This window comes from Netta rufina (genome assembly GCF_964035555.1).
Source record: "Netta rufina genome assembly, chromosome: 14".
In the NCBI taxonomy this organism is placed as follows: domain Eukaryota; kingdom Metazoa; phylum Chordata; class Aves; order Anseriformes; family Anatidae; genus Netta; species Netta rufina.
In genome coordinates this window covers 3,238,490-3,310,578 of record NC_140137.1, presented here as the reverse complement: position 1 = coordinate 3,310,578, position 72,089 = coordinate 3,238,490, and positions in this window count along the sequence as shown.

Sequence of the window (72,089 nt, the reverse complement as noted above, 5' to 3'; positions counted from 1 at the left end):
CACCCTTCCTTCAGCCATTACTTCTATCAGAGACAGTATTCAGTTTCCTAGATAAACAAGCTCACTTAGTGTTGCTTGGATTTTAAGCAAAAATCTTCCACTTAGTCCCTTCAGCAGAATCCCATTAAAACTTAATGAGAAAGGCATAAGATGAGCATTTTAGATCATTCAGTGTGTGTTAGATTTTTTAAGAGATTTGTGACTCTTTTCCTCGATGTGTTTCCTTTTCCTGCTCAGAATGCTAACATGGGCAGCACAACTCAAGAATGCTTAGCATTTGTCTGGGATTTGAGGACATCTGGTGAGCCAACTTGAGCTGCCATATGCCTGGATGTTTCTACTGAACGAAAGAGATCAGGTGCCAAGCACTTGAAGAGTAAATCTGTGTGTTCAAAAAGCCCTAAGTATGAAGCCTCTTAAAAGCAGTGGGCTTGCTGTGTGGGGCATCCTGGTATACATCACTCTGACTCATCTGGCCATCCATACATGAAACTCGATTTAGTTCTAAAACAAAAAAGAATTTTAAAAAATATGTTGCTAATGTTCAACTGTAGAAACGGAAGGAATGCACACTGAGTAAACATTCTATTCGAGCAAGCATCAAACACTTTAGACTTACCTGTGAGATAATTATCATGTTAGAAAATGCTTTTCTTTCTGTTTTTAACATGCTAGTATTTGAAAGAAATGATTAGGGAATCAATTCCAATATTTTAGGGATTCCTTACAGTACTTAAGAATTAATACTAAGACAGCTACAATAACTAGAAGGGAGCACTAAGCACCGTGGAGCTCTTCATCTGATCATGTGCGCCCCAACAGTATGTTGCTGTGACTATGATCAGATGATTGTTTTCTTTAAATGCTCATAGTGAAGCAGTTCTTTTGAAATTAAAGAGTCCCCTTACAAGAGCACTAGTGTCTTAGTGGAGAACAGGTTCTACCTCCACTGGTAGCTTCTCAATCATTCAGCTCTGATTATTTATTTCAATATATCCTTCATTAAAAGGTACCAGAGACTTGTATGTTTTGGTTGAATAAATCATTCAGTTAGTTCAAAATATAAAAAAATACAGAATATAGAAGATTAAAGTCTTCAACTGACTAGAAAGAGCTGATTAAGGACATGGTTTAGTGGGTGATACTGGTGGTAGGGGGATGGTTGGACCTGATGATCTTAGAGGTCTTTTCCAACGTTAATGATTCTATGATTCTAAATGTTTCTTTAACTTCCAATGATGGACAATTTGTGGACTTCAGCTATCCTGATTCTTACATTTTGTCTCATCTTTGGTTTTAATTACTTTGCTTGGATTTCTTCAATATAAGCAAAATACAAGTGACAAAATAAAGAATTTTTGTACAGCAGAATCCATTCTAAGATTATGACAATAATAAACCAAACCCAGGTATATATAAGGTATGGGGCTCAAGGAGCTGTGAGTACTACCACCCACAAAATGCAGTAATACAACTCCTCTTCCATTCAAAGGAAATGCTGGCCCTAAACATCTTGAGAAAACAACAATACAAATTTAGTCTTAATAATACAAAGCAAAAGGATAGAACTTTCTTCTCCTCAATATTCAGCCAGCTATGAAATTGTCCAAAAGGGGTGAAGAATTTTTAAAAAATATGACCACAATGAAAATCAGAAACTCTGCTGCACCTAAATTACGAACTGAAATTGTTCCATTATTAACACCTCGCAATTCAGGTTTACAGTGGTAACATTGGCAGACCATGAATTAGGGTGGCAATTCCTGATTCTTAATTCTTAAATTTTTCCCCATGGTGATTATGGTGAATAATAATAATAATGTATAATAACAGTAATTAATCTAATTAGTTCATAAAAATGATTATAGCTATTATTACTATAGGTCATAAATTAAGACACCAAAATAATATTGTACAAGACATTTTCTGAACATAAACAGAGATGAAATATATTTTCCTCTGCACAATGGACAAGGCAGCAGCTGTTTCCTCGGTGAAAAAAAATAAGAGTGATGATTATCTAAAGACGCAAATCAAGTTTCTTTCACTAACCACTGTGAAGATTGAATATTGATGATGACATGAAATTAAGTTTTCTTCAGATGGAAAGAAAATAGTCACAGGCCACTGCACTTAGACCACTGCACATCAAGGAAAGCCTTCCATTTCCCAGTTCAAGATCTGTGACCTAGCAACACTTCCCTGCCCTATTCTCCTCCCCCACATTCACCCAAAGAAACTTTCATATGTTATGCTGTATTTATCACCAGCATTTTAATAATATGCTTGCTTGCTTTCTGTAATAAATGTATGGTATTTTCTATATGAGCTTTTGGGTACATTTTGTATGCATCAGTTGTACCTTTGTGAAATATCATATATGATAGTAAACCCCTATCCTGATATGTGGAGGTGAAAACCTTGGGAAAAGTTGCAGAAACATATGATAAATCAATTATCTATGACCTTTTTATTGCCTCACTGGCCAGACAATTCTGTGCTCCCTAGGGCTTTATTCTAACATTCCAATCCAGTGAGCAGATTACAGCATCCATCATTTATTTGAAATTAACATGCCAAATAAATATTTCTTCTGTCTGCCTCTAATGTGAAATGTCACCTCTTTTCTACCAGCACGGATAAGATTCAGTCTGAAAAGACTCCAGGTTTCACTGCTCTAAAGGCTTTAGAGCCTAACAGCACCTGGGCTCTGAGCAGGGGAAGGCCAAGGAAAAAGATGCTATCGAGACAGGTTGTTGACATACCCTGCTCACATCCACACAAAGCCTTGGAAGACCCTCCCAAGTATGGGTACAACACATGGAAAATGTTTTATCAGAAATATATAACACTACAGTCCATCTTTCCTCATGTTTTCTAGGAAAAGACCCTAAATGCTGTGCAACTACGCAAAGCCCCCACAGATCTCAACCTCGTACACCTGAAATACTGCCTCACCATCTACACCCCAGATACTGATGCAAAACAATGTGCTGTGGGGAATAGAGAGACAGAGAGAAGAGTGCAGGCTTGAAGAAGATTTTTCCAAGTGACAGAATTTGCAGATATTACAAACAAAGTCACATAAAATTAAAAAAAAAAAAAAAATGTACTGCAAGAATTTCAGGGTTAACAGCATTTCTGGGTTAAGTCTCACCTGTTTGTAATAGTTGTCTGTTTTAACACTGGCCCGGACAGTCTGATTCCTTCATACACAAATACTCTATATAATATTCTATATACAAAGAGGTTTAATGTATCCTGAGCTGCATCCTTCACATATTACTTCTGGTATACTAAGCTGTCAAAAATATAGGCTATATTCATGGACAGACGTCACATTTGCACCACTCCCTCCTAGAAGTAGCCTTTCTTTATGACTGCTCCTCCTTTGTCCAGCCTCCCAGAAAGCACAAGCCACTGGGAGTTTAATATTTCAAATTCACTTATTTTGCATTTTGCTACTCTAACAATTAAAGTCAATACCAGTTGATATAAACATGAGTGGACCCAAAATATGACCAAACTGTAGCATCCCCATATCCAAAAAATAGTATGCCAAAAAGACATCACACAAAAACACGTAAGGAATTAAAATGATAAGGTTGCAATTCAGCTGGGAAATGGCATCAGAATTTACTTTCAAATATAAGACCAGAGAAGTCACAGGTAACTCTTAAAGTATGCTAATTAATCTGAATCTGTGGATGCTTCCCAGGCATGGATTTATTTTTGTTTTATGTGCAACTTCAGTGGGGGTTTTAAGTTAAAAAAAATAAATAAATAAAAAATGCTCTCTTCTGTGCATTTCTAAAGGAAATAATGAATAATTCAATTTTAAGGAAGGAAGCACAGGAACAATTGATTCAATCTTTCCTTTTCACTGTATTATTTATGCTGGAGTTTCTTTTCATTAGAGGTAAGCTCCTCTTTGTTTGAGGAACTAATACTTCTAGAACAATTGTTTTCAGTTCCATAATCTCAAAACATATTCCAAGCATCAAGTCTCATTTTGTGAAATGAGCCTGGTGAAAAAAAAAAAAAATGGAGGAAAAACAAAACAAAACAAAACAAACAAACAAAAAAAAACAAACAAAACAGAGGAAAAGACCTAAAAAACACAAAATTTGTGTAACATTGTATAGGAATTTTTGCAAGTCTTATGGACTTGTACCTGTTTTTCCTATGAGCTGTTCTATTTACACAAAGAAAAAGGCTAGTCTGATCTAAAGAAAAAAAAATCCAGCTGGTTAAAAACAACATATTTTTTTAGTAGAAAAGTGTTCCTTCCATAATGCAAGAAAAGTAAATTGAGACAGAGGCAAAGTTTTTTTTTCGATTATTCACATTTTCTTCTTACTCATTTTTATATTTTTCTTAATTCAACTAAAGGTCTTGCTCCATTCTTTAGTATGCTATAACATTACAACTTCTTTAGGAACTGATTCTGCTTTTGCTTTCCTTAAAACATAATTTGCCATTGCCAATTTATTTTCTTTATATTCATAGCATTGTAAAAGAATTATGGGTCTGACTGGACCAATAAACGTTTGTAGCAACACTCCAAGGAAAGTCATGGCTCTTCCTTTCAAAGAAACACACTAAACCCAAGCCATAAAAATATTCAACCCTTCCCTCCAAATTAGGAGTAATCATTTAAAAGTCTTAAGATCTTGTTTCCAAATAATGGCTTTGGTATTCATTCTTTTCTTTTGCCTCCTTTGTTTTTTGGCATTAAGGTTCATGTTTTCAACTTCTCTCTGGAATAATAAGAAGGAAAAAAAAGGCATTTAACAAATGAAAGCTGACTCCTGAAAAACTGTGTCAGTCTGGCAGCCGGAATTTTATGAATAATACCCAATACTGAAAGGAAAGAGAAACTTGGGAAATAATTGTGAGACAACGCTAGAGACTGCCTTAGAGGAGACTGATTTTACCAGAAAATTCCAGAAGTTAAAGATGACTAGCTCCTTTTCTTTTCTCACATCCCGCACTTGTGCCTGCATTATGAATCCTGGGATTTGCACACTAGTAAGCACACAAAAATATCACCAAACATTGTTCTAGACCCCATTTTCGACTGACACTTTCTGTCTGCTACTTCTAAAACCAGTAATACTGATACCTGGGTAGGCACTGATGAAGTATACAAATCTTACAAGAAATACCTGCGCTAACTTACCAAGCGTTTACCTCTGTGGCACCAGGTATGGCAGCATCTCATACTTTAAAAATCTAAGTGACAGCTTACGCATAAATATACTTAGTTTATGGCTTCTATGATAAAGTGTTCTCTCCTACCTTATTGAAGGTGTAGGAGTATTAGAGAAACAAATGTGAAAGAACTTCTTATAATACTTGCTACATACTAGTCTGTCCCCTCCCAGCTCTTACTGCACCCCCAGCCTGCCTGTTGGCAGGACAGAGCGAAAGGCTGAGATGTCCTTGGCTTGGTATAAGCACTGCTCTGCAACAATTAAACCATCGGGGTGTTATCAGCACTCTTCTCATCCTAAGCCAAAACACAGCATTCCACCAGCTACTAGGAAGAAAATTAATTCTGTTCTAACTGAAACCAGGACACTACATTCCATAAAACTTATTCTGTAAGGCAAACATAATCCTTCACTAGCTCGTATCTGTAGCTGTCTGTCATGACTTCAAACATAAAAGTCTAAATTAGGTATTGTTTCCCTACTAGCATACATGTTGTATGTTTGTTGTCATGAAGTCTACTTCTTGCCATTTTAGAAATACTACCAGCAGCTTTCCCTTTGTCCACTTTGTTGCTGCAGCAGTCCAGATGTTTGTCTTTGTTTCAGTCCTTTGTTTCAGTCCAGCAAGACAAATCATGAAACATTTTCTCATTTCCTTGTGGACAGAATTGTATAAGCACAGCTGGTACAAAACACCGACTAAGATTCTGTCTGGCATCAGATGGAAAGGAAAGTGTAACTGCAACACTATGTTTTGATGACCTCTGGTCACACTTTGGTTGCATCTTTGAATGGGGACCTAAAGAAACACTTCTAACACTACCTGGATGACCTACATCCCTTGAGATCACCTACTGTGAGCCTATGTCATCATAGCCATTTAACACTCCTGCTGGTCACCTGTATCATCCTCTTTTCAGTCCACTATAGGTGACAAAACAGCATTACCTTCATTGAGTATTTGGATATGAATAATGAACTTGAACTCCTATACTAAAAAACTCCACTGAAGCCTGACTGCTAAAATGTAGGTGCTCAGCAATTTCTAAAAACCTATGCCTCTTGAAGGGTACTCAAGGCACTGCCAAGTATGAGGTGGTTCAGTTCAATGGTCAGATTTTAAGATCTTTTATTTGTAAAACCACCATGGTGAAGAATCTTCACTGTTTGCTGCTGGAGCTGCAGGGATGCTTGAGATGCGATTATCTAAGGCTAAATCACAGAAAGCTTAGGTATCCACTGTGGTTCCTGTGCTGCACATGCTTCCTCTGCGTGGAACAGGTAAGTAAATTCCACTGGAATCACGGACCTATTAGACCCAGACAGTACATTGAAGGAAAGTCTTCGTTCGCATGTTTTCCACAGAAAAAAGATCTTCTTTTGAAGTCTATGTGCTCCTAAAGTTTAGTTTCTGTGCTACAAGTATAATTCCCCTATCTCGATTTCCTTGGGGCTGAGCACATGCTCAGACTGAGAAAAGCATGCCTCTGCTAAGGTCTAATTTTTTTACATAGTGACACTCAAGTATGTGCTTAGATTAAATTCAGATCTTTGACTGTCAGAAATCACTCTCTTACAAAGAATACTGAGTAGAAGCTGCATAGCTATGTCATTAACAGATCATAATTTAATAAAATGAAATGATTTTGCATAGGAAAACAGTATAAAATTGGCATTTTTTCTGGAGTAAAACAGAAACATGAATCATCTCTCCTGCACTAGAAGCATATAAAACAATTAAAAGGGAAAACAACTTTGCTTCTGGGAGAAATTATGATTTTCTCTTAATCACATTCATGAATTTTCATCAGTAACTGCTTTAACGTGTGAAGGGACAATGGCAATTTTCAGAGCTCTTCTCCCTGGAAAGAAATTACATTATATCCTTTCCATTTTGAATGTCCCAGACATATTTTACAAGTGTCTACAGATACTGTAAAGGTGGGATTAAATTCTGTATTTAAATTGCAACCCATCTCCAGTTTCAGGTCATTGTGATACAAAAGGTCATGATATTTGCCTTTCATTTTTCTTCCCTTAGAATACTAAAACTTCTGACTATAAAGAATGCAGTATGAAATATAATTTCTTGCCAATTGCACGAAGAATATACAGTGATTAAGTAAGTAGTTTGACCTGAGTTGTTTAATCCTATTCACCTAGGATCACCTTGAAAAATCTGGCTTCTCAATGCAAGAATGAATATTTTAAAGAATACAGGAAAAGATTCAAGGTGAAAAAAGGCCACAAATGATTAAAATTTGGTTCATCTTTAGGTCAAAAACATTGGCTCTGGATAAAAACAATGAAAGAATGCATGACTGACTTTTCTTTTACATGCAGCACAGAATACATTATTTTCAATGTGGGACTTTAGAACGTAAAATCTGATAAACAAGGAGCTGGACTGTCTCCTTCCACCCCCAAAAACTTGCAGACAAGTTTTGGAATGGAGCTCTGAAACCTATTTACCCACAACCCCTTTTTACTGTCCTAGTAGTCCACAAAGTAGACAAAGTCAGTAAATCTTGCATCCACCAGTTTGACCTCCAGCACACTGACAACCATACATTTTTCCAATGTATTCCTGAAATGAGTCCATAATGTCTCTTCCAGCTATCTTGTATCTTTTGAAATATGCTCTATATTTACTTCAAGACATGAAGTAATGGTCATTGTACCTCATTTCTCTGCAAATCTTCCATTAGTTATATCAGTTCCATTATTAAAACATAATGCCTCAGTTCCAGAACAGTATCAAGTCCCATATTTTCCATAGACTCCAAATACACTGTCACAGCCTTGCACATCACTTCTGCCAAACCTGCATTTATGTACCAAAGTGAAGCATGGCTTTTGGTATCCCACAGACTTGCAGGAGCCACATAAATGGCCACAGCAGGGTACAGTTAGGGCACAAGTAACCACGTGGCAGTGGGGCTTGAGGATACAACGCTTGAGGGCTGAGCTGCTGTGGGGACAGCATGTCTCGTGTGATGTTAATTCCTTTTACTTTGGTAGTTCCAGGAGCTCAAGACTTATCTTAAGGCTTTTTAAAAAGGTCAATATACAGATACAACCACGAAAGTTTTCTCTCGTCTCAGTGCAAAGGCACAAAGTGATTAGCTCTAGCTGGCCTCCCACCAGACCCCCAGTGACCCACTCCAGCTCTTTGCTGGAAATGCTCCAGTGTGGGCACACATTCCTTCCTCAGCAAACTGAATAGAGGAAAGTGCACCCCTCTGTTTCTTCAGGGAACATTTCACGTACAACTTTGCATCACTCTCCTCACCGAACACTTCCACAGAGTTCACAGCAGTTACACGCAGTAATGCAGCTCAGACTGCTGTTCATTCTCCCTCACACCTCAGCCCCTCAGGTGTGCTCGCCTGTCACAAGGCAGTGCAAGGACACAAACAGGCTGAGCTCCCCCTGACTGACTCATTCGTTTTGTTTTAACTAGAAGAACAACCCCAGAAGTACAGGGGAGAGGGTGAGGCCGCTGGGAGGAGGGAAAGGGATCCCTGCGCAGCCAGACCTGCACCTTCCCCTGGCAGCCCTGCCAGGGCTGTGGGCCTGCAGGGCAGGCACAACTCACCACAGCTCGCTCACAGGTACACACACAGACAAACTAACTCACACAGGAGCATGATGCACTCTTGTAGCCTGCCTTGTTTGTGGAGTCAAATCGATACCGAGCCCAGAGCGAGCAGTCGCGAAAAAATGTCATAACCGACCGATTCCATTATCAACCTCCTGATTACTCTCTGAGGAGCACATTCGAGGCAGCGCTCACCAGAGGGTAAGGGTTTTCTATTTACACAGCTGTGGGTCTCCAAAGATAACCTTTTTTTTTTTTTTTAATTTGTACCTTTTGAAGAGACAAAGTATTCAGTCAGTTAATAGAGCTTTCAGCTGCAACTCTTGTTTCCTCACCCTTAAGCCTAACAGCTCATCCAGACGCAGCTTGCTAAACCTGCTTCTCTTCCTCCTGCCCCATCATTTCCTTTGTCCTTTTCAGCACCCAGTCTTTTAAAGAGATCCTACTTGCAGGTTTTATGGGCAGGATACCCATACATACATCTGCTGGTGCTGCATCAAATTACTGATTTTGATTTTGAATCAGTATCTTCCTGCTTCTGAATACACAGTGGTTTCCAATCTTTACAAGCTATTTGTTTTGGGAAACTTATATTTGACATTGTGCTGTGACCGCTAACTTAATCAATGACTTCAACTTACTCTAAACCAATTCATTCTCTTCTGGTAAACACCACCTACAAATATCTTTTTAACTTCCCTGAATAAATTATCTCTGTGTTGTGCATTCATGATCTTACTCGTATGCAGAAGTCACAATTTGTTACCATTAAAATCTTGTTACAGAGGATTATTTTCAATCAGTTGTTGAAATTAGCGTCTATGCTAGACAACAGGGTAGAACAGAGAGAAAGCAAGAGTGTGATGGACCTATTTTCCAGGATGCTTGTCTGCATTCACACTAAGGGTATTAGATGGATTTACTTCCTCAAAGAGGAGTTAGAATGGAGTTAAAGATAAAAGGAAGAGGATTAGTTTGACACTGAAGGACTCAGAATCATTTTTTAAAGAGTAATCAGGAAAAAAGAAGAAAAGATAAAAACTAGCTTATTACAAACCTTCCTCCTGCTCCTGGCTCCACTCTAGGTTACATATGTATGTTAGATACCCAAGTAATTTATTATCATAAAAAAAAGACTATTAATTTGCTTTCTGTTGAAGACACAGAAAACATAAATAACTCAGTTCTTTCACTTTGAAGTGTCAGGTGTCACTTTTCAGTGCAAAGTTTATTAGCCTTAAAAGTCTTTTTCTTCTTTTACTTTTTGCAACTGCTCTTTTTATCATGTGTCACTTTATGGAAATCTTAAATAACATTTCAGAGTGCCCTGTTTATACCACAGATGGTGCATTTTTAATTTATATATTTATTTTTATTTACGTCTTTCTCTTCTCTGACTTAGAAGTTTAATGAGCTCTCTCATGCTGTATACTCAGGAGAGGTAAGAAGACTCAGTAAGAAAGAGTTGCCAACTTTACAGCTACTAGACATGAAATATGCTATTTATAAGAGGCCTGTGACCTGTATAAAAAATATTCAAAGTCTGGCACAGAGATGCTTTTATTTGGGCCATAACTTTTGCCACAAGTCATCCTGAATTGAACAGGAACTCTTATGGAACAACTGAGAGCAAAAGAATAATATATGGCAAAGACAAGCATCAGAAGGAAGTGAACATTATCTCATTTTTTCCAGAGTAGAAACTGAAAAAGGAAGCAGACAGTTGAGCAAAGTTTGATTCAGCAAAGTTCATACATGTTTCAAATTTAGCTATGATCTCAACACTCACCAGGAAAATATTTAAACATTTGAACATTTTTAAATATAAATTAATCACTGAAGTTAAACACCCACTTATACAAATCAGGGTCTAGATGCCTGATGTTTGACAAAATAGGAAGTCTGTAACGGAATTGGGATTTTACTATAGCTGTCCTGAATGTCAGTCTAATACATTCAGAATATGAGCCATTCTATCCACCTACAGCTCAGGAAGGGATGAAAGTTTCTTTATCCTCCTTGTAGGCATAAGGCACAGAAACATTTCTGGCCTCTCTGTAGGCAGGCACATCTATGGGTAACTGGTATAAAATACTAGTTCTAAACTAGCACCAGTGGCACTTTGGCATCTTCTGTTCTTATATTCTTACCCTTGCTCTGACAGCTGTGAACATCTCACACAGTGGGTATTTTAGGAAATGCGAAGGAACCAAGGAGAAACCAGAGGAAAATTATGTAAAGTATAAAAATAATTGTAAGAACGGAACTAAAACAGGAGCCAATGAGAGAGATTATCTTCAGCCCAGTGAAAGGGAAATAAAGGTTAAGATAGAAATCTTGTTATTGGTACCCAGTACCCTGAGTGGGAAAGAAGGGAAATTATCAAGGAAAATAGGGATGCAGAAGACAAAGGTTTTCATGAACAAAACTCATTTTGTATATCCATTTTCAAACACACCAATTGCAGACCCCAAGTCTGTGTTTGGGGCAGATAGCCCAAGGCAGACAGCCACTTCTGAACATGCTGACTCTTTTAACATGAACAAAGGAACTCATCCCATGCAGACAAATAAAGGCATAATTATAGATTCTTTCGTACACAGTTAAAGTCCTAATGTTCATGATGGTAACTGCATGTTACATTATGTATATTACCTTTGCAATTTTGACACTGTAATAACATTGTTTCTACTTCTGATTGCAGAAATGTTGATAGCAAACATATTACCTGCAGTAACTGTGAAGCTCTGAAGAATCTACTGTGTCTATATTTACACATCCACTCAGGAAAGATACCTTTTGTATTACACAGTTAACTTTGCAGTTATTTCCATTTTCCCCCCTATGACTTCAAAGAAGTCAATAAGCAATTGATAAATTTTCTGTCACCCTGGGCAATTAATGGGAGTTACACAGCATTGGCCACATCAATTTTTGTGTATGTGAAAAACAAAAAATTGATTTCACACACTTACTGCTGCTTATTGATTTAGTGCCTGTCCTCAGGCCATTCCCATTTAACGTTTTTGTGTGGTCATTGAAAAAAAAAATCTAGACTGTCAAATAAAATCTGGTTCTTCAAAGCTTTGTCTGTTACATTTTACTGCAAGTATTTTTAGCTTCAGCAATATGCTTTCAGGCTGAGTTTCAGACTTGTAAGATTTTCATCATCTCAAAAGTAAGCATAAATGAACTGACCCAACCAAGCATTACAAGGAGTTGTTTCAGAGGTTCAGTGTCCTTCTAAGAAAGCACAATTTCCACCTACAAAAATCCAGGCTCAAGATGAGTTTACAGACAAATCAAAGTACTTGTGTATCTAACCATCCAATTTGCATCTGCATGCATCTGATTGGCAGCTGAATACCAGGAACATCCATAAGAAATTGTTAGTCCAAGTATCCAGATATGTTCCCAGAACTGAGATACTAGCAGAGGCTCACAGAGATACTGTCAGAGGCTCACAAATGCAACAGTAGTAAACTGAATCTACAAAAGAATAGCAGCCCTTTGGGAAATTTGTCTTCATGCACCTGAAGCTCACAGCTCATCACCTACATTTGTGAAGATACAATAGGTAGAACAGCAAGGGAAAATTACATTTCTATTTTTTATTTTTAGTTATTAACCCATTTAAAAAAAAAAAAAGAATAGAAAAAGTCATTTGATTTTGACTCCTCTTTAGTCTCATCCTATTTCAGACCTTACAGAAGCCACTTCTGGTTTGATCCAGTTTTCAGCACAGTGATGTTCGTTGTATCCTTTCCTTCCCTCCTCCCTTTCAAATATTGCCTATTTCTTAGAATCTGATACTAACTGTCTGGCCCAACAGCAAACATTCCTGATGCTCATGAGCTCCGTGCAAGTAGCAGCTAAAGTGAGATTTATAAGTTCTTAATGAGAAATCAATTGCCCTCTTTTGCGAAGAGATGACTTACCCCCCACTCTTCAAAAACGGAGGAAAATTGACTGTTTTCCATAGATAGTTTTAATGTAAGGAAATACATTTCATTTCCCCAGGAGGTATGGACATCCTGTGTCCATAGGTGTGTGCTGAGCTGTAAAAGGGAGGATGGTTTCTAACTGCTTTGAAAATGCAGTATGTATTTTGGTTGCATTTTGCAGTGGCTTTTCAAAACCTCAAGTCAAAAATCTAAGTGGCAATTTGCTTCTATGGGAGTGCAGCATATGTGCATTTTCCATTATACACAAAAGACTAAGGTAAGAATATGTCTGTAATCATAATTCATACATAAAGCATGAACCTAAGAGCAGCTAATTGATCTATTTATACACAAACTCCAGACATGGGTAAATGTAAAGGTGCTTCAGGGTCTCTAGATATGCAAGTATAACTCATACAACCTTTCTCCATCCCTAGTCCATCATACCTTTGTTCTCTGCTCAAGCTATCAGACTCTGATAAGAAGCCTTCTTTAGGTTCAAATGCACGTAAGGCCAGGCACTCTGTAAAAACCCACTGGGCATAGCTTCTGTCCAGGTTTTGGAATATCTGCACTCAATGTCGTCTTCTGGAAAACAAAAAGTAACAGATTTGCAAGAGGATCTTTTTTAATTGCCTTTACAATGCAATGAGATCTGCTGACAGATGAAGTACAAACTAGCAATACTATTATTTATAAAGACATAGTAAAAACTGACTTAAACCCTAACATTTGAACTGTAGTAGAAGAAATAAAGAAAAACTCAAAAATGATTTCAAGTTGTGTAACTGATACCAGAAACACCAAGCATATATACCAGAATGCAGTGAGAGAATGATGAAAGTAATTTCTAATATGAACTAACAAAGTGAAATTGAACAGGATGACTTGTCAGTTTGATATCCACCAAGTCAATGAACCCTTATCTGAATAAGGGAGACTAATTATTTAAGCAATGTTGTTGTAGTGACAGTGTCAATTCCGTAAAATGTTTCCATTTCTCACTGACAGAGTAAAGGACTCCTACGTATTCTAGCAGTGACTGGAAAAAATCTGCCCTTGAATACTGGAAGAACGTTCTCTGAAGTACTTTTAAATAAACAATAAATAAATAAACCTAAAAACTTTTGTATTTTCCTTATTTTAACAGTTGAACTTTGATAAACACCAAGTATTTTGTAAAATAGTATTTATCTACTTTTAAAAAAAACTTACTAGATAACACTGATTTGTACTAGACTTATCATTTATTTTTTAGTACAATGAGAACATAAATGACCACGATAATGTAACAGAAACAAAGATTATATAATTGTAGATGCAAACAAAAGAATACATGCAGAAAATGTTGAAAATCATGCCATTTGTATTTCAAAGCTTATGTAGATGAAAAGCTTGCCTCCTTTCTAAGTTGTCATGATATTTTTACAAATACAATTACTATTTCGGTAGTGTTCTTTTGTCTACAACTGTCCTTGCTTTGTGATTTACCATCTTTACACTTTGTTTCTCTATGACTTCAGTTATATTATTCATATGCCATTTTAGTAACCAAAAAAATGAAAGCCCTACTGAATTCTGTTTCACTTACACAAAGTTATGAAATTGCAAGGGACTATTTCACTCCAATAGAACAATATAATCTGCCTATTTCATGGTCATTTAAGTTTGCAGACGACACCAAGTTAGGTGCGTGTGTCGATCTGCTCAAGGGCAGGAAGGCTCTGCAGGAGGATCTGGATAGGCTGCACCGATGGGCTGAGGCCAACTGCATGAAGTTCAACAAGGCCAAGTGCCGGGTCCTGCACCTGGGGCACAATAACCCCAAGCAGAGCTACAGACTGGGAGAGGAATGGTTGGAGAGCTGCCAGGCAGAGAAGGACCTGGGAGTGATGGTGGATAGTCGGCTGAATATGAGCCAGCAGTGTGCTCAGGTGGCCAAGAAGGCCAACAGCATCCTGGCTTGTATCAGGAACAGTGTGACCAGCAGGGCTAGGGAGGTGATCGTCCCCCTGTACTCAGCTCTGGTGAGGCCGCACCTCGAGTACTGTGTTCAGTTTTGGGCCCCTCGCTACAAGAAGGACATCGAGGTGCTCGAGTGAGTCCAGAGAAGGGCAACGAAGCTGGTGAGGGGCCTGGAGAACAAGTCCTACGAGGAGCGGCTGAGGGAGCTGGGCTTGTTCAGCCTGGAGAAGAGGAGGCTCAGGGGCGACCTTATTGCTCTCTAGAGGTACCTTAAAGGAGGCTGTAGTGAGGTGGGGGTTGGTCTGTTCTCCCACGTGCCTGGTGACAGGACGAGGGGGAATGGGCTTAAGTTGTGCCAGCGGAGTTTTAGGTTGGATCTTAGGAAGAACTTCTCTACTGAAAGGGTTGTTAGACATTGTAACGGGCTGCCCAGGGAAGTGGTGGAGTCACCATCCCTGGAAGTCTTTAAAAGACGTTTAGATGTAGAGCTTAGGGATATGGTTTAGTGGAGGACTGGGTAGTGTTAGGTCAGAGGTTGGACTAGGTGATCTTGGAGGTCTCTTCCAACCTGGATGATTCTGTGATTCCGTGATAATCATACTTAAAAACACAATAATACACAGCAGTTACTTTTTTGTGTGTTCTCAAATATCTACACTATACTTGTAGTTCACACTATAAGCACCAAGATATAAAAAGGCCATCAGCTTTTCAAACATAATATTAATTTACAGTGGAGAGTTATATAAAGGATAGCTGGTATCTGGAGGCAGTTCCTTCTCCTCACATCCCATTGGAGGATTAAAGTAAATAAATTATTCTATTTCTATGTTCACAAGCTAAAAAGTTCATAACGTATTAATTAATCATCTTTACTCCATCAACAGCCATACTCCTACTAAATTCTGAGCTGCGAAGAAATAGCATGGGCTCATTTCAAATCATCAGACTTCACACAACAGGAAGTATTTTTACTCCCATACTGGGTAATTTATAACCCACTGTAGGCCTAACAGCAAGCCTCGTATCAAGTACTACCTCACTGGCAGAAACTACAACTTCCTTGGCTCTGGGCAAGTGAATGCAGAGTTGAGAAAGGACATTGAAAGCCCCTGGTAATGCAAACATAAAACCATGCCCTGATTGCCACCGTGGGACTATAGCCAAAAAAATGCATCAGTTTGCTACATGACAAGCAACTCACCCTGAAACAAGAAAGATGCTAACTCACGTAACACAGCTTTCAGCTGCAGCTATTGGTCTGCAGAGAAAGCAGTTAGATCACAGTAACACTTCCATAGTCTGAAGTTCCTGTCTTCCAATGCACATTGTCTTTTATGCCTGCATGTCTTTTTGAAATATGCAAAATATTGACCATTCCTGAAACTGTGAGACAACTTGGCACAGGGCTATCATGGCCTCAGGAGACATGAGCTGGCATAGATGCTTTGAAGCTAAGAAAATTAGTACTGGGCTGTACTCTATCAGCTTGAGTTTACAACTGGAAATGGCCATTTAGTGTGTTTAGGGCCCACAGATTTCAGAGCTGTTTAACAGTGAAGAACAGAGCCTTATAGGAATTATGGGACTAAGCCCAGGCCCTTGATGGCATTTAAAGCCATTGCTCCTATTGAAATGAAACACCTTGATGCCATTTCCAAAAATGATTAAAATGTTCATGAAACACTCAGATAATTGGAAAATAATTACATGCTAAAACTCTACTAAGAACAAAGAAAAAGTGTGCTATACCTATCATGTAATTCATTCATGGTACAAAAGAAATTACATTTTAATGGTACTACAAATATTACATTTATTCAGTGTGTATGATTTATTATTAAAATGGTAAAATGAAATATTCTGTTTAATCAAATGCATTCAAAGTAATTTCCTTGGCTGAAAATGCAAAACTCAATTTTCTTTTTCGCTCTCCATGGAGATCCTCTCACGGACTGCTACCGTTTTCTGTGGTGAATGCACTTGGTGTATGTCATCATTTCCTCCTCGCCCCATTCACTTTTCGGTCCACTGCTTCTGACTCAACTGATTGAGCTTTGCAAAGGAATAATTCAAAGTCCATTAAATGGAACAGAAAGATCTGGAATGCCTTCTGTGAGCTTTGGACCTTCTCCCTCCAAACAGCAAGTAAAAGCAGAAGTACCATTTAAAATGTCTCATTCAGACACCACTGATACTGAAGCTACAGTATGCTCCATGTTTCAGTGGTCTTAGGGCTGGACTCAAACTTTTCACTGAAGAAATCTGTATTTTTTCATGCAGAGCTATGCAAACGCAATACAAACATTTGATAAATCCAACTATCTGTTCACAAATCTCCAATATCAACTTGAAGAATCTCTGAGAATATATGCAAGTCTCATATCATCCAGTTTTTCTTATTTGGAGTCATTTTCCAATGGCACTAATCTTACAGAATAAAAAGAAGAAGTTTTGTAGATTGTTGACAAATTGCATGGGTATTTCAACATTTATCTTGGAAGATGTCGATTTGTTTGATTTTTTTCACTTACACCAACCTTCATAATGTACTTGCTGTACAAATATGCCTAAGCAAGATCTGAAGAGCTACTAGTGAGCATCAGGAGCTATGCAGCCATACTACTGCTGCATCATACTGGATGAGGTACCTCCAGGGAGCAGCTCAGCTCAGGCAGAGCATCATGCTCTTAGACTCTATTACTTCAAAGACAATGCAGGTAATTGCTGATGTACAAAGATTATGCTTAGATGGGTGGTTCTTGCCAATGTTAGCATGGTTTAATACTCGTTTTGCTAGCACTGTCACTCACATTTCTTCTCCTGTCTTTCAATGCACTTTATCTGAGTCTAGAGCACTAAGCTTTTGATATTATGCTAGTTTTTCTATCTGTATATTCCTCAGCAAAGAAACACTGTATATTTGGAAAGTAGACATGCTTGATGTGTATACATCAAATGAGAAATTTTTAAGTTACCTTCAGTTCTAATTAAAACCTTCATCAACATTAACGTTAAGATCTGAAACTCTCTCATGCAAATGTTACTGAAGTTCTAATAAACATCTGTAAAAGGTGTTTCTAAATTACATTGATACTGTTTAATAATGCATTCTGTAACAGTAAGTGCATTTGTTAAAATTAAATGCATTTCTAAATAGTAAACATTTTAGGGTTTTTCCTTTTCAGTAAAGACTTTTAAGGAGGTTGGGAATCAAACACATTCATTACCTGCTATTACAATGGACATACCATGTCAGCAATTTAAGAGCCCATTGTCTCAGAAAGGTCGTAAGAGAAACGCTTTGTGAGAAAGCTGATTTCAAAAAAGGAAATGAAGTACTGGTGTATATGGAATGAAAACTCTTGCAAAACTAGAAAATAAGAAAGTAAGCAGATACATTAATGCATAGATTATTATACTAAATATTTTCCAAAGGCAAGATTCAGAGTATTGATTTTTATGATTGTGGGAATAACTAGGTGTAAATCAAAAGAAAGAGCCTCTACATACCTCATCAAATCGGTTAATTTTCCAGTAAAATAAAGTTAGTCTATTCAATAGCATTGTGATGTTTGACCCTGGTAATGATACTTCACTTAACAGGGTGCTGGGCTTACAGGTTGGCTGTTGTTCAGCCACTGCAACAGCTCCTGGCACTCCACAATAAAGCCACAAGGGGCAGATGTGCTCATTCCACCTGTAACAGCTCCACACAAGCTGCAGAAACATGAGTAGGGAGGCAGATACCCCTTGTTACTGCCTGCTTTTAGTTTCTTTTGTTCTCATGTTTCATTAAATAAATGTACAAAATAAAACACCTTGAATTCTTTTCTGAGTTCCAGTTCTAACTTCATTCTGCCACACAAATCATCTACCCCTGCTTCATTTTCTAGCATACCCTTCTGCAGCTGCTAAGGTCCTCCAGGCTGCCCTCTCCTGCTGCAGGAACTACAGAAACCTGCCAGATGCCCATGAGGTCTGTCCAGGATTTGAAGCCTTTTGCTCCATGCACAGCTCTCCCACAACTTTCCATCTTCTTTTTGCCTGGACCTTCAAGTCAGAAAGATCAGTTAACGGCTGGTTTGTAAGTAATTAACAGTTTCAAGCTCTTTTAGGTGAGTCAGCTTAATCCTCACCTGAAATTCAGCTTAAATCTAAATGCTAAAGGCAGAGTAACACTCATATCTTCTATTCCTTAAAAATCTGCCTATTTTCATAGCTGCTACAAAGATGTAAATGCAATGTTGCAATGCAGTATTTATATTCCTTTACTGCACATGTATGAACATATTCCACTGTCATATTTCCTTGGATGTGATTTCTGTCTCTGTGGCAGGACTACAACATCACAATGTTCTTGACAAAAAAAGAGCAACGTTTCTATTCTTTTCCAAACACTCCAAAGCACTTGTCAGCAAACAACATGAGGCTTGCACTACCCCAGTCTTTACATTCAAATCTGACTGGTCACTACTTGTTAGCACTCAGGCTACCTATAGCTTCTCTCCAGCATACACAGACATCTGTTCTTTCCCTTTATGTACTCCATAAAACATTATTTCATGGACCACTTTAAAGGAGATCTTCCCTGGCAAGTACAGACACATTACTGTCCCGTATCTGAAGTTGTGCTGGTAAGAATTACAGAATCATAGAATCATTCAGGTTGGAAAAGATCTCTAAGATCACCTAGCCCAAACTTTATCTTAGTACTGAAGTCCACCTATGCTACTATGCTACTAAGTTCTACATCTATATGTTTCTTGAGGACGTCCAGGGATGGTGACTCAACCACTTTGCTGGGCAACCTCTTCCAATGCCTCACAACCCTCTCAGTAAAGAAATTTCTCCTATTATCCAACTTAAACCTTCCCTGGTGCATCTTGAGGCTATTTCCCCTCATCTTATCACTTGGTGCTTGGGAGAAGAGCCTGATCTCCACCTTGCTACAGCCTCCTTTAATGTAATTGTAAAGTACTGTAAAGTACTGAGCCTTCTTTTCTCTGAACTAAACAACCCCAGCTCCCTCAGGCGCTCCTCGTAAGACTTTTTTCTAGACCCTTCACCAGCTTCATTCTTCATTGCCTTTCTTTGGACACATGAAAATTGAGCCCTCATCAGATGCATTAAGTCCTACATTATACCAGACCAAAACCTTTTACTACAGCTCCAGGAAGAGCTACCAAGACTGCATGGAACTGACAGTCCCTGTATCATCCTTTCTGAACATTTCTAGGCTTTTCTGGTTGGATTATCAAGCTCGCATTCTGTAAGCATGCAACCAAAGCCTATCCAGTTGAATTTCTGAATCTCTCTTTACTAGGCCAGAGAGAAATGCTAGAGTAAAGGATAGAGGAGAAAGGCAACCCTGCTAAGCATATTGGAAATAAGTTTAAGTGTTACATTCCCTCTATTGAACCACCTGATTACAGCCCCATCAAACTCAGAGAAGTACTCAGAAGCATTGTAACATTACTATAAAAAGTTATCTTAGTAAGGTAGGTCAGCTAGGAATGATCTGATGAAAAATTGTTGACATTTGGTTTATAAGCAAGCAAATACGTTAGTTCAAAAGGTGAGGTACACCACAGCTTGTCTGAATGCTGTGTAGTTACCATCTGCTATGAGGAGCCAAAAGTTCCATTATCCATTATTAAATTTCTATTATCATCCATTTGCCTGTATGAAACCTGGGATTTCATACATTCAAGTCTGCTGTGCCTCTGTATTTCCTTCAGAAGGATGACAAACCCGATGCTATAGTTTATTTCACATATGGCACTTGAACAGCCTGATGTAAGTCCTTTCCATGATCAATGATAGAGAGATTTATCTCTCTATATATCTCATGGAAGTAATCTACCATGATTACTTCCAGCTCTGTTACGTGATATAATATTTTCTCAGTATTGGGAAAGGCATGTTGCACTTTTGTCCTCCTAATGGTCATGGTAATCCCTAATCCTGTATACAAAAGAACAGAACCCATACGACATATGCAAGTAAATATATTGATCCTCACCCTAGATATTTATCTCCTTTCTCTAGTCAATCTTCACTTTCCCCATCTTTAGAGATAACTATTTTTTTTCTTTCCTATTCGTTCTTTCAGATCCTTATATTTCATTGATCTCAGTCCATTTTTCCCTTCCTTGTGTAAAAATAACTTTTTTTTTTTTCCTCTTACATATAGTCTGCCTCTTCATCAGTTTAGCTTCAGTGATACACGTCTGAAAAACTGATAACCACAGATGGATATGCTTTGGGTTCTGTGATAAGACACTCTCCCAGTCCTCATTTTAAAAGGGTCTTTCTTAACGAACTCTGTAGCTTACGGTTTTTATGCAGTGCTTTTCTTTCATTGTTGAAACAAATGCTTGTCAGTAAGGGGAATTTGCCACTGAAACCTTGATAATGTCCTTTATTCTGCAGTTCTCAACAGATTTGGAGTAATCCAGTTCTGCGTTTGTTCAATTAATGCTACGCTGTACTTCATGCTGGTCATCCAGCCATCTTAAGCTCTTCAGTGAAATAACAGGAGCTTAAATAATTTTCCATTGCTTTAGGATTTGACAACTTATAAAGACAGGATGAAAGCTTAATTCTTTCTGATCAGTTCAGTGAAAATTGTTTTCCTTTACATGATATCAATCCCATAATTTCTCTAGTTTTAAAAAATAACGTAAAATCATAGCTGTCATGGTTCATCCTTAAAGTCATGGCAGAAAACTAGAGGTGCACACACATTTAGCATAACAATGAAAATCACAACTAATGGATTTATTCCATTTATTCAAATAGATGAATGACTATACACTGGATGGCAGAGCTTTGTGAAATTTGGCTTTGCTAATGAATTCCTGTTTGTTGACTTGCAGGAGTAAAGTGCATTTTGTATTGCAGAGGAGTCGTTATGTGAGCATATAAGTGTATTTATTTATTTATTTTTAAAAGGAAGGGAGAACTTGTGGGCACATTCGGGCTTCAGGCACAGTTGTTGAAGTTCCACACAAGAAATCCAGTGTTTGGTGTCAGACACGCACTGTTCCAACAGCCTCCTGCAGGAACACCTGGACTTACACTATGAGGACTTGGACAAATTCTCCTGAACTCCATGGCTGCCCTTCTAGTGACCTTGACAAGTTCTGTGTCAGTTCCGCAATGAAATTAAGCAGCAATCTGCCACTTCCCTGGTGATCTATATCGCAGAACTGGTTATGACTTCACTGTGCTTCCCAGTGACAAACAGCTGTTTGGAACCACAGAGGCAGGCTTGGAGACCTGAGCTACACAGAGAGCACAGCACCACGTTCGAGTTTCAGGAAAATAATACATAAGCCAGAAAGGGGATTTGTGACTTTGTGCTACAAGTAAAGATATAGCAGGGCACTTTCTCCTTATAAGGTTGCTTCTATGTGTCATCGATTTTGCAGTTCATTATTAAAGTGTCTTACAAGAGAAATGGCAACCAGATTTGACGCTGGGAGACATATTAATGGCATAGTACCTTAGAAAAATGGGTACTCTGATAGTTATTAATCAGACTGAGCTACTGCATGAGCCTCCCCTTGCTCCCCTTTGCTTTGACAAAGAAGCAAATCCTCTGGCATCCTCCAACTCATTTTAACAGTTCCACAAGCACGGATTTCCCTTCTGCTCATGAAACAAACCACACTTCTTCAAAAACTGTCACACAGGTTCCCAAGCTGTACTTACTACCTCATGACTCTACAATAGCACAATACATTAAAAAGTAATAAAAGCTTGTTCTTCTCTTAAAAAAAAATGCAGAAAGTTATATTTCTGTAGTCCACTGTGATTAGTTCTAATCTAGCTCTCCGGAGGAGGAGGACATGACATTTAAGACACTGAGCCCCTCTATTCCAAAAGGCTTATTCCTAATAGCATTGAGGGGAAAAAATGAATCTTTTGGTCTTGTATTTTAATCTTAAATTTTAATTTGAACCATAAAATTTTAATAACTGTCCTCTAGGTTTCAAAGAGAACAGCACTAAGTATTTCCTGCACACTGCATATTACACATGTAAAGCCAGATCCCTTTGTATTTGCAAGAACTGTGAGGACTGCTTATTAAATTAGTAATGACCAGCAGTCAATGGCTTTCAACCCTTGTGTGTGTTGTGTCTTAAGCCAAGTAAAATAAAAGCACTGCTGTCCATGTAGAGCTTTTATTTTCATAAACGTCATGGCATTTTAAAATAATTATGCTTATTGACTTCATATGGAGTTTTGCAAAAATGCAGAATTTCCCTAATGATTGACTTCTCAGGTTCCGCAATGTTGAAATGTGAAGTAATTATTTGTGTCCTTCCAAGATCTAAAAAGCCAATAATGAATTTTACATGGTACAAAGAAACATATACCAGATGGTGTTATGCCACCATGCAGCTGGTAAGCATGAAATTTTCTAATGTGAGCCCAAGAGGAGAGAAAGTTCCAGTAAAAGGTTGATGTAACAACCTAAACATTAATCACAGCATTTTGAGAAGTGACCAAGAGCTTTGGTTTTCAAGTTGAAAACACAATTTTTCTCTGAACAAAAAGGAGAAAAACCTGTACTCGAGCTTTCCTGGAAGAGCAACTCCGAAACTTGCATCAATTCTGAGCCAGCTCATTTGCTCAGTGTGTCTGTATGTCCTGCAACACGGCAGCGGGCAAACTGCAAGAAAACGCCTGTGGTGTTCAGCAGCACTGGGAGCTTACCTCAGCTTGTACCCTGAGAGACAGCATCTTCCACTTTTTACACTTTCAGTGCTAGTAAATGTTATTCCTGCTGATAGAATAATTACACAGAATAGAAGCAGCCACTTACAAAGTTGAACTCCATTTCACAGTATCAGCTGTTTGCCTACAGTTCTTAGTTTAAAAGGCCAGTAAGGTTCCTAATGTTTGCAAAACGTACTGCTATGGGAAGGTTAAGGGGGAAAAAAAAAAAAAAGGTATTTCCAAGGCAATAAAGGTTTCTTTCATTTACGATTCCCTTTAATGTGGTTGCTATTCATGAAGAAATTGCCTTACATTTTCCAGGCAATACAAAGGAAAAAAAAAGAAACTTGGTCAAATTATTCTACCCCTGCACATCATTTTAAAATCAAATTTGTCTGTGCACAAGGGCAGGACAGAGTAGAGCTGGCTCAGGCTTCAGTCAGAGGAGTACCAGCAAGTTAGTGAAGCTTCCTATCTGTATATGCCACTTAAAGTGTCTCTCCTACAGCAGCCCTGCAGCAGCACCATAGAACCACCCTAAGCACTGGTGCCACCACTGCTCCTGTTCCAAGACTCTGGTGCCAGCTTTTACGCAGGCCAACGTGCATAAGGGTGTGGTTGCATCTTCTCGTCTCCCATTCCCTCACACCAGATCAAATTTTGTCTTTCTATTATCGTCTATATTACCGCATAAAACTGCTGGAATGATATTGCACAGAATATTTTTATAATAATTTAAATAATAAATTTAAATAATTTAATAATTTAAAGAATGATATTGCACAGAACGATATTGCACAGAGCTTGCCAATGAAGGGATCCTTTGACTACAAATACTTAAAAATTAAAAAAAAAAAAATTAAAAAAATAAACTTATGGTTTTTATGGTTCTGTAAATAAAGATCTCCATTTCTTGACGGATGACTTACCAGCTGTTCCTAAATATAACATGAAGGCATTGAGAGGCTTGTTCCTGAACACCTCTCATAGCTCTCCCTTAGGATGACTAGGCAGAAAACACCTACAATGGAAATTTGTAAGACATATTAAGACTACATTGTTTGAAAATTGAGCACTAAGTTGTTAGGACATGGAGAATATTGAAAATGGAGATCAGAATAATGGCAGGGTGGTTATTAAAAATGGATGGAATAACGCTAAGATTCTAAAGATGTTTATTACATGCCTGTATTGCATGTTATTTTTCAGTTTGACATTGTCATCCTTCAAGATGTTTCCACAACAGCCAAAACAGGCTCATCAGTTCACATACTGACAACGTAATTAATTCTTCATTTCTGCTAGACAAGAATTTCATCAGTTAAAAAAGTTAGAGCTTTCAAAAATTGAGTGAAAATCCAAATCTAATATTCAACCCTTCCACCGGAGATAACCAAAAGGGTATCAACTACTTTAATAATTATTTTATCATCATACAAGAAAGTTCATGATAGCAAAATGACTTCATTCCTTTTTATCCATGCTTTGAGCATCCATGGGAGATGGCACTAGCAATATAAATCTAATTTAACTGTAAGAGACAAAGGTAAAAATTTCCTTGTATTTCTCACAGGTTTCTCCCTTCAATTAAGATTAAGACCCATACAGCACTGAACCATTCCCAAGTCAGTGCTCAGAGACGCTGGCAATGCATCGTAGACAATAAGCACAAACTGCCTTCTCCAAAAGCCACTGATACATACCACCTTACACGGAGAAATATAAAGCAGCACAGACAGGCAGGTTTTGAGGTTTCTTTTTTTAAAGCCCAAATAGCACATGAACGTATACACAAAAACTGGAAGACAAACTGAGAATGACCTCCAAGGGAAAGAACAACTACTGATACAAGATTAATGGACAAAAGGGAAGTTTCCAGTTGCAAAATAGTAACTGAGAGTGACGGATACTTCGCTGAAGAGGGAAGTCATCCAAATTTCAAGCTCATCGCAAACCTCAGTTCTTGCCTGCCCGTGTTTAATTTCCTTCTGCCAAAATCTTAGATTGGTGCATGCTACCTTCTGTAGGATGGCATTTCTGTCAAAGCTGTCACTGATTTTCTACTTCCTCTAATTCTGCTTTAATTATGCTGCATTAAAACATGCAGGAGACACAAACAGAACAATTATGAATGAATTGACTTCATCAGTTCCAACTATCAGGAAAATAGGTTTCATTGTTAACTGACTGCAAACAGGAATTCTGCATTTCTGGAGTAAAACACTGCCTTTTTTTTTTTTTTTTTTCTTCCAAAGGCATTCACATGGAGAGCATTTTAATTTTCCACACTATAGCTATGTTGACCTTCCAGACCTTGCAAAGTAAAGTATTTATGATCCTGTGTTTTTTTTTTATGGTATTGTTTCAATGTTTTTGTAACATTTGTATTTCTTGCTGATGTTTTTGGCATTAAAAATCACTCAAGCTGTGCTGAAATATAATGATATTCACTGAACCATAGTATGGAAGGATAATTCAGTTCAGAGAGGTTATTCTAGCTCATCATGTACACAAAGGCTTGAAGGAAAATGCAGAGGATTCTCAGTTCTTGACATGTGCACTATTCAATCTCTCTTTAAAAAAAATAATGTGACAGAGAGAAGACTTCACTTACATATCAAAATATGCAGCTTTATGTCTGCAGAGCCAGCCAGGCAAAAAAGGTATCCAATATGCACATATAAAAATACCTTTTCTGGTCTTCCTAGACACGCACTGTCTTTTAAATTCAATTGATCATGGAAAACTCAAGTCTGCAAGAATTTTCTTTTTCTCTTTTTTTTTCTTTTTTTCCTGTAGCAGAGCCTGACACCCATTAATCCGCTGCATCTCATAATAGTATAAGCTAAGTCACAAAAGGTCATATTGCCAGTTTTAATCTGGGCTAAACTGCCCTTTTTGTTTATCCCCATCTTGTCTCTTTTAATTCCTATCATCCTCTCTTTCTGTATATCATCTTTGCCTTCCTTTGCCTTCCTTCTTGCCTTCAGTGGCAGTGGTGCAAACTTACATGGAAGAGTTTTGTACTCACATCAGTCGTTTTGATGCTTGTGGTCAGTCTTCTATTTTGTAATGAGCTTCCAAACTTCAGCCACATATTCCTGACTGAGGTTGAACAATTTGCAAACTCCGTGTGGATCAACATGAGGACATTAAACACCTACCCAGGATTTTTCATTCAACCCCACTAGTAGTCTTTGAACATTACAGTGAAACCTTGCCTCTGATCCAACACGATATGGTGCAAATGGAGAGCACCAGACAAATAATCTCTTAACAGCTCATTTTCTTAAGAGCCAGCTCCTAACTTGCTTAATAATGCTTAGCATGGTGCTCATAATTGGGGTAGGTGAATATCAAAAATCCAAAATAGAACAGAAAACACAGACTTAAATCTTGTCTACAGGGCCAGTCAAGTTCCTGAATCTCAGCACTACAAGTTAGAAACCCAGTTTCAGCTTCAATATCTGTGGCTTGAGCTGCTGAAGTGTATATTATTTTAATACAAGCTTTCCAGTCTTGGAAATAATAATCTCTGAAACAGGACTACGTGAATGCAAAATCTTTTTTGCCTTGGCATCATCTGATATACAGCCCGTTTGTAATTTGCAGTGGTTTGAGGTTCTAATTTGGCCCTTTATGGCAGTCTGTGTATTGATTGAACAGCTAGTTCACATCAGTCCCCTCTGCATTTCTGACCACCGCTGAAGCACACTCTGGCCAGTATAGAACATTCACCAAATCAGTGAAGTAATCCACAGAGACTGTAACACAAAATAAGGATTTCATATGAAATAGTGCCATGATGTAAAAGAAGAGAATATTATTAAAAATAAAAATAAAAACAGACAGTGAACCTTAAACATACGCAGGTCTGAAATTCTCTTCTTGCATTTAATGCAGGATGCTCTCAACAGAATTTCTATACAAGACAGGAGTTTCAGGGAAGAAACCTGCCCTGCCCCCTATGCATAGGGTGCCTAAAACTAACAAATTCAGGAACAATTAAGAAGTACTTTAAACTCCTGTATCATTCACTACACATTGTCACATGAATCTGTTGTTTCTGAAATATGAATTGATACGTAAGGATAGGCTTGGCCACCTCCTGACAATGGTATTGAGAGGTGCACAGTGTAATGACCCAGTGGGTGCAAGGAGTCAGGCAGAACTTTTGCATTGGTAAGTTGTTGAAAATGGACAGAGCCCCTAAATAGACCATTTTTTTAATGCTTTTGTGGGAGACATTTAATTAAGTTCTCATCACAAATTTAAAAGTGTCATGAACATGATCATCCTAATCTCTAGATTTCCAAATTCTTCAAGAAACGTTGACACATTTAAGAATAAGAATCCTTCACAGCGAGCCGAAGAAACATTGTATGCCTTATTTTTTTGGTGTTTTATCCTCACCTTTTTCTGATTCCAGTCAAGCATGATTCTCTCATATACTATGGTTCCAAAATATCAGAGAAAATTTTCATTTCACCTCATGAATTTTTTAGAGGTAAATTGTAATAATTAGTGAATTACATAAATTGTGCAAAAATAGCATTGCTCTTCAGCCACCACAGTCCTGGAGTGAGCTCACAGGAGTGAGCTGCCAGGAGCTTTAGGTTACTTTGAAACTTGACCTTTGAACTTACCTAGATTAAAAGCATTTTTGTTGTCGGTGGTGGTGTTTGTTTGTTTTTTTGCAGAATATTCTGAAACCTTGGTACTGTAAGCACAATAACTCCAAAATTACTGACAGGAAATGCCCATTCTCATGATTCTCACAACTTCCCTACATACATGTAAAATATTTGGTCTATTTTTAATAGCTCCACTTCCTACATTCAAGATTTTTCATTTTCATTTAAAAAGTGAGTTTCTATAGCTTTGCTATGACGGAAGCTAGGAAACTGAACTGTGAATTCACACTTTCAAAAACAAATTAAGATAAATTGTTTCTTTATTAAATATCAAAGCTTTGAAGCAGACATGATTCACCATTTTTGAGTGTTCAGGTTTGATCACACTACAGATGGCCCTGTGGTAATTGGTTATTTTTCTATTATAACAAGGCAACCTTAGGAGGCAACCAGTTGTACCCTTCTTTATCCATAGGCTTGCATTTGTACCCAGTAATGCTGTTCAGAAATAACAAGCTAAGGAGGTGATGATGAATTTGCATCCAAGCCACATCTAGTTTGTACTTATTTCATTTTAAGATTCTATTTAAAATCTGAATGTTGGGTTTCCTCTATGCCTTCTGTAGATGCTCCTGGAAATCAAGATCTGTGTAGAAGGGACCATCTTCTTTATATATTGTATATTAGTAGATGCAATCCTGTTTTTATCTAGCTGTAAATCAGCTACATCTGTTGTTTCAAATATACAAGAATGCTGAACGCTTACTATTAAATGTATTGTGCTTCTTTTGTGTCTTTTGTGTTGTTTTTGTTTGTTTGTTTGTTTTCTTCTATGCTCAAATAAACCACTGGAAGACTGGCTTAAGTGCTATTTTGTGTTCGAGTTTTTCAGTTGGGATTTGGCTAGATTATGATTTGCTGTAGAGCAGTGAAAAATGGTATTTATTATGTGGAGAAGTAAGATTGCTTTCCTTTATAAAGGGAATCTTTCCTTTATCTTCCCATTTGTTACAAGATTGCAAAGACAATATGAAGTTTGGCAGCATCAGCAAGTCCATCTCATTATTTTCACTCTGAAAACTTGGGGCCTGCTTTAATATTTTTCCCCTAAGGCCCACTTTCACCATTACAACAGTAAAAATTAATCACTACTTGGCATTTTTACCAAAGGGATCTTTGGGGACTAGCGTTTTGCCAAAATGTCTACAGCTCCTATTTAAATCCTTCGGGGTGCTGAGTTTCTGATGGATGTTTAGTGTTCATTTTGATATTATGAATCTCACTTCTGTGTGAAGAATCACGTAGAGACCTGCAAGGTAAGGACCTGGTTATCACAGACCTCTACTCTTTGACTACCTGGAAAACTTGCAGTGTCTGTGAAGCTCCACAGAATTATCACACCTCAAATGAGCACTCTGTTATAAGTCTCCACATTCCTTTTGAGAATGAAATTGAGGCAGGAAACCTCTGCTGACTGTACCACAAGTGAACCACTCTAAGAAAATGTACACCTCACATACCTTCATTTTATAAATCATTTAGCTGCTTTGGAGTATTTTGCCCATCTGTGTCCTCTTTCTCTCACTCAACTACATCTGCTTTGTGTTTAGACTCAGAATTTGCATCTGTGTAATTATCACTGACCTCTCTGGGACCTGCTCGTGGGATGTTGGACTCTCATTCAGACAGCATGTGAACTGCTCATGGCATGGCTGCAGACCCCTGTGCAAACAAGCTTACCCTGCAGGCACATTCAGGTGCACAAATGCTCTAGAAACTAAGGTTTCGAAGTCTAAGGGGATGTGTGGGGATGCACCAGTGGAAGATAATTCATTTAGGAAGTCTGAGGGGGAACCTAAAAAAGAATCTAGCCAGGAGAGGTAGCTAGGAGTGGAACTGCCAAGTGCCTGGCAGCCACCTCGGCAGAATGAGTGGAGCTGGAGCTACCCTCACCACTCGCTGTAGAGGTGCCACAGGTTGAAACCAGGCTGGGTTCAAAAATGAAGGAAGTTCATTTTTCAATTTTATTTTTCAAAACATCACTATACTGGGCAACTCTGAGATTGAGATTTATTATTTTTTTTCTAATTAAGTAGTTAACTGACATAAGTCTAAAATCGATGGAAAAACACAGAAGTATTTTTAAGACCCTTTCAAAAGACAGCAGTTCTCTGGCTAAGGTCTTATTTCCATCAGGTTTTCATAACCTCACAACATATTTGCTGCCAGTTTCTGTTTCCTTTATGTGAAAACCTGTCTGTGAAATAAAAATCACCATTGCCAAGAGGCAAAGTAAAGAAGCAGTCATACTGAAAGTTTTATGAGTAGTGTTTTAATTCAGAGTCAAAAAGGGATTAACAACCCTACACTTTATTAGGTTTAATCTAAATTCCTGCTCCTTGTATTTGTGTGCTGGTAGATATTTATACTATCTATTCAGCACTATGCTAACCATCAGGCTGACTATTCCCCGCAGCTCTGCTGACTCAAAATAATGACTTGTAGGGGAGCTCTAATGACAGAACAAGGGGCAATTATAGACACAGCACGCGCCTTGGAATAACTGTGTGATGTATTTTGTGCAGTTGATTGACCTCATGTTCAAGTTCATTTGTGCTCCGCTGCTGTAGATCTGGCCTATGCCTGAAGGTATATGGCTTGTTAATCTCAATATAAGAAGACAGAACAGATTAGATCACATCAGATTGTTCAGAAAAAAGCAAAACAGCTCCAGTGCTGGGGCGATAAATGATAGCAAGGAGATGAGGGTCTGCAAGCAAATATTCCTTTGCCTACAGACAGGACCACAAGAGGTGCTAAGAACAGATTATTCAGCCACTTTTAACATTGATCTTCATGTATAGAAAAGGAGTGTCACTTTTTTCTTAGATATTTGAAAAGACTGCTATCATGAATTCTGAACAGCCAGACAAAAAAAACTTACCAAGGAAAAAAGTTCTTCTGAGAACTGGTCTATCTACCAAAAGCAAAACCTATCAGACTACCTCTCTCCATGTTCTCTCTGAAAAAAAGCCCTGCTGTGATATAAGTCACTGCTCAAGTCAGAAGACCTTTTTCTGGTAACTTCTGATAACTTGTTTGTAATCCCAAAGCCAATATTTATTCCTAAAGAAGAGAGAAACTGTAGGTGGTTTCTCCCATCAATATTTATATTAATATTATCATCAAATCAGCTACAGCCATCTACCGTTACTATGAAAGAAAAAAAGGAGACAATGGTTAATGACAGTGCGCATTACCTTACAAAACACTGGGCACCAGCTAAACTGAAGCACCTTTCCCAGAAATAAGGCTTTAATTCTCAACTGGTTCAAAACCTGTGCTCTTGTTCCTGGAGCCTGTTTAAAAGCAGTCCCACTCACCACTCACCTACCCATCTAAACTTATTGTTAATGTGGACATTCATTTTTAATATAAATCTAGGAAAAACTATACCAGCAAATGTTACAAGAGTGTGTATAAGGAAGGACACACACCTGGACTATGCAAATACAAACGCACTTCTAAAATATTTATCCCTAAAGTATCCCCTGATATACATGCTTATGCAAATTTATGCCGAGTGCTGTTTTTTTATTGTTGGTGGGTTTTTTTAAAACACTTTACTGTCAATGTGAAAAATTCTTACAAGCTAGCATTTCGTACCTACTCACTTTGCAATGCCAGCATTACATGAAATGGTCTCCTCACAAACCAGAGCCTAGGACAAAGCAAAATCAAACCCTAAGAGAAAGAGCCAGGTCTTCAAAAACTCACATTCAGAAACACCAAATTATATGCACAACACAGATCAGGTATCTTTAGATACAGGTGACACTTGACTATTTAGCAATCTCTGCACATTGTCCCAGACAGCAGAGCACCCAAATGTTTGTGCATATTCCCAGACACAGAACTTGTATCCAAATATGAACTAGCAATACACATGCTTAACTTACTCATGCCTTCAGGGAACACACAGAAATCAACTTACCCTTGGCCAAACTAAATGCCACTTGCAAACTTATTTTTCCAGAAAAATTCATCACTTTGACTGAAACATAGTTTTAAACTTTTACCTCTAAAAATATAGTCAAAAAAAAAAACTGCCACCACCAAAGAAAAAAATCAAACTGCTTTTGAATTCAGTGGAACCATCACAACAAGGATGTGCTCTCACAACCCAAACCTTTAAACAGAGAAGCAATACATCTAACCAGAAACAAGCTGAGCACAACAGTGAAACTAATTACTCATAACATAAAAGCAGACTACACCAACGGTATGAAAATGAGTATGACTTTCTGTTCTAATGCTCAGAAATGAGCTTTTGACTTGGCACTTAGAAGTGATCAAGGGAACAGAACAGTTGCCTTACCAGGAGGGACTAAAAAGGCTAGGACTTGGAAACAAGTAAGCTGAAACTCTTCTCTGAGGGAGACTGCAGCTTACAAAATTCATGAATGCAGAAGCCTGCTTCCTCAAATCCTAAAATACAAGACCTAGGGACAGTCAATAAAGGTAGGAAGGGTGAAGAACTGATCACTGATAGGAAGACAAAGATATCTCTCTCAGAGTTTTAACTTACAGGACAGATTTTTGCATTAACTGAAACATTAGAAGAAGTGTGAGATACTTGGCTTTGTTCTTTGTCTCTACTTTTATTATAGGTATTCCAATGGATTTTGCTCTGCTACTTGGAATTGTGTTTATGACTGATGAAAAACACTTGCAAGCCAAGTCTTCAATATTTATTTTAACAGCAGGTAATAGCCTCCTTTGAATTTTCCCCCAAATTTACACCAACTGTTCAAGATGAATATTTAAAGATTAAAGGATCAGTGCTGCAGAACTGAATCAGCAATCTGGAAAAGAATGTTAGACACAGGAGTTACTGATCAGCATCATTCTAAAACCTGTGATATTAAGTATTTTTATTAGCTGACATGACATTTTACAAATCAAAAGAACTAGAAATTATGTATTACTGTTAGATAAGCTAATGAAAATAAACAGTCCTGCTAATTCAAATCAAATTCAAATCAATGACTTCAACACGAGAAGTTACAGCTTCCATTTAAGGATACAACTCAGACCAAGGCTTTATCATTGCAAATTTACTACAAATAAACTACTTTAAAATAAAACTGAGATTATACACACAAAAAGTCCCACAAACAAGGGAAATAATGACAAGTTGAAGATGTTCTGTGCCTGAAATCAGGCCTTGCTATAGCAATGCACAGCTAAGAGTCTGGAGTCTTACTGCAAAACTTTCATTGATCTATGGGAACAGAATCAATCCATAAATCATTCGATAAGTCCTCTGCGCAAGAGGGGCAATAAATGCAACCTATTATTAATTACTGAAGAACATTACCATCTACTATGATCCATTTTTTATCTGATAAATTCTTATTGTATTTTTTTAATGGCAAGATTCATTTATTGACTTGTATAGTATCACTTACACAGATAAACTGTACAAATACTGCAGTGTAAGACTAGCTTTCTTTCCACCCCTATCAGAGAATGTCAGTGACGCAATTTCTCTTATTGTAAAGGTCAATATCTGATTACAATCTGAGTTTGCAACAAATAATTTAATGCGACATATCCTAAAGACATAAAATCTTCACTGCCTCTGCTGGGCTGCTTTTTTTTCCTTTATCTGACACACTGCAATGTGTTAGCCAAAATGACCTTTCTTCCCATTAATGAGGACAAGATCTCAAGATGTCTGACTTACTTAGCATGAGATCACATCAACACTGGCTGAAGATTAATGTGTAGCAATGTCTCCTGCACTTTGCTAAAGACATCTGACTTGGGTCAATTTTATTCTTTTACTTACAAGACCAATGAGGTTCTTCTTAGGAACTCTTCCTTGAAAATTCAGAGACAGGATAAAAAATAGAGTCCAAAATCATCTACTAAACTTGCATTTTAGAAACATACATACCATTGCATATGCCGGTTGCAACATGTATTTAGGTGTCTTTCATTCCTCCAGATGACCAAATCTCTGTTTTTTCCATCTACTTCCCAAAAAATAATGTTAGGATGCAGTAGTGTCAATTCTGTACTTAAATATCAATGTCTATTTCAAAAAGGTAAGAAACATAATGAACTTTTATTGTTATTTTTATATATATTTACTCCACTAAATGCTTATCAACACCTGTTTATACCCATCAATATACCCAATGAAAAGGAACAAACTGTACAAAGAGGCTCACAAATGGAAAACGTCGTACCAAAATGACCTCAGGAGTTACTACACTCAAGATACAAAGGCAAAATAAGAAACACTATAACCATACTGTTGAAATACAGCACTGCATGGGCTCCACTGGGAGCTTCTGTGAAGCTGAACCTTGGGAGAACTTTTTCCCCAACAGGTGAACAATTTATTCAAATTATATTTCAAAATATATTCACTTGTCAAGAATGAGTGGACTGAAGCACTTTACACCAGCCCAGAATGGAAACTCCAGTTGCTTCTGCTGTTGTCTGTTGCAATGAAAGACTGAAATGTCTGATTTGATGGCAAAACATAAAACAGGTTAGAGGAAGACATTTAATCGCAGAAGGATGACACTTGAGTCAGAAAGACGTGAAGAGGTTGAAGATGCCTGCATTGGTACAGGTTGCCCAGAGAATCTGTGGATGTCCCCTCCCTGAGGGTGCTCAAGACACGTCCCACCTCTGCTGCACCTTGCCATCCCCACAGACCGACAGCGCCAGGGTTGAAGACAGAGGGGGGTGGACACTAACACACTGGCATCACTGCCAGCGGAGACACTAAAATGTCCCTTTCCTTCTTGGCAGCTCCATGTCCCAAAGGAAATGCAAAACACAACTATAATTTTTCCCCACCTCTGCTCAGTTTTTTCTCTAACAGCTTGGACAAGATTACAGTAAGATGACTTTTCTGAGACCAGAGAAAATGAATTTGTTCACTGATCATTTAGTGCATGTAATTAGTCACAACTTTTGTAAGGGGGGTGGAGGGAGACAGAGAAGAAAGATAGAGAAAGCAGATTGAAGAAACAAACCGTAACACTCCCCATGAAGTCCTTGGAACAGTCAGAACATTTTCAATCTTATAATTGCCTATGTGAATATCCAGTTTTTATTTCCACTGGCTTAACAACTTTAATTTAAATAGGAAATAGTTGAATATATAATAATTGCTTGTTCATTTTACATGCACTATAGTTCATTAAAATAAAATACCTACTTGGCTGGATATCCAGCACTTAACAGTGATTTTATAGCACATGTAGATGTTGATAAATTAAGTTGACACAAACTGACCGAGCAAACATTCCAAAATCAAATAGGATTTTAGCTTCTTTAATTAGAGAGAAAGTAGAAAGTAAAAGTTAAACTAAACTAAACTAAAACATTATATGTGCAAATGTTGCTTAAGTAGGTAAAAATAATCCAGACAGTATTTTCAGACACTTAACTCAGGCAGCTAGCTCCTCCAAGATTTGGAAATCTAACCCTTTTTAGTACAACTAGCAGGTCTAATAAGTTATTTTCAGTTCCTTCAGCAAATGAAACCTTGTACTAAATGGTGAGGGGGCAATACTGAAACTCAATTAAGAATGCAAAACACCAGCTAAGTTAAATAAATGGAAGTAAACACACTACCAGTATCAGTGTGGCCAGAATGTACTTGAACACAGATTTAAATGAGAGTAGCTTGAAACTGGAGGAGGAGAACATACCTGAAAGTCTTCATTTTGAGAGCCAGGCTAAGCTCCTTCACAGAAGCAGGTAACTGCAAGCAGGGTCTCCAGCCAGCCAGAAGCAGGACCCAAAGAATGGCAAGAATGGCTGCGCAGAAAAGGAAAAAAAAAAAAAAAAAAAGATGGCAACAGCTTAAAGGGTCCTGAAACAAAAAAGGCAGCTTTGCACCCTGCTATGTCAGGGCAGCATCTTTTTGCCTTCCTTGGTGAAAAAGCAAGATTTCAGAGAGATGGGATTCAATAGCCTATTTCTTCTAAAAGAAGTGAGCTACAGAAACCCAAACTGAACATTTCCTCTGATCAAAAATCAATGACAATATTTAAACAGAAAAGTTTATAGAGTGTGTAAATTACAATGCCTTATATTCAGGAGGCAGATTATTATCCCTTGCAATCTACCACTGTGTAGAGGCCAACAAATTTTAAATCTTTCTCATGTCTCTGAAGGGCAACTGAATTCCTTTCCTCTCCCACAAGCCATCTTTGGTACCTGGTCCTTTTCCCTTTAGATAGGGTTTTCATGCTCCCTGAGGAAGAAGGGATGGCTCCATGTAACATACTTGCCTACACCTGCTCCTTTTCCTCAAAGCTGTGTACAGCATCCCATAGAGCAGCAATGTAAAAACCAGCTCCTGCCTGTGCTATAGCAACTCATCACGGTCTGCAACACAATACATGGAGAAAAACCTACAGGAACGCAAATGCTGCCACAAATTAGGTATATCCTTGAGGTGCTGAAGTGTCCCAAAGGAGATTCTTACGAAAGGTTTAGGCCTCATTCAGGTAGCCGGAGTCCCCTTTACCACCCTAACCATTGAGGGCTACGACCTCGTTTTTGCACATGGCAGAGACGCTTGTACTTAACTGTTTAAAAGATTTCCTTCCAGACCATCTTCCTTTTCTGAAATGAAAGCCTTTGGCTTTTTGTTGCCCCCACTGTAAGGTATCCATGTTGATTGGTTTGATTTGTATGAGTAGATCAGACACCTGAATAATTAAAAAGGGATTTGCTCTCTGTAACGAGCAAAACAGTAGCTCAGCCTGGTCATGCTTCTACCATTAAAGAACAAAACAAACAAATAAAAAGAAAAAAAAAAAGAAAAAAAAAAGTAAAAAAAAAAAAAAAGTAGGTTATGGTCTTGTATAAACAAAACAGAAATACAAGCTCATATCAAAATGCATACCTAGAACTTCTTATTAAGGTATACAGTAACACTGTAGTTATACCGGTGGAAGATGATGTTTAAATTTCAGTTTAGATGCCAACAGAAGAGATCTGTGTACAAAGTCTGACAGTCTCAACATTTTAATTTTTTTTTTCACATTATCATTACTTCACCATTGATCTGACAGACCACTGACATTCACTGTCATGGCTTACTAACCAGGATATGGGGAGGGCAGGGGGTTTGCAGTAGGTCTTGTCTTTTTCTCCCAGAGAAGAAGTGGCAGAGAAAGGCAGGTTTTCCTAACACTCAGGCTTCTGTAAAGCGATAGATTTGTTCAAATGTGGAGTGATGCATGGGTTCAGATCCCCTCAGGGAAATAATCATTACAGAGGTGGGATATACACTGACATCTGAAAATAACACGACGGTGGTGTCAGATGCAGCCCCTCTTTCTGAAATCCGCCCCTGGTGTGACTGTAAGAAAAAAAAAACATTCAGATCCTCAAAGACCTCTCTGCTGAGCTAAAGAAAATCTCCATTATCATTTGGCAGCAAGAGATTTGACATCCTCTCTGCATGCTCTTGCTGCTAGAAGGCATGAACATTAGACCTTCAAGCAAAACACACATATGTAGAAAACCAGTAGCAAAAAGAGCACCAAGAGAAGTTGCTATCTTTTCACTAAAAATCCTGTGGCCAATTTTGATTTATCAATGGAAATTTGCATTTAAAAATTCAGGGGGAAACTCCAATCCTTTCTTAATTAAAGCATCCCTGTAGTTTCCCTGCAAGGTAGCCAACTTCATTTGTTGTTTCAAAGAATGACTGGATGAGCGCTAAAAGGCAGAAGGTATTATCAGGGCAGTGACCTCTCTGATGCTTTATAGATTCACAACAAAGCAGCTTTATTGATACGATTTTAAAGAGCTCTTTGAGGCACAAAATGCCATTGCTGTAGGAATAAATAGCAGACATCCCTTTGAGAACAACAGATGGCATCCAAGGTGACTCATCTCCCAAACAGGTAAGCACTCACTTTCACTTATTTGTAAATAGCCATCATTTATCCTGGTTTGTTCAGCAGGTCCCAGTGGTGTCACCTGCATCAATGACTGAAAGGAATGGATGGCAAAAATAAAATGTAGAAGTGCAAGTTTAACTTCTTTTGCCCCTCAGCAAATCTGAGCCCTGAAGCGCTACATAAAGAAACCTGTGAAAATAAAAAGTAATGGTTCTCTTGATAAAAATTATGTATTTCAGTAGATTCTGAATTCAGCATAGGGGAATAGCGATATCCTTTTTTCCTGCTGCAATTCTAGTAAAAAAGAACTTACCTCACTGAAACATCTGGGTAAAAGCAAGTTTTGTAACTAGCATGGATATCAAGAATGAGCATTAATAGCTTAGGCAGAGATGCACAGCTGCACTTTGCTTATTAAAATGCTTTATCATTCATTAAGGCCCACTGGCAGAATCAGAAGAGCTGGAAGAATTTCCAGGCTGTTCTTTGAAAATGTTTCACAACCAGCAGTAGAAGCAACTCAATTAAAGAGATAACATTTCTCATTCTACCACAAAACAAACAAGCAAACCAAAACACACAAGGACAGACCTCCCTGACAGACACGGCCCAAGCTCAGCTCATCAGACCACACTGCAGAACGTTTTGGTCTCTGGAAGAGAAGTATCTACACTGGCATTTTAGTCTGGTCAGCAGCACTCTTTGGAAGCAAATCCCTCCACTGTGCCCCTTAGCACACGTTGGTTCACACGACGCTTGGACTTGCAGCACTGCGATGGGGATTTGCCATCAGAAGTGGCTGAAGAGAAGCTGCTCGCAGACAGCTTATCAAGCACACTCGGCTAGTAAGAGCCACGGGACCTCTTAGTCCACAGGACCAGAACAAAGGTACACTAACATAAGCTGCTCCCCACTCCTACCACATCCTTAGCACCAACTCTTCTGCTCTGCAGGTCTGCTCCTACTGCACCACGCTGCTGCTCACACACACGTCTCCAAAGGCAGGGGCTCAGGACTGAAGGATCCCACCTTAAGCTATTGACCTGCAGTAGCATTTTCCACAGAACTCAACATTTCTCCAAAGAACTCAACGACACTCCTCTTGCTCATCCTGGTTCAGACTCGGTGCAGTCCAGGTGCTTGGTCTGTATTTAGATTCTAGGATAGCTCTGTAACAACCTCTCCAAGGTCCAAAATGAGATGAATCAGTTCTCAGATATAAAGCACTGCCAGAATTTGCAATTGTTAAACCTGTAAGTCACCCCATTTTTGGAAAACAGTAGTACTATTGCATATTAGCAAAACACTTTTCTACCTGAGGAATCAACTCGCAACTGGGTTTCAATGCTTAGTTTTTCTCAGTTATCACATCTTGAGGCTTGACAATGCAGGACAAAACGTGAACTGGCATAAGGGTTCTCCTCCTAAAAGCCTTGAATAAGAATCACAGGTAGAAAGGCAGGGGAACGGGTTGTGACTGTTCAGTTCAATTTTGCAAACCACAAAGACTCATCTGCCTCCAATTACAAACAATTTTGAACCTGTGCTCCCATTCCTACAACTCATAGAAGTTTAGGGTGAAGTTGCTGCAGTGGGATCACATACCTTTAATAACCTCAACCCACTAAAGCAAGCCTATTTATGCCAGGTTTTGCATTCAGGTTGCATCACTGGAAGGAACGAGAACAGAAAGAGATTTGGTTTCTACTCCCATTAGAGACTCCTATGGAAAAGCTCTATCACAAATCTATCCCGTGGTCATGGGAAAACACACAGAGCACTAACCAAGGAGGGAAAAGCTACACCAGGCAGGCAGAATATATTGTGTTGTCTGTATGTGAGCATCACTAAAACATGTAACAGCAACAACAGACCCACAAACAGATACCTCCTTACCATGCTACACTGTTAGCATCCCATCGACCTCCCTTACCCTCGACTATACTTCAACTCAACAACTACAAGTGAAGCTCACTGTTTATTGCCCTGTTTCTAGTATACAAAAAGCCCGTTCCTATTTGATTTCTGAGGAAGTGCATCAGGAAAAAAAATCCCCTTTTAAAATGAAGAGAAGGCTTGGCAGCATTGAGCACTTGTTGTGAAGTAACACAAGATATCCTTCAAGAGCTGAGTATTGCCCTCAGACTAATGCCCAAACCAGCAGAAACAAGCATTTGAAAGAAGTGTCATCCAGCCAGCAGCACTGCCATGATGCTGCTAAATCATGCTCAAATTCAGGCCACTCTTTTCACTGCTTTTCATACAGTTTCTGAACAGTGGGGGAGTAGGAAAGCATCCACGAACAACAGAAGGAATGACAGAAGAGATTTACTCTTCCTTAAATTGTTAAAGAGAGCTGAAAAATACCTATAGTTTACTGATATTAAGATGTATTTTGGCGATAGGTTTCCATACTGTGCATGATGCCTCCTTCCATCCTCCAAAAATGCTATTTATGAAATATTAGCATTCAAATTCATCTGTCAAAACGATTACTGATGTGGTATAGAAGGGCTACATTATCATCTGCTCTGCAGTTTGCCTCAGAGCAATCTTGATTCAGATATTTACATAACCAAAGATTATGACATCTTTTCCAGCCCTTTTGATGCGTCTGTCAGCAAGATGTCAGTGGAATCAGATTAATTCCAGCTAGATTTTTTCCTGATACCCAAGAATAGCTGTGAGGCATGAAGCAGTCATTTCAACAGGCAGCAGGTTTGTTTTCCAAAAAACAAAAACAAAACCAACCCTGACAAATCATTTGAAGCAGCAAACACTTACACACAAGAGCATCACGTGTTGTTTTATTACCCTGAAAGCCTGAGATGTGCCGGATGTGAAGTCAAGTCTGACTATTGACAGCAGAATCTTTAAGAGTTTGAAAGTATAAAAACATTCCCCATGTCCCCCCCAAACTCTGAAAAATTACACATGATAGAAGGACACAGAACTGGCCACCACCAAGGTGGATCTTTCCAAAGACTCCTTCCACGTGCTGCTGAGTCTTGTCCAAGTTCACGGGTTACACAACTCAGCATCTCCACAAAGCTCCCCCGGCACCTTACATCCACTCGGCTTAATGCTCTCATTCCTCCCCAGGAAGAAGAACACAACAGAGCTTGACGCTAATGAAAACTGTCTTCCAGCTCTCCACAACCTATTCCGATGACAAAATGGGCGCAGACATTTGCACTTTGTCAACATTAAGGCTGCTTTATGCTATTACTAAAGAAACCATACTAGGTGGTAAAAGAAAAGAATATTCTCATAAAGGTCAATATGCAAGGACAGAATAAACAGGTGTAAAATAATTCACTACTAGGACCTTACAGCATAAAACACAAACAGTATTTCCAGAGAATAATGTCTGTGTATAGATTGATGCTGAAGGAGAGGAAGGGATTATTGAGCAGATGATACACAAGAGTCAAAAAGGACAGAGTAAATGACAGAATAGAAGAAGAAGAAAAGGCGTTAAAAAAAGGGGAATTGGGAACTTCAACATCAATGGAAGAAAAAAACAACCAACAGCAATGCAGCAGATGAACTAGCATGGTGCTAGATGCAAATCCCATACCAGGACTATAAGGGAGATCAAAAGCAGTGTCAGGGAACTTGTGGGAATTTCTTCAAGCCTTTCACTCACTTCCTCCTGCTGAAAGATGAGCAAAGCAGGTGCCCACTACTACCAATGGCTGGAAACAAAAGAGAAGTGGTGGAGAAAAATTTAGCTCACAAACATTCGCATAGTTGAGCCTTATAATCCCAAATCTTTTTTATTTCCCAGTTTCTTTTGCAAAACTGGAAATTCTTCCAAAAACATGCCCTGTTTGCCTAATGTTTTACATTGTCAGGAATAAGTTAATTAGTAGTGACATACAGTGATACAATTTATCCACTGAGAACTTATTTGTTTGTCCATTTACAAACATATCATGCTACAGATAAAGCTCTAAGTCTACCAAGGCTCTATTTAAATATCATCGCAAGCATTCCTGCCCTCAGAATACAGTAACTACTGTCATTACCAATCACTTGTTGGCTCAACTGTCAGGTTTAAATCCTCCTCCATAATTTTAAAGCTTTTTTCTCCAGTGTACCAGCACCTGACATTATATCATGTGTACAGATGAAAGACAAAAGGTATCTGACTGATATTAAATGATGTCACTCAGCTAGGGCTGGGAGGATGCCAACTGGTCAAATTCTTCCAAATCTTTGAACAGATGCTGTGGATATTCCAGTTATTATTTCAATTTCACACCCTTCCTATCTAGGCTGACAGCTGGTTTTGACAGTCTGCTCTCTTCTTCTCAGCTCTCACGTCAACCTCAGACACCTAATAACTGGGTTAGAGCTTAAACAATAGTGATTAGACCAGGTGGAGGAGGAAGCATGGTGGCAATAAAAATTAAGATGCTTCAGTAAACCTTCAAGCTCTGGCCACTTCAGCTGAAAGCAGCTTTACCGGAACTCAACCTGAAAGACAAAATCATTCAAAGGAGAAAAACAGGAATTTTACAAAGGCATTGGTGTATCTTGTTGTTTTTCTTTAATGATACTAGACTAATTTCTGTGAAAGAGCATCACTGACCAGTCTTCATGTCTCAGGATTTAGATAGGTCAACCATGGGCTAACGGGTCAGGTGCACAACCTTCTTGTTGGCAGCTCTCATTATGAAAATATCCTACATCCTCCAAGTAATTTGATGAAATTTAGTGCTTGTTAAAACAGCAAAGCCCCTTGCTTCTCAAATCACTTTAACACAGCATCAAATAAATAATCCGAAGAAAGAACTGAGGATCAGACCCCATCACATTTAAGCATGTCAAGTAGTACTGTATGCTGTCAACACAAGAATCCACGCCGATGCAGAGTGTGCTCTCTTCCACAGTAAGGAGAGCTGTAATAACTGCAATGCATTTCTGCCATCTGTTAAATAATTCATTCAAACAAGAACTGCAGATGTATTATTTTACAGAAATGTTGGCTGTATATTTAAAAGGTAACCTCTACAATCCTCACATTCGTAATTAGGTTTGTGGGTAGACTGAAGAATAGAATTCCATTTGCAGAGAAGCTCAACAGATGGTATTGTGTATTAAAGTAGAAGCATGTGAAAACTATTTGAACAAATGGCAGATGTGTCTGTCAGCCTTCCCCTGTGCCATTAAAATAAAGATTGGCATTTAGGCCAGTTTTCAGACTACGAAACATACACAAAAATCCTCTGAAGGTTATGTTGGCTAAGGACCTTTGCAGGCCTACAGATAACCAGTAAGGAGAATAATAATAATAAAAAAAAAAAGTAGCATGGGATTTGCATGGCATCCAGGTTTGTCTCCTTATCCAGTCTCACCTTCAGATTCTTTCCAAAGGTCCCCCTAAGCATACAGAAGAGATGGCACCTGGGTGGATTTCAGACAACAGCACGTGGCTGGCTGGCTACTAAGGCAATCTTTTGTGGGTTTTCCCCCTTGTAAATGCTGAACATACTGCCAAGCCCATCAAGAATTTGCTTCAAGTAGCAGTGCCTGCTATCTAGGTCAGTCTACAAGTGCTTTGGTTTAATACAAATCATATGAAGGATGCCAAAGAGAAATTGTGCAGTACAGAAAAGGCTCACAAGAGCTCAAGATTCAAGGCTTGTAAGAGCTCAAGGGTCTGCATTCTACCACTTAACATTTTCCTACATACTACTTACTGGTGATGCAGCCTTTCTATTTATATATATTATTTTTTCACGGGAAAAGTAATGAACTGCTCTGTGCCATTGTCTGTGTAACTGGGAACCACTGCAAGAAGTTAGTAACTAAATACATATAGTTACTATTCATAAACTTTCCACCAGGTGCCAATACCTGCTACTACTGAAATGAAATGGGAGTTTTGCCATTAGTATAGCCAAGTTGGGAGAGTATTTGCTGAGCGAGCAAGAAGAAAAAATTGTTCAGTTACTAGAGAAAATACTGCTTAAGAAATACACATAATAAAAAGAACAATCTGTTTTACTTTGAAGAGCTTAGTTCATTTTATTTTTAGGAATACCTTTGAAAGAGTCAAATCCTCTCTAAGAAGCAATTGCCCAAGGCAATAAAACACATCAATATTTTGATGATAAAAAATCCATAGTTTTACATTTAGCTGTTATGGAAGTTAATTCTTAACTAAGGCTTATCTTAGGCTTTCGTTTACCCAGAACACAAGAACTATCTTCCCTGGGGAAGAAGAGAGAGCCTGCTAGCTACTTCTGATTAGCAAGGAATCAAAGCTTGGCTCAGGCGTTAATGCCTCGGGATCCGCCTGGTCCCAGCTCTGGCTGCCCTGCAATCCAGCGCCGAGTCTATAGCATCACCGACTTCCTTACTGGGAGGTAACTCTCTACAAGTCTCTTTCATTCTGATGCTTTCTGTTACTATGACATATCTTGCCTAGATGTAAAATTAGAAGGTACCCTCAGAGCCAGCATTTGTGAACAATGTTTTCTCATTGTGTGCACTGGCTTTGAACAATAGGGATGTGTATTTGTCCAAACTCAGTGCCAAAGGCAAGAGCCTGGCTGCCTCTTGGAGAGCTGGATATACTGCCACCACACGGTGCTTAAACCCAGGTAATCCCATTACACGCATCGGGAGCTGTAAGAGCATCCTGAGCAGTCCTGTTCTTTCAGAGCTCTGCAGTCTGTGGGAGGATAGACAGCCAGTGACAGTGTCTTCAGGCACACAGAGAAACTCCTTCTCTGTGCCACAGGAAAGCACACGCAGACCCCACTCCACTCCCTTGGGCATAATGCAGCATTGTGTGAAAAATAACTCTACCTCTTCACCTCCAGAGCTGGTGCAGTCTGGAGGTATATAGGTATAATGATCCCTGCTTGTGCAAGACACTGCAAAGGAATTCTCTCTTTTTGAGTAAATCCCTTTATCAACAAGAGCTCAGATGGATTCCCCAACTTCCTGAGCTGGCTTTATGCAGACAGTCCGTCTAATAACCGATACTGTGCTGTGTTGTGCATCTTCTGAACTTTTGGCAGACAGTTGCCGCAAACTTCTCATTTATTTCACTGCATCTTCCCATTTTCCTGCAATCATACTTATTGGAGGTGAAATATGGAATAATCACTTTCTTCTTTCAGAGCTTTTTCTCTTCAGTTTTCCATAAAACACTTATTTTCTACTTTCAATTCCAACTAGTTCAGGGAAGAGAGTTGAATTCTGTAGATAACTGGGCTCTTGCTCTAAAGACCTAATTCTTTCCCTGCAGGTAGCAAAGAAAAAGGATGCACAGGTGTGCCATTAAGATAGATCACAACATTAAGATAAGTCTTTATCTAAAAATGGAGGATAGAGAGCTTGCAAATTTGCCTGTAATTCTTACACTCTGTCACTGAGTGCAAGCTGTCTGTTGGGCTTATATCTCTTTTAACTTTGTCATGAAGCAAATTACAGGTAAATGCAACAATCCAAAGATCTCATCAAAATTATTTTGCGCTAACTTAAGTGTTTGGGTTGTTTACACCAGGTAGTTTTGTGACAAAATGCACGGGACCAACACAAAGCTCTAAATGAACACTGACAACTAACCAGGCACACAAGAATCTCTCTCAGAAGTACACTAAAGGGATTTCAATTTTGTTGTTGGTTTTTGTTTTCATTTTTTCATCAAACAGTGGACAAAAAGCAAGGAAATGTGCTGAGAATACGTTAGAAGACAAGAAGCTCCAGTAGTTACTGGTCTGTTACATGGCAGAGTATGCTCTTCTTTGAATATAATGGCCTAGTATCAAGTGTGCACTACTAGCTACTATTAGTACGGCTTTGCAATGGAAAGAGTTATTCAAGCAAGGAAGAAGACTATTTTCAAACACTACATTCTCAGATCGATTTCTTTTCATAACTCACCTTAAAACAATTTCCGGTAAAATGGGTAATACAAGGATTTAAAATTCAAATTGAAGAAGAATGAAATACCGTTAGGTAAGTAAGAGTAAAGGAAGTACATGTATTTTCAGGAATGAGTTTGGAATGGCTGGAAGAAGAGATTAAACCTTGCTGTTAACTCCACTTTATACGTTGAAAAATCTACCAGAAACAATGGCACAACTGCACAGAATCTACAGCCAGATACTGCATGGCTAGGAAAAACAAGGGAGCATTTTCTTCAAATGAAAACAATGTTAGGTTAACACCGTAAGCATAATATTTAAAAAAATGAACAACCTGAACACCCACCAAGGGGTGGTACAGCACTATCTGAGGGTGGCAAGGCTAATGGGAGAGTCTACACTGCTCCAAGGAGTGCTGCTGATTCAGGAGCACATCTGAAATGCTCGTATAGGCCCTGTGAGGAGAGATTGAGGACACTCGGGCTGTCTGGTCTGGAGGCAAGGAGGCCAAGAGGAGCCCTCATCGCTCCCACAACTCCCTGAGAAGGGGAAGCACAGAGGAGGTGCTGGATTCTTCTCCCTGGGAACCGATGGCAGGACGCAGGGAACAGCACCGAGCTGTGCCAGGGGAGGGGCAGACTGGACATCTGGGAAAATTTCTGTACCCTCAGGGTGGTCAAACACTGTGACAGGCTTCCTAGTGAGGTGGTTGATGCCCCTGTCTGTCAGCATTCAGGGACATTCGGGGCAATGCTCTCACTGATATGCTTTAACTTTTGGTTAGTCCAGAAGTGGTCAGGCAGTTGGACTCAATGACCTTTGAAGGTCCCTTCCAACTGAGCTATTTTAAATCCTTCAACACATAGCTCCTAAGAAGTCCATGTTTCCAAATTCTGAGACCTTGGGCCTCATCCAAACTTTGGCTTGCACAACAAACTAGTAGAGAAACACGCACTTATTTAATCTTTTTTTATACCTAGTAAGTCTTATCCAGCTTCCCATGAACCGCCAAAATAGGATCAGAAACAGGTTTAAGACACTCAGTTGCACCTGACTGCAGTGATTCCTAAGTCCCAGTTCTCCTCTGTATTTCTGTCAAGCCTCCTTTTCTTCCTATAATGTTTGTGCAGTGAACGCAAAGACAGAGGCATGGTACCTGGGGATATTCCCATCAAAAAGGCATTTCCTACCACCTAAACCAGATGGGCCTTTTGCAACACCAGAACACTGAAAAATCAAGAGTGCAGCAGAAAATTCATCTTAGAGATAGCTTATCCTCTTTGTCCATCCTAAACAAATGTGTCTCCTTCACACAGTATCAAGCATTGAGATATATTATTAAGGGGAGAATACAATGTAGAAAAAAAAATGTTCTGATCCAAACAGATGAACAGGCAGCCGAGAATTAAGCAACTTTTCTACTAAGCCAAATGACCACATCAATCCTATATTGACAGCCATCAACTACAGAGTCAGGTAACATGGTCTGGACAGCTCTAAATGGAGTTGATGGGAAGATCAGCAGGAGAAGAGTCCCTGACAAACACAGAAGCACCAACACCCAGCTCCACAAGGGAAATCTGCACTGCCAGTGCTTGGGTGGGTTAGGGGATTTGTTTAAAAGAGTATTACACTCCTCATTGCTATCAATTTTCTTTTCATTTCTGTTAAATTCACCCCAACAAAAGAACAAATGAAACAAAAAACCTGCTTGCTTCCTACTGATCAAATTCCTGTGTAGTCATCTCAGGTGAAACTGATTTTTGGAAAATATTTATACTCCCCATTTCTAAAGTACATTACATTTAGAGCATCACACTTAATAAATCATCCTTTTAAATCTTTTACAAGAATAAAATCCTACTCAACTATTCGTGGCATTATTTATCTGCTGAAATGAAACTTAAATCATCACCTTTACACCTGTGCAGCATGCTACAGTGATGTACTGCACACTGACAATGTTTGGTTTTGATGCTGTTTTTTATACTAAAGCCTACATTACACTGGTTATTGATCCAGTGAAAAGCATGATTGATTTCCTACTTGGCTTTGCCTTTGCCATTAAACAAAGTAAGCCCCAGCAAATGGCTCTCTTCGTAAGGTGTCCTAGTACATGAAAATCAGTGCCTGCTGCTTAATTGCTGACAGATGGCTAAATTCTGAATACAAGGTATTAGGGAAGTAGGATAAATACACTGGAGAGTTGACATGGATTAGATGCAAACTTAATACACTTTCTGAAAAAGTTAAAGCTTCTAACATGAAATATTTTGAGCAATTTTTATCCTCCTAATTTTTGATCTGCTGCATTTAATCATTCCTAGACACAGATTTTTAAGACCTTCTAGTATATGACATAACAGTGATTGGGCTGTTTATAGATTTTAATCTTTTGACCCCAAATAGCCCTTCAGTTTGTCTGAGTGAATGCAGGCTGGAAATGGAAACTTGACACCTAGAAAATTGTTTGCAGGGAAAAAAAAAAGACTTCACTGGTGATGTGCACAGAACACTGGAATATTTCCACCAGGTCATTAAGTTTTCATCAAGGATCTAGCTGCCTACTTGAGAAGGTGAAAAAAAGTCAGTGAAATTACAACAGAAGTGAAAGCAGTAACAGGAGAGTTCTTCAATTACATTTTTGTACTATCATTAATTTTCTACCACAGCTCCAAACACCAATAAATAAATAAATAGGAATAACAGGTAACAACTGCCTTTCTAACCTGATGTTGCCCTGTACCTTTTTGGGCTGTGACTAGGACAGTTCTCTAATACACTGACCAAACCTTGGGAAAATTTATTTAACCATGCCACCTAGTAAATCCTGACACTACATTATCTACTTTTTAAGCATCTACTTTTTAAGCATCTACTTTCCTAAGATTCAAATCTCATTTGTAATCAGTGTGTCCTATACTTTTTTAGTAATTACAACACAATATTTTCATAGCAAATAGCATGAGCTATACTTGATTTACCCTGCAACACAAAGAAATTTCACCTAATGAAGAAAAAGGCAGTTCTCCCAGTGGTTAAATCAATAATTAACTTTTGTATTTTGTAGTCTTATATTTACTTACACATCAATATCAAGACACTGAACATTACTAATTGGGCTTCAAGGAAGAAAATATGTTGTGTAACACTGAATCGTTTCTACTTTGTCACTTTATGAGGTTCGTGGCAGAGAAAAAGGGACAAAGTCCCTTACTGAAGGCTTCCCTTCAGGAAGGAATCAGGAAGAAAGGAATGAGCATTGACAGTGTATTGGCATGACGGTGGATCCAATCCAATTTCCAGTGTCACATCTAAATTTCCTGCCCCTCACCTCATTTACTTGTCAGTACAGCGCTATCTTGGAGCCACCACAGAATGGCACAATTCATCTAAAAGACAGAACTACTTTTGAGTACCTAAAAGTACAAAAAAGTAGAGCTTCTATACTTCACAGAACTGGATGATCTTGAAATAGCTTTTCTTAGACCATACTCTATTTAGTCCTTTCAGATGGGAAAAAAAAAAAAAAAAGTGATGTTGCATGGACCTCTGTCAAGTAACACTCGTTTATTTTAATAAAGACTTCTTGAGGCTTGCAAACCTGCTTTATGTCTTTCTTTATAAAAGGCATTATTCTGCCAGGTGGTTTATCCAGACTCCAACAAGCTAATTATCTGTTCACTTAATGAGTACAGTAGCTGATCTAGATTTATTGCAGTAGCTAGAAGCATGTGTGAATAAAATATCAGTTCTATTTGTGATGTGGCAGCTATCTTTGTTTGCAGACTCTTCTAATTCCTTCCAGGTCATTAGGCCCATCTCCAGCATATATTTTACTGTCATTAGAAAAAGTGGTGTAATGACACTATAAAGTCAATGAATATATAATAAAAAGTCAGAAAAGGTCAAAATAAGACTCAAGCATGTTAATTTGAAGCTGGATTACAGATCAAAGAAATCATGAAAATATCTTGGCATGCATCTTGATACACCACAGGAATCAATAGGTTACACTAACTATGGTTAGAGCAGAATTTCAGCTCATCAGTCACCACATTAGGTCATTTGTTTTATACTAACTGGTGGAGGTTAAATTTTAGAAGTAGCTTAGCCATTCACTAGTCTAATCACTGCCTTCCCGATACACTACAGAGTATTTGGATGAAAGCATGCATGCATGTGTGTATACACTTAAGCCAGACCTAGTAGGAACAAAAATTAGCAAAAGTTGTCTGTAATTGACCAAAGGCAGCATTTAACTGCATGGAATTTTATTCCATTTCACTAGTGAACAATCTTTTTAGAGGCATAAATCCAAACATACTCATTTGCTAGATCTTCTCTTCTGTCTCTTACAAGAACTCTATTCTTGTTCTGGGTTGAGACAGAAGCCCGGGCTGCTTTAACTGCTTTATTGTGTTGCTCAGTGGATGACCACCTCCATTGCCAACACTGAGTCATTTGTGATGTATCTGAAACAGGTAATAGTCATAGATATTTCAGACATAATGAGATTCTTCCACTTCAACCATCTAGTCAATGGCCATGATTGTAATTCCAAGGAAGATTTCTGAATACGTCACAGAACACCTAAAAAGGTGCAGCTTAACCTAAATATGCAATTGACCACTTATGCTGACAGCCCTAATTGTTCACAAGTGGACACAACTATGTATTAATGTCCTTTCTACATTGCTCTAAATCAAAGGATGACCTGACTTGAATCATTGCGTTTGAATTTGCAAACTAATTACATCTTTTCCATTTCCTTTTAGCAGTTGTTCCTACAATTTCTAAGATTGCCAACATACTCTGAGGAACACTTCAGTCCTTTAGAACAAAAAGATGCTATTCAGTACTGCAAAAAGCAAACCAGGCAGCTTCATACCAAGTGTCACCTTTCAAGAGGAGTCTGGCACCGCACGAGGTGCACGGTGCTGCTTTTCACTCCCTGGTAGTCTGGTATGCAGGGTATCATTTATCAAGGTGAAAAGCACAGAGCTAAAACGTGTTTTGCAGCTCTGGACGTAGACTTCAGCAAGGAGACCTGAAATAAGGATGATTTGAAGAGGATAATCTATTGAAACTCAAGCCTTTGAACTATGGCTAACCTCGTAATCACTGGAACTCATTACTCAGAGTGCGACCAGGCGAAACATTTCCTGGTGACATTTGCATTTCCATCTCTTTTTTTCATCCCACCCCTCCCTTTTTGGCAGATGTCACCTAGAGCACAGATCATAGTTCTACATGGACCAACAATTTAACCCAGTAACAAAGCAGCAGCTCTGGGCTACACAGCACAGTCAGTACATTGAGTCCATTAGGTTTGTTTTCCAAAGTGAAAAGCATCCACGATTGCTTGTTGACTCATCTGGACTTTCAGAAAGTTATAATGGTAGCCCAAGTTTGTACTTCCACTTGTATCGTTGTCATTCTGTTCAAGTATGTACTGACAGTGCACATTAGCCCCTTTATTTCATGCTTCAGATTTTATCTCCCTGAAATGCACTGCACTAGCAAATGAATGAAGTCACCACTGCACAGAAATAAACATCGTTTTCTCCCACAACTCAACAGAATCTCTGGCATCGGACCACATGCTGCAGTTGCGTAATTCAGTGAAGGGAAAGGATGTGGCTGATGTGGTATATTAAACACACCGAATCCCTGTATACACTAAATGTCGACTGAATATTAATTAGTTTCTGAACCAGCCATCTCCCTTCAACATTCAAAAAGTGATCACCAAAGTATCACTGATACACGTGACGCTATGGAAAACCCTGCATGTTGTCTGCTCAGTGTGCTAGTTGTTGTAACAAAAGAAAACCAAGTTTATAAAACTTTATAAGGCGATGGAACCACAAGGCAGGGGAATGCCTAAAGGAAGAAATGCACTGCACTGCACTGGGGAGTGTCTATGAAAGCAGCCACTGCTGCACTGAGAAGATATGATTTGTATCAGTGTTTACTGGAACACTATGAATTTTACATACTGTTTTTCTCACAAAATCCAAGACAGATATAAATTTTCCCCAAGACCTCCCATTCCCCCCAAATCAGCATCAGCAGCCATTGAGCTTTGCAAGATTTGCCATACTGGACTTTGTCCTTTTACCCTCCAGCTTCCTAAGCTCGCAGGCAGCCAGGGCTCTAGAGCTCTGACAGTCCCCTGTGTGGTTATTAAGAATCCACTGGCATCCATTTAGGTCCTTCAGCCCTACCCTACAGATTCAGATTTAATTCCAACTCTTTAGAGTCTGAGCAGACTGTATTCCTGGAGATACTTCCTTAGATAGATTTCTTTTCTCCGTTGTACTCCAAACTGGAACTGCTTGATAACCTTTTCAGTTCTTCATTTACCACCATAGGTCACTGGAAAAGGACTTGTCTTTCTCCTCAATAGACATATATATTTCACAATGTCATAGATGCAACAAAATGATTCAAAATCACGGAGGGCAGTTACACTGGTCTCTCCTTTTGCCTAGATACTGAGAGATGTACTTTCTATACTGGAAAGATGGGGAAGATACTGAAAGTGCATCCTTCAACTAGGAATGCTTAAATCATCTTAGTCCCTTTTTGTATTCTTCCTGTGTCCATTCACTTGCAGCCTGCAATGATTGTAAATCAAGTAGCAACACATCCAATTGCACTCCAAAGCTATAATTTAAAGGATAAATAACCATATATGTTTAGGGGTGTCTCGGTGATGCTATAAAAACATAAAATTTCCATGTTCTAATCAGAGATGCCCTAGCAGAAATTTAGCCAAGCCTCTTTCACCATGGGCTATTAAGAAACCATGGGAATGTGAAGTAACTCTTCTTGGAAAAGGAATATAATAATAAAACCTTTATAATGCCAGAGAGTTGTCAAATCACTCATAGACTGCATGCATTTTATTCCTTCTTCCAAGCTAAATATGCATTAGAAAAATAGTCACAAGTTGGAGTTATTAAAAAAAAAACACACATCCTATTTCAAAGAAAATTTATGTTTGTAGCCTGATATACACCAGATTGGGTCATTTATCTCCCTGGTAAAAATAAAAATAAAAAATAAATTATGTCACTCACTTCTTTTAAATATACAATCTTATGCCTGTTATTAAACACTGTATAAATCTTAAATACGCAAGTCTCCAAAACGCACTTAATTCAGAGAGAACTCCCATTCTGTAGCTGCATGGTAGCTTCAATCTTGAAAGAAATCTTACATAGCACACTGAACTTCCAGTGTTACCTACCTAAACAATTGCTTTTGCAAAAATGTCCAAGCAGTAATGTATAGACTATTAAAAAAAAAGTTCTAGAAGATACTGCCCATGTTGTTGCTATCAGGCTTTCGGCAATCATCTCACCAACAAGGCACTCACCTGCCAGTGAAGTGTTACATTTCAAAGTCAAATCACTAGATATGCAAGATATGATCTTTGCTCTTGAGCTAAGTTTGGGATGTGAGCCATCCCAACCAGGCCCGGTACAGCAGGGTAAAGGATTTTTATCCTTTGAGTTCTACTTTTCTTCCACAGCCTGAATTAATGGCTTTTCCTGCAAACCTAGCAGCCATTCCAGCTCCAATGTCTCAAGACCTTGCTGCAGTGGTCATGTGGCTCAGTGAGGAAGGGATAAAAATCCTACGTTAATATGGATTTTTTAGCAGGATAGAATTGGATGCCAAGTAATTCTTGATTTCCATGCATTTGCTTTAGACCAATGTGAAAACCTTATGGCTTCACAAGTCAAAAGCAACCATTAATTTCCAGGTGAAATACATCAACAAGTATAGCACAGCAAGTGGTAACACACTGCCACCAGAACACTCTCTCAGAGGTGACACACCACCTTTTTCTTCATATTGCAGAATGATTAAGTTTTAGGAATGTAAGCACAACAGATGAAAAAATGAGATTCTGTGAAAACAAAAGAAACAGAGCTACACTTATCTTAGCACTTTACTGCAGCATGTTATTTAACAGCATCAGAAGCAGCCAATTACAAAAGCTGTAATGAACGTAGCAAAAACTTTGACAAACGGAAGGAAAGTAATACAGGAATTAAAATACCACGAATCCAGCATCCCTATCCTTAGAAAAAAAAATAGATCTCTTTGCACTGTCCTGTAATAAAACAGTTCCATCCCTAATGCTGACTTGTCTTTAACTGGAGTCTAAATAGGAAGTATTTGGGCACCTTAAATCAGACTTCGGGCAACTCAGACATTTTTAGGCAATTGACTTCATTTGAACTGAAGCACATTGTCACAGACTCAAGTTTATGTGCTTCTCCAAGACTATTTAGCAACCTGCATTAACGTCTACAATGCAGGATCACAACCCTTACTACTGACAAGAAATGAAGAGCATACATCACTGAAACCACCTACAGAACTGGTTCTCCCAGCAAACAGCTTCTTCAGGTGGTCTAAAAGAGAAAGGTGATAATTAAAGCAATGCTTACTGCTATTCACTCCCATGCAAAATAAACAAATAAACTGGGAAAGTGGAGAAGGAGATACATATTTACTGTGCTTAACAAAAAGCCATGATTTATAGGCTGAAGGCAGGCTAGCTGCCTATGAAAGAATGCTATTAACGTTTTCTAGAAAAGCACCAATTCTGCAAGGCTCCTGCAGCATCCAACCTCCTAGCCTGAGCATCTACATTAGATTTTTAAGCAAAAGAAATAAACACCTTTATATTGAACTGTTACTGTTACGTATACATAACCCTCCTACAGCATGCTGGCCAATGGAGCTGTCTCCACAGTCTTCCACCACTAGAATCAACCACCCTAAATCAACAGACCAAGAGAAAAAAAATCCATCAGAAGAATTAGATGGCCAACAAGCTTTCTACCCACATGGTCACATAAATCAGTTGATCTATTGTCTTTTTTTTTTGTTTGGGTTGTTGCTTTTTGTTTGTTTTAAATTTAGATCATAAAGTCACTTTATTCAGAGATTTGTGATCCTTGAACAAGCACAATGTTCTACGCTGCAGATACAATTGTCGTGTATCAAAGAAATTATAAATATAAAAACCTGCATAAAAGGCTCACATTACTAATAACTTTACAAAACTTTTTATGAAGAACTAACTAACCAGTTATTGTTAGTAAATTACTTTGAATATTAAAGTGGCTATTTAGAATATATTCTTAAAAGTTATTATTAGGCCACATTATATACAATGAATGCACATAGTATATTAATAGTGATTAACAGTGCATTTAAATTAAGTCTGTAACTGAATATATTTATGTCAAGGTATCTAACATGAAGCCCTCCAGAGAGAAAAATGAGAAAGGTATAATGATCAAACTCCCTGGGTTTGCTTTTCAATTAGAACATGCTGTTTTGTCCTCACTTAAATAACTGATTGGAAACAGTATTTCAAACACTTTCCATTTGTAATCTACCAATCTTTCATCACTTATATATGTTTAGTTCTTAAGCTTTACATAACATTAAGTATCACCAATTCTGTATCAATTGGGTTACTATGAAGTACAGAATTTTGTCTGACTCGTCCCGCGCTTCCATTTCACTTCTTTTCATAGAATCACGGAATCATTTAGGCTGGAAAAGACCTTTAACATCATAAAATCCAACCACCCACCTCACACTACAAGTCCACCACTAACCATGTCCCTCAGCACCACATCCTCACATTTCTTAAACACCCCCTGGAACGAGGACTCCATCACCTCCCTGGACAGCATGTTCCAATGCCTAATCACACTTTTCACTTTTCATGAAGAAATTCCTCCTGGCATCCAATCTAAGCCTGCCCTTGTGCAATTTGAGGCTGTTTCCTCGAGTTCTATCACTTGTAGTTTGAGAAGAGGCCCACACGCACCTCACTGCAGCCTCCTGTCAGGCAGCCGTAGGAAGCAATGAAGTCTCCCCTCAGCCTCCTCTTCTCCAGACTGAGCAGCCCCGGCTCCCTCAGCCACTCCTCACAGGCCTTGTTTTCTAGCCAGCCTCGTTGCTCTTCTCTGAAAATGTTCCAGCACCTCAATGTCCTTCTTGTTAGGAGAGGCCCAAAGCTGCACACTGTACGCAAGGCGTGGGTTTGCCAGAGCCAAGCATGGGGGACAAGCACTTCCCTAGGCCTGTGGGGAAGACCAGCCTCACTAAAGGACTACAATCAGTCACTGTTGCTAAAGGAAGGGATTTTTATATTTCAGGGACACCAAGCAATTGCAAAGGGTGTTCCACCGAAGCACACATTACTCTTTCCTCACTGGAAAAATAGTTAAGGCCTGCAGTACGATTTCAGTGGTTCAGAATTGTTGTTTTCTAGCCTGCATTTATTAGTAACTGGCGTACGTCACACAGAACATCACACTAACTTATGTGAATATATAATGACAATGCATATGGTACATTTTTTATGCAGAAAGGTCCATTTTTTGGTTTAATTCCAGGTAAGGAGAAAGCCAATCTGAGTTTGTACATAGAGCAAAACTTCAGTTCAGATTAAAGTTGACGTGGAACTAGGCCCTTGGGTGAAGCTCATATCTAACAAAAACCTTTTTTTCAGACTTCTGTATCATGAAGCTTTCCATTACCACCCAAGCTGAGTTAATATTACCCAGAAATGCATAGCCTATTGAGACTTATTGCTTAAATATACAAAAGGTTCAATCAGATAAATTACTGAATCTCATGGTTTTACTTTTCTTGCAAAGAACATATTATACTATTACCTTTTAGAATATTTAATTAAACAATTCCATCAATTATCCTGAGCAAATATGCTAATACAACCATGGCTGCTTCATGCCGTGTTTTCAGACTTAGCATTCATTAAAAACTCCACTACACTGTGTAGCATATTAAGTTCATTTTGCAAACATAGCAATTGTCTTACCTAAGAAAACTGTTCCTTATAATTAAAACATTTGCTCTTATTTGGCACTTTTCCCTCTGTAAATTGAATTAAAAACCTAGGAAAGGCTTCCCTGCAGTATTTATAGGTCTGGTATCTGGGGTGGGGGAGAAGCATATACTACAGGTAGTGGGGTTTTTTTGTTTGTTTTGTTTTGTTTTGTTGTGTTCCTGAATGAGAAAGATATAATCAGCCATCAGAAAAAACACATCTTTTATCTCATCTGCACGACAAATAGCAGGCTTGTAAAGCCCATTGCAACAAGATATTACTGGGATCAAGGCCTCAGCGTTATACACAGCTAGGCTGTATACCTATACAGAAAATGGTAACATGATTTTTACAATGGCAGAATAGAAAAAGCCAAGCTTTTTGGAAAGAATTCAAGATCCCGTGTTGGCATGGTTTTGCCTGACGCTATCTAAGGACTGCCAATGCCAAGATATATATAGGATTAATCTTAAGACTGTATTCAACCACCCTGGTACAGACTATTAAACACATCTATGCAGTATGTCACCTTCTTTGATCCCAGCATAGGTTTTCATCACGTACTCCTACAGGACAGTGGACATCACCTAAGCACCCACATACAAATTTGCTGCTTCCACCTCTGGGCTCCCCACTGCATATCACTGAAACTCAACCTCCTAAGAGAACAAAGAGTTTTGAAATGAGTGAAAACAGGTAATTCAACTGAAAATTGAACAGGGTTTCCAAGCGCAGGCTGAACTGCTGTCAAGATCTGAGTTTAGAGACTTCCAGTCCAGATGCAGGTAATGCGGGCTTAAGAATAACCTTCCTCTTCCAAAGTATTAAGTTCCACTATTGGAGTTGTTATACTGAAATAAATATCCAGCAGAGTAAATACAATCATAGTACAATGCAATATTGTACTCACCAGTGATCAGCAAACAATGCAGTCTTGGCTACTAACCGCATAGGTTATCTATATTTGAATTAATCTCAAGGACAACTACCCTGTACAAAGCAATCACACTGCGAAATAACGCTTGAGCAGGATGGTGTGGTGATATTAACAGGTTAGTCCACACAGGATTAGCACCTTAAATTAGCAGAAGCACATCTTGACAGCTACAGTGTTTTCACACTTTGTGCATTTAATGGAAGAGGCATACAGATGCAGACAAAATACAACAAAAACCTGTCCTATATCCACTAATTAAAAAACCAGGTTTATTATTTCATGCATGCAGCATTAGAAACCTTACTGAATTCCATAAACATATATAAAGGTGGATATGATGTGTGTCTAATGGTCTTACCAACATGAAGATAGGTCGGGATACACAACAATGTGTGAGATAGTCATAGACTCATAGAATCACAGAATGGTTTGGGTTGGAAGGGACCTTAAATCCCACACGGTTCCACCCCCATGTCATGGGTAGGGACACCTCCCACCATACTAGGTTGCCCAAAGCCCCATCCAGCCTGTTCTTGGGCACTGCCAGGATGGGACATCCATAGCTGCTCAGGGCAGCCTGGGCTAGAGCCTCACCACACTCTGAGCTTTTCCTCCTAACATCTAATCAAAATGTTAGGAAAATAGAGAGGAGAAGGACACATTCAGTGTGTTCTTTCTATGACATTTCAAGCTTCTTCTCTAAAATATTAGAGAATATTTACCGAAGAAACTTGCATGTGCAGGTTTTAAAGATACAGTCTGAGAAATGTATTAGAAAATTTAAAAAGATTTTGCTGGTCTGTTTTTTCTACTGACCTCCACAATGGCTTAGTGTAAGGGGGGAAAAAAAAAAAAAAAAGCAAACTCAAAGCTTTACTTTTCTTCTGGTATGTTTAAGTAGCCTCGCCCATATTATACACCCTTTCATATCCATAAAACCCAGTTAAAGTCAAGAAAAAACAATTATAATGCTGCATATCTGCATGTGACCTGCAGGTACTCACTGTAAGAAGAACACGGCAACCTTTGTGGACCAGGTTAACACATGAAAGACTGATCAGGTGAGGAAATGCTAGACTGTTTCTAGAGAAGTGATCCAAGACCAATTATGTTACTGTGACATATCTTATACTGGTGTGGAACAGGCCTGCTTTTAAGTTACAATGTATTTTAAGAGTACTTTTGTTTTTACTATAAATCCGAGCCTTTCTTTTTTAATGAAAACTTTTGAACACCTCCTTAAAACATTAGAAATGTGTACCATTTTCCTGAGCAGTTTTAAGTGGGTCTGCACGATATGCAGAACTACTGGTGCTGTACTTGCACCATGCCACCACTGGCAGATGCTTAAAATGAAGTACAATTTTAGGCTGAAAGTGTCTCACAGAGTAACTTTCATGAGAAATATGGAGAATTTACTCCAATGGCAAACCTCTGTGTTCCAACTTTAAAAACAGGTTTCTATTAAATTTGTTTATCAGTAAACAATAACTTAACATACTTAAGATACCATTCTAATAAATGGATCTTAAATCTTAAGATCCATTGATCTTAAGATCCATGGATCTTAAAAATCTTAAAGCACAGATGCAGTTTAGGAATGAATTTTACTACTTTTTCTACTCTGTATAGTACAGAGCTGAAAGCTGTAGAAGTGCAACTAAAACAATTTCTTGCTAAGTAGGATGGAAACGGAAAACAGAATTAAACATAATGCAATTCTTGAAATCTGATTACAAATATTAACGTAGTGTTTGGTATAAATATATTATTTTAACAGCCTTCATCACTGGGTATTTTCTCACAAAATGAACTTTCAGTTTGTCTGGATACATGGTATGGACAGTCTGCACATCGAGTAGAACTACCTTTAGCAAAGTTCTGGGTTACTAGCAAAACCAAACCTGATAAATGTTAATATTTAACGAACCACTGCAAATGTAGTGATATTTGATGAATCAGTATACCATAGCTAGAGAAAGCCACAAGGGAAATTGTAGGTATGTCATTAATTAAAAACAAATAACCTTTACTCCACTGCAGAATCAAGGCTGTCATTGGGTAAAAACCTCTTAATTTGATCTGAACATTGCTAGCTGTTTTTCTCTATCAATGAAATCATATATTGAAACTGCATCCTAAGCATACTAATATGCAAATTCAGTTTTCTTCAAAAACTTCATTAAATTGTCCTATTAACAATGCAGCAGTTTAATTTCTATTTTGAAAAAAATAAAAATAAAAATGCAACTACAAAAGGTATTTCACATTACCACAAGTAGTGTATGTGCCACGCTGTGAGTCTCTGTGGGGTGTGAAATATCTTTTTAAGAACAAAGCCTTATTACTTAAAATATATATATATCTTCACAGGGTAGTTAGCGTTCCAACTACTTATCTGCATCCTATGACAATAAATGGAAGCAGAGATCAAAATCATTCCATTTTCATCTTTATACTGAACACTTATATACATATGTAATAGTGTCGTTACTCCTAACTCTATGAAGAAGCCAAGTGTATAGGCAGTAACACCATTGCTTTAATACCTTTGTACTTGCCCTTGATTGCTCCCCCCCCTCAAAACCAAGGTTTAATGTCATTACAGGTTTTAGATGGAATTTCTGGGATAGCTTTCTTGCTGGAATTCTGTGGTTGTAAAAAACTTGAGTAGAAGTTGCAAAATTCACAAGACCAAAACCTAGCAATGTAAAGCAACAACTCTCATCATCTTCGCTTGTATCGTCAGCTGCTGCTGCCCCCAGAGCATACCTCTGCAGTTACTGCAGCACTGCACACAGTGAATCTACATATTCCTTCCAGCAACCTCACTGAATTACACAAATTATTACAGCAAAGACCTTTTGCTCAGGATATTGAGAAATGACTTGAGTCTCCAACAGATATTAAAATCACAAAGTAAGTGGAAAGAAATCATTGACGATATTGGGTTTTGGATCAGACCTTATAAGAAGCTTCCTTTATATGTCACAAAATGGTAATTATTCTCCCCTGATATTTTTTCTCATTCTTCTTCTCTTTGTGATGCTTTGTTGCCATCTAGTCTCTCTACAACAATTAGAAAAACATTCAAATACAATCAGGAATCTCCTCACTAATATAGTGAAATTGCCAAATTTTTCCTTTGTTCAAGGATAATATTGCTTTGTAGACAGGAATATTATTCATACGTAACAGCCATCCTCTCTAAACCTCAGTATGCTGAATAACACACACTCATAAAGGCAGTGTTTTTCCTAAGCAAACTTGCAGTGTTTTCAGTCTGCAGTTGCATACTAAACTCATTCAGTCGGGAAAGCAATGATTCTTTTTTAATCATTAGTTGTAGAATGGGGTGATGTATTAATATTTGTATGTGTAAATAAATTCAATTAATGAGTTAATTGCAAAGAAACATGGAAATATGTTAAAACAAGTCAAATCATAAACAGTTCAGAACTAAGAAAGTGTGTCTGGAATGCAATTAGTGTTCTAATATCCTGCTAACTTTAATAAACAGGACCTTAATTATACGGTAGGTCAACAAAATATTTTAATTGATATAAAGGAGCTTTTTGCTGCTACACTACAGAGTCTAGCTGAGTTGAGAGAAAATGATCTGTTAATGAGATCAAAATGCTGCTGTGTAGAATAAGGATTTATTTTTAATAGAAATGCATTTCCAAAGTGGTCCAGATGACTGAATAAAGCATTGCTGACTGTGAGGAACAAGTATCATAATCTACTTGTGACCTAATGACATTTATGCAATGCTCTCCCAACAGCTTTCCAGAATAGTAAAATAACTCCTAGAATAAAATATTTGGTAATATTTTAATATTCATCATCATGAACTCATCCTATATTAATACACTGAACATTACTGCTGCTCAAAATATGTTGTACTGAAGTTACGGCTCATGAAAAGGGCCATCTCCCTTGTTATTGTGTAATTATGTGTTAATTTATGGGGCATTGAGATCCATAAGCAACAAATTCAAGGTCACTGAACTACATTCACTAGACCTCCTCATTCCTGTCAAGTCACAGCAGAAGGCTCCTTCTGGGTGGCTGGTCAGTGGACCGCAGGGATCACCGTTATCAGTGACCAGATCCACTGAAATGAGCAGCTAATACCGGTAAAGCAGAGGACAGTGTTTTGTTTTGGCTTGATCTTGTCGTTCCCAAACTTAAAAGACAACTAGCATGTACTACTACTCCATAAATTCATAACCTGTACTTTGTAAAGCGCAACACCTCCAAGTCCCAGAGCCAAAGGGAAAAAACTGCCCATCTCCAGCAATAACTTTACGTGCCTGCTTTAAAGTAAAACAAACAAAAAAATAAATGTTACTGCTGAGCACTATACTACCATGACTTAGAATGGTTTGAATGTATGAATTAGCTCCTTAAAAACATGTGTTCCACTAAGCTGAAGAGCCTAGCAGAGACTCTTGCATGCTGCACATTCTCTGCAGTGTGCTGGACACAGTGGAGGCAGGATAACATCCCTCCCTTCTCACCCCACTGCACTGGCACAAGAGCAAGGACACCCTGAAATCCTTACCTCCCCAACAACTTTAAAATGAGAGGGCACAAAAGGATCTCACAAAATCACAGGCAGATTAAGGCTGGCAGGGACCTCTGGAGGCACCTGGCGCAACCCCAAAACAAAAGCCCCAAGCAGGGCCACACAGAGCAGGGTACCCAGGGCCATGTCCAGGCGGCTTCTGAAGATCTCCGAGGAGGACACTCCTCAACCTCTCTGGGCAGCCTATGCCAGTTGTCAGCAACCATCTGCATCACCAGGTGGTTAAATTGTTGTAAACTGTTGTGAACATTTAACGCTTACACTAAGCAAGCAATAGTTCCTTCTGTGATAATGGAGTGCAACTCCAACCCAGGTAGCAGGAGACAAAGCCATTAGTTGCCTGCTCTCTAGTTCCAAGAATTATCTCTAATATTTATTCCTTTATTGAATCCACAGCCCAGTAAATTAATGATTAACTTTACAGAAAGAAGTTGTTAAGAGGATTTTCCTAAGAAGTATTTGCCTAAAGCTCCTACAGTGAAGTCTGAATGGGAACTAGGTACAAAAAAAGGAATATGTTCTCCAACCTAAGGTATTTACACAGTCCCATTATCATCTTGTTTTGTGATAGATAACTTCAGAAAACTTACTAGCAATAATCAACCTCCAAAGCTAGAGAAACGCAATTACCACCTTTTAAAAAAATAAAACAGAGCTCTAGCTCAGAAGGACAGTGCTGGTTTTAAACCCTGCTCTGTTTTCTAACAAACCAGGTAATCTAACCAGGATTTTCTAAACATTTTGAAATTTGGTCCTAGTGACTTCCCTCTGGTTACACAGGAATTAATCACTCTTAACTCTCAGAATATCACTTTGGTTTTTGTTATTGCAAAAAAAAACATTTTTGCAATATGCCACATCTTCTGTAATTTTATTTGCTCATGTTTTTTGTTGTTTTGTTTTTTTTTTTTACTCCCTAAGAATGAAGGGTGTGTTTACCTATTTCTGTATTTACCTATTTCGTGGCTAGTGGGGACAGTAGCAGAAGGGAAACTCCCCCACTAACTTGCCCCTTGGAGAAGTGGCACCATTCAGGTTTCAGTGCCATTAACAAGAGGTGGATCATGGGTACCTGAATTTGTCAACCTGAGGTCCCCCACAGATGAGCATTCACTACTCCAGTGACTTCTCCTTGCACGTTTCCAGAAAAAAAAGCCTTTTTACATTTTCTTACCAGCACTCCCATTACATGCCTGCCATAAATCACAGCATACACGTTGTTTATGTCCTTGCCTGACTTTGAAGTTACTGCGTATCTTTCCATAGTGTATAACTGTAAATGGCTATTCAGCATTCTCTGTTGTTTTCAACACTCCCATGCAAAAAGATTTTCCCCGATGGGAGGGAGCATGACTAATAGCGTTTACTTTTTAAGCCAAAAGTAGTTTTTCCTACAGACAATTCTAGCAGAACACACAAGAGCTCACAGAATTTCAAGAAGAAATGAAAAAAGATGTAATGAAGACACCAAATTGCACGAAAACTTAAGTAACATTTGTAAACAAATTCCTGAAGCCTCCTGCCCAAATACTTCTAGATAGCTCTTCCTGTGACTTTCCTTATCCTAGCTACTAGCAGACTGCCAGCCAAGGGCCTGCTGTAGAGAGCAGATCCTCTGAACAAAATGATCAAACCCACAGCCATAACTGTTCTTCTTGTACTTCCCAAAATCATGAAAGAAGAGCTTGAAATAAAATTGACTCCTTGCTCTCAGCAAGAACTAATACTTATCAGATGCCCTGGTCAAACACAATAAAATGACACTGGGATAAGAAATTGCTTTTGTAATTGATTTATTAGTTTTCATAGAAGGAAAGGCTTTTCAGTAGCATTTTCATTAAAATGATTGCCTACAACAACCACCACTCCCCCTTCCAAATCTGTTTTTAAAAACAGTGTTTTTGTCTGAAACAAGCAATGGGACAAAAAAACATCGTATATGGTGGCAAGCCCTGTTGTGAAAGGCCTGAACAGTGAGATTTTGAGAATTTACCATAACTGAGAAGTGGTGAGCACAGCACAGAAGCGGCAGCATGCTGCAGGGAGCTGAGGCTGCTGCCCAGCAGCAGCAGATGTGCAAGGGACTTGGGCTCTCCTTGTCGGTGCACTCCTCCTCCCCAGCTGCTGGCAGGGCCACAGACAGGACAGCCCTGGCTCTTACTTTGTCGTACTTCTGCTTTCCAGGTCAGGGACTTAGCAGTGGCAAGCAGGATAAAATACCTGGGCCCCAAACTATTTTCAAGACTCCCGGTCGTCTCAGTGCTAGCTCAGCAACTTGTAAGACCTTCAATGTCTTCAAGAAAACAGCCTCTGAAGCTGCTGCGCTTCCCCTCCTGCCTGAAAAATGTGCCTCAGCATAGTCAACCAGGGACAGGCAGGCAGTCCACTCCCTTACACCCATTTGTTTGTGGGTTTGGATGTTTGCTTTTTGTTTTCCCCAGTACATCTCCTAATTAAGATGTCATGCCAACAGGACCAGGTCAGTGGCAAACTGAGCCGTGCACATTACCATTGCCTGCAAAATAGGAAAATATTCTTCATCTGCAATGTTTACAGAAATTAAGTTCCACACTACTCTTACAGGAGAAATAGTAAAAAAGCTGAAGTCTTAGATACTAAAATACAACTCATTTTTAATCCTGCCCTTTCTTCCCTCAGCAAGAACACACCCTGTGAATAACCCATGTCTCAAAACCAACAGGAAGTTTTCGACTTTACTAGTCAGAACTCACAGTGAGGTATAATTATTTTCAAATATTCTTATGAGAACAACTACAAAGGCTAAATTACCATTCCCTGGAGTGCTCCCAAAGCTTTGCAGCCCCGTCCTGGCGATGCCCCTGGTGAGGAGCCTGTCCCCTCCTTGTTCAGTTCCTCAGTGCCGGCCCCTTCCTCTGCCCACCCTGGGTGGGCCCCTGCTGCAGCGTCTCCACAGCAGCCCCCCCTTCTGGAGCTCCCAGAACTGAAGGTTTCCAAGGATTGCCACGTACATACGGATGTAGTTGAGATGGCCTAGACAGTTAAGCAAGGTATCATCACCCATGATAGAAAAAGCTGCTGCAAAACCCCACCCAGCCCAGGAGAGGTTCTGCCGTTTGCTCCCCGTGTCTCGGAATGGCTCTGCCACACACCGTTACCTCAAAAACCTGCAGTATCTACTCATTTCTTAAATATCCCATAGAGAAACCCTGCACACAGATCTGTGCAATGTACAGGCTCAGATTCTCGTTTCTGTCGAGTTCAGACAATGTACCAGAAAACTACTGAGCAGAGTGAAGATCCCAAGAATCTTCATTAAAATCAAACCTGGTTTCCATTGCCAAGTTTCAAATAAAATGCTAGGTTGACATTTAAAACACTTTCTTGCAAAAAGGGCACTGTCCTTATGACAAAAAATTAATTAACCTGATCTCACATGCTTTTATGTATTGTAATTCATGGATTACTGAAATTCATAATTGAATAATACGTAGATGTCACCTAGAGGTACTAAACCAATTCTCCTACTTGTAATTGCCTGACTAAATAAGAATGACACTAACTTTAGCATTTTCTCTCTGATTAAGGCCAGTATAGATTTGTGGCTGCCTCCGTGTAATATAAATCAATAAAGAATAATTTTCCAGGCAGTAAATCAATTGTCTGTTCACAGACCCTAATACCCCTGTGCAGGATTTATCAAAAAAAATGAATGGCAGTCTTGTTAGTAGATGTACAAGGCGCTTTGCAGGTACATGATGGTGTACAGCTCAGACTACTGCTAATACTGCTGCACCTGCCAAATTCGTTAACTCTTCCTTTGCCTTTACAATTGTGTTGAAACGGAAGAAAGGGGAACAGGCTTCTTAACAAGAAGAAAGGAAATTTTTAAAAATGTATTTGCATTATGTTCCTTCACGTTAGCATCTTGGTATCTGGATATTCCCATTTCTCCCCTTTTACTGGAAGCACAGTACTAGGTAGAGTTATTTCTGTACAATTACTAGCCACTAGGTAAAGCGCAGACTAGAACTGAACTGTTTAAGTAGTTCAATTTTGAAAAATCACCAATGAGAAAAAAAATTGAAAACATTACCCTTATTAGATCCAAGCATTTTGTATGCATATTTATTCCAAATAATTACTCTCACACACAAAAGAATGAATTGGATCAGACTCATCCTACATTTATCTTCTTGGCTTTATAAGACAAGTGTTGTTATTGCAAGTATCAATTCCAGATCTGATGGACCACCTGGTGGATCTAATACAGTAATGTCCACATTTCAACATAAATGGTAATTTTTTGGTCATGAAAAACTACTTTTTTTTTTACTTCAGCACCAGAATCAATGTACCAAGTGGTAAAGGGCTACTGGCAGTATCTCACCTAGTCAGCTTGGCAATCCCAGTACCTCTATGTGAATAGTATGCACAGGTAAAGAGCATCCATACAGAATACCTCCCAGGACTGGACTGAGCAGTAGTTTTGCTCTAGGTAAACAGATTCTAAAACCACTTATTAGAAACAAACAACTGTCATTAGTTAGCAGTGAACTACAGGCACGCTCTGTGCTAGTGCAGGAGGAAGATGGCAAAGGTGACTACTTCTTTCACAGACAATTGCCAAGGGCAAGTGTGGCCCCACCCAAAGTTGGATCTAAAATGAAAAACAAAATGCAAGCATGGAAAAGTCTCAAGAAATGATTTTAAGAGATGGCTTAAAAATCTTTTACATGACAGTCCATCTTCTCGCTGTAATCTACTCCTGAATCACTCGGAATTGACACCAATGTGACCTTTAAAAATGAGAGGTATTTGAGCTTTCCTCTATATAAAGAACAACAGTTGCTCTTTCTTATAAGGCAGTGGAAAGAAAAAGTAAAATAAAAGCTAGGCACAGAAATTTATGCAGAGAAAGCAAAAATTATGCCTTATGCCAGACTGTTGTGAAGAAAGAACTTGTCATAAATTCAAACTAGGCTCATTCACTTACACATAAAATAAAGGTTGAGTGCAACCTTCAAGCAAAGGAGACAGAAAATGTGCAGGCATTGTAATATCCACACTTTCCCACGGTGCTGAGAAAATAGGACCTTAATTATCCAGCATTGTTTTCACCTACAATAAGAACTAATGCTCCCCCACTGGTTTCTGAAAATCTGTTTCACCCTCAATACAGTATCAAACCCCCATTGCATAGTCTAACTTCTTCCAAGGTTTTTTTTTTCCTACTTCCAAGGTTTTGTTTTGTTGGCTTTTATTGCTTTTTTTTTTTAAATATATATAGTGAATTTTGCATCTTTGGTTAGAAATAAATAGAATTGGACAAAAAGTATTCATTAAAACCCATTTCTCAAAGAAAATAGCCTTACTCAAAATGAATATCCTCCTACCCCCACAACCCCTGCCATTGCTGCTGACATTTTTCAATGCAAGATTCAGATACTATTTAAAACTACTTTGTGGATTCTTTTCATCAAGGAAAGGTCTGTACGTGTAATCTGAGAGAACAGAATATTTATGTGTTCTAAAAAGGAATAAAAATAAGCTAAAAAATAAGCTATACTCAAACTACTGAATTGTACATTGTTGTCTTTTTCCATTTACTTAAACCAAACTGACTTTCTTGCGGACAAGTGTTCTTTGTTCTTCTTGTTGTGCACCATCTTTTAAATCTGGTAACTCTAGGACACAATGTAGGTGGGAAGTGAAGTCTGAAGATCTCTAGCCCATTCCCCTCCTCAAAACAGAACCACTAAGTTCAAGTCACTCAGCATCTTGTCCTGCTAAGTTTTGAGTATCTTTAGGGATGATGATATTCCACGATCTCTTTGGGACCCTACTCCAGTGGTTGACTACATTTGTGGTGATTTTTTCCCCTTACTTCTGACTGAAATGCAACCCTTGTCCCTTGTGACTCATCCTGATCACGTGCAACTCTGTGATGAATTTTGCTGCATACTGTCTGTAAATAAATTGGATCCTTTCATATGTTCTCTTCTGTCATATAAGAAGTATTCAGATTTTTCCAAAAAACCCAGCTGCCCAATCCGGCAAACTACCCACTCATTTCCTACTGTTGTCGTTGCTAGTTTGGCCAACAATATGGGTTCTTCTCCTAATGGCTTATGTCCAACACATAGAGAATACTGCATGCTGAATAACTTCTGGAAATGACAAAAAGACCTGCTGGAAGCTCTGTTTCTGCCACACAGCGAGAAAAAAAAAAAAAAAATCTGTTTTCTAACCAGATTATAGAAGTGACATTAGTAAATTATCAAGAGTAACACATCATTCTTGATTTTGTATTTCAAATAGAATGCAAATCACAGAGAACATCCCTATCTTTTCACTGTGACCACCCAGTGCAACAGAGCTTCTGAGTCAGTCATTAACATACAGTCAAGGTAAAAGGAAGTGCTATTACAGAAAATAAACATTACAAATTAAAACCACAAAAGTAACACTTTGAATCCTGAAATCTGTCTGTAATTAACATGTCATTGGTATGACTTTACAGGGGCTGAGGATTTTTTTTTTGCCTTTTTCCCCAGCCTTCTCATCACTAGCAGAACAAGGAGGATATTCAATTCACTGACTGAATACAGACTTTAAGGTAAAAGACAAGAAGCACTGGACTTAAAACCGCAACTTCATTTTCTTCCTACAGAATTTGACGATAGCCATTCTACAGAATTATGAAAAATAAGCAAACAACATGCAGGTAGCTAACGTATTATATTTATACATCCATATGAAACCAAGTACAACACATTTCAGCATTATCTGTTCTTGGACTACACTGCATCTGTCCAGAAAGCATCCCATACTTCCAGGGCTGAGAAGCTCAGACTATCTCCATCTACCTATCCCATGTTTCATAAACACAAAGATGCCCAGCTCATGAGTTCAGTTCCCAAAACCAGTTTCCACAAAATCCCTAATGAACAGGACTCCACACAGAACATTTCATCCCAAGCTCCTGTCTTTGATAGAGATGATTAATCTTACACAGCAGCAGCCTAATTAGCCATCAATTACTCCTGGATGAGAGCAAGAGCACCAGATGCCCTTCCTGTGGAAGCTATTCCATATTTCACTCAAATCCCTCAGTGAAGAAAGAACAGCAAAGAATATTGCTGTTGCCTAAGGGAGCTGAGAGGGCACAGACTTAGGTGTCTAGTTCCCGTTTCATTTACAGTTGCTGGATGCCACTCAATACCTGCTTAACATAAAATGGAAGCACTCACTGCAGGGACTTAGAAATAGTGAGCTAAGTGGGAAGGGGATTATGACCAATTCCTCCTACTCCTGAGGTCATGCTGTAAAAGAGTAATCTTACCTCCACTCTTGAAAGTAAACCTGAAATGACACAGAGCTGATGTGAACCCATTCTGAGCTATCACCTGGGGAGCTGAAGGGCTGAAAACTGTGCGTTGAAGGACAGATGGAGGGGTGGGGATCATACTGAAACTCTCTGTCTTGTGCTTTCCATCCCACTGAACTGTTCTGCAAATCTAGCCAACCTAGCCCAGGAACCTGACATTTTATAAAGCAACACAGTTCACAAGAGCCAGCCGTGATACCGTGCTCCCAGCACAGAATCAATAGAGCCCAACTCTGTTGATATTCCCGTAAATTAGGCTCTTTCTGAGGATGTCAGTGGCACACAGGCATTTGAGGGCTCACTTCAGTTAGATTCATGCATTCCAAACTCAGCAACAAGTTCTTGCTCTTGCTAACAAATGATTTATACCTTTGCAGAGGGCACAATCTATAGCCCAGTAATGATGTTCCTACTGACACCAACCCTAAAGTATGTGCATATCTCTGTAATTTTAATCGCACTTTTACATTGGGCACAACATTAAGCAATCTAGTAGACTCAGATGGCCAGATGACTTGCCTGAGATGCAGTCAATATTCTACTTTGAATGAGCTTAAATCTACAGCCTTTCTGCTATAATGGGGTCATCACTAACGGTAACCAATTTATCTTTTTTATGCATTTGCATTACTATTTAACACTTGATCACTCAAAATATATCAGAAACAAGAGAGAAGTGAAAGGAGGTCTCATCTACAAAACAAAACTCAGTGCAAAGGCATACAAGCTGACATGGGATTTGAACTCAAGAACAAGGAGCATAAGCTTCAGGGAGCTCTATCCAGTAATTTCACAGCTGAATTTAGCCCTATATTGTTTATTTTTAAGGCTCTTGTGCATATTCCCCTCTATAATTTGCATGTCACCTTGTTCATTATTGAAAAAGCATTTCAGTACATCTCTAATGGAAATAATTACTATAAATTGTTTAGAACTGTGAAGCATGTGGGACTAAGCTTTCAGTTCAGCAGCAAGTCTATATAATCACACAGAGAGCTGCTCTAGAGACTTTTTATAAAGTAATCAAATTGTGAAACTTAGCAATGCAATCGATTTTCTTGTCAGAAGATCTACATTGCTGCCTGGGATGCCAAATGGCTGATGAGAAATTCAGTCACCTACAAGCCTGGGAGCAATCACCCACCTACCAAAACATCTGAGGAGGTGGGGGGTCTGTTTTAAATGAGTTGCCTAATTATCTGCAATGCATTGGTACAGCAAAACAAGCCACACTGAGGAATACACATTGTATTCAACAGCATCTTTCTTTTTTCATTTCTCATTGGCACTTCTTTCTTCTCAAATAAGGCTCCCTTCTTTCATGCCATGTCAAAAAAGACACATGATAATGTTGTAGCATTCACTGAGGAGCTGCTTCATTAACAACTGAGTTATGTCACATCCTTTCATACCTTGCTATACACTTGCAACAACTTGACAAGACAGACCTTAACACAATGCATCAGGTGAAGTGTACAGCGAAATACTGCTTTCAGAAGCATCCTGTCATGACAGCATTTTTTCTTTTTCTCTGCTCTGTAGGCTCTCCTTATTGAAGGCTGCACAAGTCTTTCAAATACATCCTGGCTGGCCACACACCAACTCGTACATCCTAGAATTATCCACTAATAATAAGTCACATGGCGCAGGATGGTTTGAAGTCAAATTGTGGACAGTACCTGTCCTGGTTTCAGTTAGAACAGAGTTAATTTTCTTCCTAGTAGCTGGTAGAATGCTATGTTTTGGCTTAGGTTGAGAAGAGTACTGATAACACCCCGATGTTTTAATTGTTGCAGAGCAGTGCTTATACTAAGCCAAGGACATCTCAGCTTCTTGCTCTGTCCTGCCAACGGGCAGGCTGGGGGTGCAGTAAGAGCTGGGAGGGGACAGACCCAGGACAGGTGACCCAAACTAGCCAAAGGGGTATTCCATACCATCTGACGTCATGCTAAACAATATATAGGGGTGGCTAGCCGGGGGGAGGGGGCCGGACTGCTCGGGGTTAGGCTGGGCATCGGTCAGCGGGTGGTGAGCAATTGCATTGTGCATCACTTGTTTGTACACATTATTAGTAGTGGTACTATTATCATTATTATTATTATTATTATTATTATTATTATTATTATTATTATTATTATTATTATTTTGTCTTATTAAACTGTCTTTATCTCAACTCACGGGCTTCACTTTCCATTTCTCTCCCCCGTCCCAGAGAGGGAGGGGGGAGGGTGAGCAAACAGCTGTGTGGTGTTTAGCTGCCAGCCGGGTTAAACCACGACAGTACCACATATCATATATCATGTTAATATATATCATGTACCATATATGTACATATATCATGTACCATATATCATGTTAATCTTTCT